This window comes from Euprymna scolopes, chromosome 4 (assembly GCF_053919585.1).
Source record: "Euprymna scolopes isolate OS-2025 chromosome 4, ASM5391958v1, whole genome shotgun sequence".
Classification (NCBI taxonomy): domain Eukaryota; kingdom Metazoa; phylum Mollusca; class Cephalopoda; order Sepiida; family Sepiolidae; genus Euprymna; species Euprymna scolopes.
The window spans coordinates 90,267,026-90,339,114 of NC_136485.1; positions in this window are offsets into that span (position 1 = coordinate 90,267,026).

Genomic DNA, 72,089 nt, shown 5'->3' on the forward strand with positions numbered 1-72,089 from the left:
TATGCGTTTTATTTTTTATTACCGTATCTTTCTGTTAAGTTACATTATTGTTTCGGCTACACGGCCGTTTTTTTGGCCGTCTGTAGCGTCCTCAGATTTTACAGAAAACCAGACGGTCAAAAAAAGGCCGTGTAGCCGAAACAATAATGTAACTTAACAGAAAGATACGGTAATAAAAAATAAAACGCATATTTGCTCTACAACAGTATTGAGCTCTTTCTTCATTTTTTATTAACTACCATCTCCACTCTCTCTCTCTCTCTCTCTCTCTCTCTCTCTCTCTCTATATATATATATATATATATATATATATATATATATATATATATCGTCCCATCACTATTATATATATATATATATATATATATATATATATATATATATATATATATATATATAATAGTGATGGGACGACTCCAATATTTTCCCGATTTCGATATAATTACCGATTCCGTTTTAAGTTCCCGATTCCAATACCAATACAAATTCCGAGTCCTATCCTATAGGGATCTCTAAATATTTAACTATAAAGTTTTTGTTTTTTCCTGCTTACCGTAAAATACATCGTTAATTTGCAAATATTTTCTCAAACGTAAAAATACACCTGTGGAAGATGATATATAGATTTTAGTTAGTTTTACTGGTATTTTAAAACTGATAAATATTTATTTTTTTTTATTTAATAGTACCAGCGGTGCAAGATTTGTTTTAAACAAAATCAAATAAAAACACAAAAAGAATCGTTTTTGGCATCGGAATACAGGCACACATTTTTCCGATTCCGATTCCGCCAGAGTTCCGATTTTTCCGATTCCCGATTCCGATAAATGGTATCAACAATACCATAAGTATATATATATATATATATATATATATATATATATATATATATATATATATATATATATATATATAATTATTCAGAATAATGAAATACAATAAATCTACTGGTATGCAAATCCGGTGATTATCTGTCTTACAAAATATTATTGGATGTAATATTTCATATAAGACTAACCCAGCTAAATAAAATTGCTCAATGTACTAGATAGAGCAAATAAATCATAATTTAGGAATTTAAAATTTGTGATTTAAAAAAGTTAAATTTCAAATATAGAAATTTTACTGTATGAAGTACATGAAAAAAAATTTTACTGTATGAAGTACATAAAAAAATTTTATTGTATGAAGTACATGAAAAATTTTTTACTGTATGAAGTACATGAAAAAAAATTTACTGTATGAAGTACATGAAAAAATTTTACTGTATGAAGTACATAAAAAAAATTACTGTATGAAGTACATGAAAAAATTTTACTGTATGAAGTACATGAAAAAATTTTACTGTATGAAGTACATAAAAATTTTTTACTGTATGAAGTACATAAAAAAAAATTACTGTATGAAGTACATGAAAAAATTTTACTGTATGAAGTACATAAAAAAAATTTTACTGTATGAAATACATAAAAAAATTTACTGTATGAAATACATAAAAAAAAATTTACTGTATGAAGTACATAAAAAAAATTTACTGTATGAAGTACATAAAAAAATTTACTGTATGAAGTACATAAAAAAATTTACTGTATGAAGTACATGAAAAATTTACTGTATGAAGTACATAAAAAAAATTTACTGTATGAAGTACATGAAAAACTTTTTACTGTATGAAATACATAAAAAAATTTACTGTATGAAGTACATGAAAAAATTTTACTGTATGAAATACATAAAAAATTTACTGTATGAAGTACATAAAAAAAATTTACTGTATGAAATACATAAAAAAAATTTACTGTATGAAATACATAAAAAAATTTACTGTATGAAGTACATAAAAAAATTTACTGTATGAAGTACATAAAAAAATTTACTGTATGAAGTACATAAAAAAATTTACTGTATGAAGTACATAAAAAAATTTACTGTATGAAGTACATAAAAAAAATTTACTGTATGAAATACATGAAAAAATTTACTGTATGAAGTACATGAAAAACTTTTTACTGTATGAAATACATGAAAAAAGATCATCAAGTAGAACAAATGATCTCACTCCATTTTATTTCGTTGTTCAACACCTCTATTTCATAATGATATACAGATATTTTTTTACCTTGGCATCACTACTTATCAAGTCCAAGAGGCCACTCGAGGATAAGGGTTAAAGAGTGCACAGTAGAAATTGGACAATATAGTAACTGTTAGTAATGGAGATTCGGTAAATTTGTTAACTTATATGGAACGGCTCATCAAAAACTTGTTTATGTTAGACTTGAAGACAACCATATTGTAGTCAGCTGGAAAGCAGAAAAACGGAAGACAATTCCATAGGCGTGTAGTTCTAAGAAAGAAAGAAGCTTTGCTCATGGAATCTACGCTTAGGTTTAGGCACATATAAAGTGTGGGGGAAACTAGTGACAGTGTTTTCTGCTAGACGGGTGTTTCTTGTGAAAGTTTGGCGAAGAGGGACCATTGAATGGAGCTCAGCCGAGCACCTGCCATGAAAATAACGATAAAGCAGAGACAAACTCGCAACATCTCTTCTGTGAGAAAGAGGTTGCAGGGAAGAGAAAAGGACATCTCCCACAAGGCTACGAAGTCTATTTTGAACTCTATCAAGGCAGGATAAGTCCTTTCTAGCAGCTCCTGCCCAGAAATGGCAACAGTACTCCATCCTTGGACGTACCTGGCTCTTATATAGATAGAGAATTGCATCAGCAGTGAGATATCTACTGGATCGATAGAAGGATCCCACCATTTTTCCAGCGGCATGGTGTTGATGAAGGCAATGTTCCGAAGATATTTAATAAATACCAGTTATCAAAGTAATGCTGAAATCTTACATTTATTCCTGACAACACAGAGCAGAAGAAATGGTCCTGGCCAATTACTGATTCGTTACCTCCTCCTTATTTGCAACAATATAAATAGTTGATCGCGGGCATTTGACAAATGAAAAACAAAACAAAACAAAAAGCCCGAAAAAAAAAACCCAATAAAAAATGAATGGAAAGTGAATAAACAAACGAATAAAATAAATTAAAAGAATAAACGAATGAGAAACTTTAAGAAATAAAATTTAGTTAAAAAGTGAAAAAGTGCAAAAAAAAGAAGAAAAATAAGTATAAAAACGAATGGAAATCGAACGAAAAATAAATGAGAATAGATGAATGAAAAACTGAATGAAAAACATGAATGAATACAAATGAAAAAGTGAATGAAAATGAAAGTAGAAAAAATGAAATAATATGAATAAAAATATGAATGATAACTGAATAAAATATTGAGGATAAAAAATTAATGAAAAATGAACTTTTCAATAAAGAGGCATATACAGCAATCCCAACGTACGATTAAAACCAAGGTCTAAAATGTCGCACCTAGTTAATTCCTCATTCTCACCCCATCACTTCATTTAACGATATTAAGAATATATGTAATGTTGATGAAGTCTATAGTCCGAAGACATTTACTATATATTCGTTACTAAAATTAATACTGATATCTTACAATTTGGATCCTGAGAAATAATGGTCCAGTCAATTTCGAAATTTTTATCCCCATCGTGATTTCACAGTAATATGATTTTAAATGATGTTGAGAAAAGATTTAATATATCACTTAGAAAAATAATACTTATAATCATTAATTTTATTGGTCATTGAGAACACTGTGCAAAACAAAATATTATGTTAGCCTCATATACACTCACTAACCAAATATAATATTCGAATGTTAGTAAGGATGGTTTCACATACTTTTTAATGGTTGAAATCAAATTCTGGAGAGAAATGAGGTTAAGAACACATTTTTTTTCCTGAATTAGTAGATCAGAAAATATCGTGTTCATGGCACCACGATCGGATATAAAATCACTTTAACTTTCGAGACAACAAAGCCACACATCCACCTAGTTAGCTGAATTAGAAACTAGAAAATATTGCTTAATAAAGTTTATGTCACACTATATGCAACAGGCCGAATTGTATATTGAGATCAGAATCGCATTTAACTTGTTCTAATGACAGCTACACCCATCTAGACAGATTACAGACAAAGGACTTCCACAACGAAGAACATAAATGGAGATGCCACCAAATTTCAATGCCTTCACGATATTCATTTTATTACTTGTATTGCTGATCTCTCAAGATGTTTGGAAAATCCATCATCTTATGGTTGATCGTCTTCTGAAGTATGCTGTTAGTGACATCTTCATCGACCACAGAAAGTTGGAAGAAGAGAACTATGAGTCTACTGTTTCACGGAACTTTTATTGAGGGCAGCTCTATTTTTGGTACCATGATTTTGGCCCAAAGACGCACTTAATCAAGTGACTCATTGTTTTGTTAATGTTGCCATTATAGGCCAACCGCATTCTCTAAAAAGTTCTTTAGCCACTACTGCTTCTTCAATACGTATACAGCACAATAATGACGTTTTATTATGGCGATTCTCACTCTGTATAAGGTGCGCTATAATATCGTTGCTATAACTTCTTTTTCACTCTCAAGAGGTTGATTATTTGAGAATCGTGGTGATTCCGCTTTTTGAAACCAACGACTTCGATGTTGATATTACCAGTCCGTAATTGATTCGAAGATCCATAAATGCACTAGCGTATTTCGGTCTACATACATCAATGCAATTTGATATTTTTACTCCTTAAAAAGCGAGTATGGAATTTCGATTTACTACGCCATATTACGAACCTCGCATAAATCGCACAGTACACGCATTTTGAAGGTTGTGCTTGCATTATCGAGTATATGACTGTTTTTATCATGGATGATCCCCATAGTTTCTCTCATAACAATTTTATGATGCGAGAAGTTGTTGCAAATGACAAAATTAATTTGAATACAAAGCTGGATACTATAATCCCATGTTATATCCAAAGAAGTTTGGCTGTTTTACTCTAATAATTAGCCATTTCCACCCTATTCACCTTTCAGTTTTCATCCTATCATTGCAAAAGAGAATTTACCAGTCCTCACCTATTCCTTTACACTGCTTTGTTTTGGTACCGCTAGTGTGAACACAAATCGCTAGATGCTGACTAGTTTAAATATTCGTTTAAGTCACGTGTACCAGACTCAGCATAGTCACTCACAACCCGGGTGGAACATATTGCTGTTGAGTCAACAGTGAATTTGATTGGCTATTGGTCAAATTCGACGTTCAAGCAATAAACGTGTCAATCCTGTGCACGTCATAAGTTTTATTCTATTGCCTTGTCACTAGTAGAATATTGTGATAACAGAATTGTTAAACTTACTGAAGGTCTCGGAGGGGAAGTAAAGGAACACTTGTATCTAATGACGACGCTAAATCATTTATCTGTTATCGAAAACCAGATGCCTGAGTTTAACGCATTATATAAACACTCGTAAAATCTCGCTGAATAAGAAGTTGGGTCTATAAGATTTGCTGCACTTGGTCACTCTTGGGTCTTCTTTAGTTTTCGAACAGAAAACACGTGGGTTTAATTCGTTTGCGAACCTTTTTACCTTTATAAGAAAAGACTACTTGTAAGCAGCGACACCATTTCGTTGCAAGTCTTCAACGCCTTTGCTTCTCCACTTATTTGTCGGTCAGATAATTCCGACACATTGCAATAAAAACAGCCTCACTCTGGAATTAAGGATTCTTTTTCGTGGGAAAAATCTCAAACTAAAGCAAAATCTTCTTCAAAGAAACATCCAGATTATCCTATGAAGGTAAAGAAGAAAGAGAAGGGTTTTGCAGAAGTGTTTTATTTATTCAAGTGAGAAATAGAAAACTGATTAGAAGAACAATTGGCTACAGAAAAGATCTCGCGTATCTATGGATAACGCGAAACTATTTTTATTTCTGTTATCGAGAAACCAAGTGGCTAGATTTGACGCTTTATATAGACTCTCTAGTCTTACTGAATGAGAAGTTTGGTGTATAAGATGTGCTGCACTCGCATCTCTATGCAGGATTGTCTTCTGTTTTCAGACAAAAAATAAACGTGTGGTACATTCGTTTACGTTACAGGCTTTTTGCCTTTACAAGAAAAAATAGATGACGCCATTTCGTTGCCAGACTTAAACGTTTTTTCCATCCACTTATTTGCAGGTAACATTATTCGAGAATGAACAAGTTTAAAGTATTTTGTAAAATCATATGGTATATCGCGCCATATTCACCCATGATATAGTTCAGAGCAAGCTTCGAAACCTAGTAGGTGATGTCCTTTTCTGCCACCTCTTTCCAACTGAACAGACTTTGCGAGCCTGTCTCTGCTCTATCGTTATTTTCATGGCAAGTGCTCGACTGAAATCCGATCTACGGTTCCCCTTGGCAAAATTTCACAAAAAACACTCAACTTGGTACAATCACTATATACAATTTTTCCAACTCTATATCCGTGCCTTAATCTCAACTCAGATTCAATGAACAAAGCTTCTTTCCCTATAACTGCCACCCTGTAGAACACTATTTAATTGACCTGCTTCCCGTTTGTATACAACGTTGTAGTGTTCAAATCTAATGTAAAGAAGTTCATATTGAGTCATCCCCATAAATAATAAAATTCCACCCCATTTACACCATTAATGCACTACCACCTTAAATTCATTAACCCTTATTCTTGAGAAGCCTTCGGACCTTGATAAGTGGTGACTTCCAAATAAAAAAATATATGCAATACGAAAAATCTTACTGAAAAATAAGATTTTTCGTATTACACATGTTATCCTTAAAAGTTCAATTCAACAGAAAAAAGCAGTTGTGTTCCGTAAAAATAAAACCAAAACCAAAATGTTTATTGTATAAAACAATAATAAAGCAAAAATAAATGTTCAACATAGAAATACATAAGCGTTTGATATATCAGCCCCGCCCAGTGAAGATATAACGAACAACGGTGATATATTTTTATGAACAAACAAAAAGAAAACGCTATTTTTTATTGATTACATATCGTATTTTGATGATTTAATTATATTCAGTGATTAGGTCATACTGATTAGGTTTTCGAAGGTGTTGGGAAGCACTTCTTAAGGCAACGCTTAAACTGTTTTGTAAGTATGGGGACAAGTTCTGGTTGAAGCTTTTTCAGCACTATAAATGGAATGCCGTCAGGGCCAGTTGCTTTACTGGAACCAAGGTTATTGATTAGCTTGACGACCTCACCCACAGATATTTGTATGTTGCCTAGCGTGTTGCCTGTTATATGAGGAAATACGGGGAGTTGACGGCCTTCGTCGCATAGGGTAGAATTAGCTGCAAAGATCTTGGTAAATAGTTTGGCCGTGTCTAATGCTGATGAGATAACGTCAGGTCCATTGATGATGGTTGGGATAGAATGCACGCTTCTGTTCAAGATCCTGTTTGCTATTTGCCAAAACTGGTGGGAACCAAGCCGCTGCTAAGCTACTTTGGATTTAACAGACTGAGCATATAGCTCTCTTGCATTTTTATTACTCTTTTACAGTGGTTGCTGGCAGTCCTGAAAGCAGCTTTAGTCTCAGTGTATCTATTACGTTGGTAGCTATGGAAAAAGTGATTTCTGTGCGCGATGGCAGCAGCACATTCTGGGGAGAACCATGGCTGGCTGTTAGGTTTTTGTTGGAATTTTTTGGGTGGTATGAATCGGTCTATGCCTACAATTAACCATTCGGTTAGGTCTGATACTATAGAGGACACATCCTTTTTAAACATGGAATTAAGGGGTAGATCAGATATAAATGTACGGAAGCTATCCTAGTCAGCAGTAGAGTATCAATATACAGTACGGTTGAGAGGTACGTCTGAAGACTAATTATATTTCGTTTTTATCTTAACTGATACAACCAAGTGGTCGGAAGATTCCAGAGGATACAGAACGGAACATGAACATAAGTTGAAGTTGTGAGAAAAAGGTCTAGAAGGCTAGCGTACTGACCGGAAGTATTGGGCACGGGTGGGTTCGTGAATAATCTGAGTGAGGTCACAGGCAATGGCGAAATCATGACAGAACCTCCCCTCATCATCTGTTTTACACGCCATTCGTTATGCGACCCATACATAACAAGCATAGCTCTGTCATGGACCCCATTAAAAATATAACGGTTATTAAGTCTATAAAACTTGCATTATGTGACACGGGAATTAAAAAGCATTAGTTGATTATGATGGCCTTTTCAAATGATGTGACCCTAGTTCTTTAAACATGGCCCGATCCATCACGTGTAGGTTCTACGCTATTATCTTTTCTGTTGAAAATGTGAGAGTATATGTTTTAGCTAAGCTAACAGAGATTCATGTCTTGACAAAATAATGTTTCCGATCTTTAGAACTCAAACATTCTGTTCATAGCGACATATTGAATAATTAGTGCTCAACTGTATGACTAGTGGAGTCAAACTGCCAAGTACACTAACACATCATTTGCTCAGATGCGCATGCACATTGTCTGAATTCTGATTGGTTGCCAGTTCATAAACAGACTTTCAAACGTATAAATATTACTTCATTCAAAAAAGACTTTTTTTTCTGTCAACTGAACCTACACATTATGGTTGGAGCCTTTATGTTAGTGTCATTTTGATTCTACAACAATCAAATATAAAAGTTTATACTGAAATGCATAATAACAAATCATCTAATGGCATGAACAATTCTTTACACAATTCAATGTATAATCATCTGTATATTAATAAGATAGCGTGTGTGTTATTTATCTCCTCTGTTACGCTTACATCCGAGTGACTGTCGTTTAATTGTTATGGATTTCCATTTCTTGTAATAAATAATTTTACCAATAATTCTTCATGAGTTTTGGTTTCGGTTTCGATTATGGCTGATGGCACTTCATTTTTTTTTTTGTAAATAATTTTTCAAGAATTCTTCATAAGTTTTGATTTCAGTTTCGATTAAAGCTGAAGAAACCCAATCTTATCTATATAATTATAAAACTCAAATGACCTTTTAATGAGTGTTGCAACCACACATCTGGTTTAAGACTTCCGGTTGCGCATGTGTAGATAAACATAGACCCATAACAGCGTAAACAAATAAACACAAATTGCTACTTTTGCAGAATTTGACTTGTGGACTGAAATATTAACATTATTATTTAGAAATTATTATTTAATATGGGGAGGGTGGGGATGTTTTGCAACTATTCTGTATTACAACTATACTGTCGCAATTTTCTAACAAATAAATCAACTTTGACCCGTTGACAACTATAAGAGCATTTTACAACGGCGATTTACCCACGTTCTTCCTGTTTTTAAAAATTTATTCTCCATTTTTTAATACACCTTTCTTAAAAACATTCATACATTTTCTTCTACACTACCAACACAAATAACCCCGAAAATGTTTTTTTTTACAAATAAACAATCAACACAATAAAACGTATTGTTTTACTGTGTACGTTTTCAGCGTCTGAATTGTTTTTTTTTTCGTGTTTAAATTATCCAAAAAAACAATTTTTAATACTTTCTGCTTTTTTTTTTACATCGTTCATTTCCACATTGTCTTAATTAGTTTTATTGACCTTATTATTAACATAAACTAAATATTTGACCAATGGGTCATCAATGTTTGTTTAAAATAAATGAAAAAAAAGTTACATTTTATTTTCATTTTCTATTTAAAAAGCCATTCTTAAAATGGGGAGAGTGTTTTTAACTATTCAGTACTTTCAACTAACAATTTCATTTAAAAAAGATATATTTAAATTTGAATTTTAACTTGAAGTATTACGGTTTTTGTTCAGTGCACATTTATCTATAAGTATGGCAAACCACTTTTTTTTTTAAAATAAACAATTATAAACAGAACGACTCATAGAAATCTATCTATATTCTTTTTTCATTTTAATATACTTTCATAGAAATATTTCTGTTATGTCACAAAACTATTTTCTTTACGTCACAAGTGTCACGCTCATACATTAATTCCATAGCTAATCTAACATACTGACCCAACGGGTCACAGGTAGTCTAGTAATATATAAAAATCGATAGAACATTAACTCTATAATAATATATACGAAATCTGCAAGAATTAAAATATCATATTTAAGCGTACTTTACGATTGGGATACGCCTGGCGTCTCTGCTATCTTGGATAGATACTTTTGCAGTTTTAACAAAAGAGCTACAATAATAACAGAACATCTTCATTTACGCTGAATATCTCCAGAATGACATCAATATATTACATATGAATGAGCCCCCTGTAGAATTTCCACAGGTCCCGTTAGTATATATAATATATATTAATTAAATTATGTAACTTCAAGCGTGTTTGCTTGTGTGTGTGTTTGTGTGTTTCTCACTTTCACATCGATTACAATAATTTGTTCTGTAATAATCGATTTTCGTCAATTACTTTATTTCCCCAAATAATCTATAGTCACCAAAATTAATGTCCGTTTCTTCGCCAAAAAGTTGGCCATTTTCGCTTGTACTTCTGGGTATTAGTTCAAAATAATTTAAAGCGCATCTAATTATGTGAACACAATTGTTTACGCTTTTCCAATAAGTTCACCATGGCGCTTTTTAACTCACTGTAACTTTACGTCATCATTATTTACTGTAACATAATTATTTGATGTAACGTGCACAAGGCTTTTGTTAATTCTGAATTTAAAAAAATCTTATTTCCATAAGAAACTGTCTTTGTTCATATAAAGTTCAGTGATCTTTGTTGTATCTGCACAAGTAAACGTTCATATTTGATTTATTTCAGTTTGTCTGCAAGTTTAGTTTTCACTCCGTTCATCAACATCAATTACCGACTTTTATTCAACCGACCGATGTTTCTTTTGACATCGGCTACCAACATTGAATCATTCATTTTATAAGTGTGCTTTTACAATGAATTTATCCTACGGCGGCACATTAACATCATATTCCTCTTCATTTGTGAAAGGGGGGGGTCTCAGAAAAATAAAATGACCAGCAAAACTATATAGTACTAGTTAGTAATAGTTTTCTATGGACAACGCCGAATGAAATCAATAGTCCCAGTCAATTTTAGGTTTTATTCAATTTCGATAACATGTTAAATCTTTTTGTTTGTTCATAAAAAGTATATCACCGTTGTTCGTTCTATCTTCACTAGGCGGGGCTAACATAGCAAACTCTTATGTATTTCTATGTTCGTCTGCAAGTGTAATTCTCACTCCAGTCATCCACATATTAAGTGTGGGTATCACTGTGGCCATTAATATAAATTTGCAACCTTATAGATGTATAGTTTACGTAAGTAATACCTTGCTGGTATCCTTTCTACATCGACTATCCGAACTAAATCCTTGCCTATTCGCTTTTACATCTCGTTCATCCCAGCGACATATTCACAATTTAGCAAGCTCTGGCCTGCAACCATAATAAAGACCCAGAAAAGCGTGGATAAAATGAAGAGTGAAGTCAGATTAAATCTTTCATCCAGAATTATGTTAGACTGATGTTTGCTATTAATATTAGCATCTCTAAAAGTAAAAATAAATAAAAGAAATTGAATAAAGATATATATTGTTGTTAATATATAGACGAACATTTTTTAGTTCTTCTTTTATTTCGATGGAATTATTCTTTTCAAATGTCAAAATAAAATTTAGTGGCTTTCTTAAAAAGTAAAACTTGTTTGCATTTAAAGCTACAATATTACAGGTCCTGGATATGACCTAAAACTATACCCGATGGTGAGGCCACACCTTGCGGACCTTGGGGAGTGTGGAGCCACCTTTTAAATGATATTGCTCCCAGGTCCACTCTGACCTGGAGTGGTAGTACCTGTTAGGGTCCCAACTATGGGTTAAATAGAATCCGACTTAAAAAATATACTCCATTAAAAATCCTCTCTCAAAATAACTAGATTCGGCATTAAATAACCTGAAAAAGGTTGATATGCCGTAAAACAAAAATAACCAACCAACAATATTACATAAGACGCGATTAAATACTGTTATCGTTGTATTCAAGCGATATTGCGATAGTTTACACAACCTTTATAAGAAGAAGTCAAACTCTAACATTGCGAACTATATGTACTTCCTTTTGATAATTGAAACGACAGCTTCTGGTTGTTTTCATAACCAAGAGTGGTATCACATTTTAACTGAAGAGATATCGCATTTCTCGTTGGTTCCAAGTAAATTTAATGAATTAAATACATGAAATGTATTTTTAAGATAATTTCCGAGAATTTATAAATAACAGGAGTTAATAAACTATTTTATAACATTTTTTCACAAAATATAATTCACTTGTTAAGTTACACAATATTATTTTCATGCTAAGATATATATATATATATATATATATATATATATATATATATATATATATAATACTTTTCAAGGGAGGTACGTCGCAGATTAATTAGTTACACATAGTTACATATATACATAGACCTTTATACTTGGGGAGTTTGTCATATCAACACGACTAATATTCTGTCCACATGCATAGCTTAAATCAAATAATTACATACATAAAATAATTTTTATAACAAAATGCGTTAATACTTTTATTTTCTATTCTAATGCATAATGATATAACGCCTATTTTATTACATGAACATAATTAGCAATGTTTCTGCACACGTCAGCAAGTTCACTCTCTGTAACTAATAGAAAGGTCGAATACCTGTTCTGATGATTGATGAAGGAAATATCCTTCGAGACTGGAGCAACTTAAATTTTGTCCCTATTCTGGGAGCTGAGATTTCTTCACATGAAAAATGACCTTGTGCCAAACTCTAATATGACAAATAGAGACTCTTTGTAACTTACTTAACTCTTAACCACTGACTCCTAGTCTAACATTATTGTCTGTAACAATCCAGTATAACCTTCGGATGTGAAAATAGTTTGCTGATAAGTATTTCCTTCTGTCATGATATCACTTGATCTCGAATTTTGTTAATATCTAATTCCGGTAAAATAATGTCTATATGTTATCTGTCCATGCAAAGTTCATTCACCATTGTTTGTTATATTTATGTAAGGTGTTACTGGCCTAGCAATAAGAGATATTCGACTTATCTAAGATAAATTCCAAGCGTAATTCTCACTCCGGTCAATAACATATGTGACTTTCGGTCATCGAGACAAATCGTCTAATATGCGAGTATAAATGTAATTTTGCAGGTCAGTCACCTGACAGACATGTTTTCCGCATAGACCATCCACATCAGTTCAGAGAAACGTTAAGAAAGATTTGGTTGTGTGAAAAAAAAAAACGCTTTTGAAAGGTTGGAGACGGAATGAAGGAAGTCGAACGAGATCGACTAATAAAACAAATTTTTTTATAGTTTAACAAAATGACAAAGTTAATTCTTATTAGTTGTTTTGTGTCCTTAAGTTACGAAAGTTAAGTTAAATTGTTTTCCTCGGTAGAGGCAAGAAAAAGAGTCAATGGCACGTATGTGTACTTGCATGTTTTCATTTTGTTTGGTGTGTTTGTGTTAAGAGTAATACGCTCATAGTTGTTTTCTTCTCTTAACCATTAGCTTGATGAAAATCTGTCGAAACATCTTGGCTGTTTCATACTGGTCCCTCACTTTTTACTGTTTGTGCCTATATATATTGGTAAAACACATGACAATCGTTTCGCATGTTACCTTTTCAGAGGAAAACGTGCCCTCGTCGTCCACGCGTTGCTATACGTCCATTCTATAACAAAGCTGTTTTTCAGGGCACCTTTTCTACCTATTATGGTTTAAATACGGATAGGCATTCTCGTCCCAGGGTAACTCACTTAGTTCAAATTAAATTGCGAACGCACATGCTTTTTCATGGTAAGTCACCCACTGAACTAGCATTTCTTGCTCTTCAGATTACTCAGCAGCTTTTCTACCCTCAGTTACGGCCACTTCGACGAGCATTGTTCAAAATCTACCAGACCTACCGAGCTCTGTCGACTCCTACAGTAATTAAAATATCTCAAATGTTTTCATTAGCGTGTAAATAAAGATGACTCTCCCTAAACAAACGGTATAATATGTGAAAAATATAATCACACGTAAATGCTCTCGTCAGATATATGCAAGTGTTTTTATACTCAAATATAGAAGTGTTTTTATACTCAGATATACAAGTGTTTTCACACTCAGATATACAAGTGTTTTCACACTCAGATATACAAGTGTTTTCACACTCAGATATACAAGTGTTTTTATACTCAGATATACAAGTGGTTTTATACAGGTATGAAGATATACAGATGTATACTCAGATGAATAACAACGTAAAGCATTTTGTTATATAAACACAGTTGTTTATAAGTGCAAACAATTTTTACGATCTAAAAACGTTTGCATTTAGAACTATATGTATGATAAATCAGCATCAAAGTTAAATGAGCACAATTGATTTTATACACACAAAAAAGAATTATAATTTGAAGTTTCCAGTCAGCTAAATATTACTTTTTATTAACATACATAGAAGTTAATGAGAATTGGTTAAAAGAAGCGCATTTATTTTTATACTCAGATACATATAATCTTCAAATCTTTTTCTAATAACACCAATAGCTTAAAATAAATTTAAGTAGATAACTACTGAACACATCTATCTTTATATGAAATAACTTAAAGTATTTAATTGTTAGAAGCCATTTCCAACACGCCATTTTCTCATTTTGATTTTAAATAACAGTAAATTATCAATTTCCGGCATTTTCATAAGCGTCATTTAGAATGTTAGTTTAGCACAATGTATAGATTATGTCAACATGTTAAAATTCTTATACTTCCAATATATTTTCGTTAAGTTGAAAACTAAAACATTTTAATTAAAAGAAATTAATAAAGTATTTTGTAATAATGGTATTCGTTTTATCGGAAAAACATTCCAATTACAATAAGAATTGAAAACATCTTTTGTATTTGTATGTATTTAAGTATCACACCCGTGGAAGCCACGTGACAATTTCTGAAACATCATAATACCTTAACTATATCATCACACACACGCCCTTATCTTGACACTCAACATTATAATAACTTTATACGCCGATGTATAATGACTCGAAGCATCTATATACATAAAAATAAATGATCTGATATTCCGTTGCATGGAAAATTACAGCCTCTTCTACCAAAAACATTATTTAATTTCATATTTTATTCTATTAGGATTTATTTGCTTCCCCACGAAAGCAAAATGTGACACAAGGTCGTTTGAAATGTGGGGGGAAACCAGCACCCCCAAAGGGTCTCTTTCAGGGTAGGCAAAAACAAAAATATCCTTAGTATAGAAGGGTTTACCCTACACAGACGAAGGGCAAATTAACTTTAAATATACACCTTGAAAAGTAAGTATCCTAATATGTTCTGAATTCACAGTTGTCCATGCCATTCAACCATGACTGTCAACTCTAGAAGTAAAGTGTAACATCTGTTCTGATACCACACTTCATTTGTTCTCTTCACGTTCAATAAAAAAGAGATCCTCCTGAATCAATTTTTTAAATCTAAATATAGAGAGTCCTTTTGGGAGAACAGACTTTGTCATACTTTAAATATACACCTTGAAAAGTAAGTATTAGTCAACCTTAGTAAATCGTAAAATTCTGCTATTGAAATTTATTGAATTATTATTTTCCGTTTTATTATACTGACTAGCATTATGCCTTGCCATCAAGTTTACAAAAAAGTTCTTGCGATTATTAACTTTTAAATTCAGATGAATATCTTGGTTGAAACAAAAATTTATTAATCGAAATAAGCACTATCAGAATCAACACACATTTTCCACCGCAAAACAAGCGTATTTATATCAGTAACGTAAAAATTTTGCGTTCGGCTGGCGATGAGATAGCTTAAGGTATTTTTGATATCCCTTAGGTTTTTAAAGACTTTCTTATGTAGAAAGTTGTCGAGATGCTTGAAAAAGTGGTATTCGGTAGGTGAGAAGTCTGGGGAGTATGGCGGATGAGGCAGAGTTGCGTAGCCCAATTCGTTCAATTTCTGCAGGGTCGGTTTCATAACATCTGGTCGGGCATTGTCGTGGAGGAGAATTGGGCTTTTTCTGTTGACTAATGCTAGTTGTAGAAGTTTCTGATGCATTTCATCCATTCATTAATAGTGCTCATCCGCCGTAATAGTTTCGCCTACATTCCAAAAACTGTAGTGGATGAGACCGGTAGAAGATCACCAAACAGTCAGCATGACCTTCTTTTGGTGCAACTCTGGTTTATACGTTACATATAATTCAGAAGCAAGTTCTTAGACAGTTGTGCGTGCATTGGCTTCGACTAAAGGTCTTAATTGATTGCTGTCGACATCCGATGGCCGATCATTATCTTCAAAACTTTCCTCGCCGCTACGATATTTCTTAAACCACCATTGTGCTATGCGGTCAGTAGTGGTGCCTGTGCCAAACTCTTCGTTGATATCGCCTACTGTTTCAACAGCTTTTCAGCCTAACTTTAATTGAAATAAGAAAATTGTCCGAATTTGCTTTTTTTCCAGTTTGTATTCAACGTTCTGAAATAAGGAATAATTGTTTTAAAACGATTGTAATTTAAATGATCAGATGGAGCGAAAAAGCGCCCTTTAAAATGGTATGTAAATTAAAGAAATTATAACGAAAACATTTTTAAAAATGCATAATTTGAAATCAAAATTAAAAATTCCGCAAGAACTTTCATGTTCACCTAGTAAATACACAATTGATAAATATTTTCTTTTTTTTATGTCATGACGTAACTTGATCCCGAATGTTTTTTAAACTAATTTCGGTAAAATACTGTTTATCTTTTCTTTGTCCATGAAAAGTTCGTTCACCGTTGTTTGTTATATTTATATAAGATGTGACTGACCTAGAATCGCAGATATCTGACTTATTTAAGGCAGATTGCAAATGTAATTCTCACTCGGGTCATCGACATATGTAACCTGTGTATCACTTTGATTATCAGCACAAATCACTGACTTTGCAAGTGTAACCCTGACCCAACAGGCCAATCACCCGGCAGGCGGGCTTTTTCGCATCGGCCATCCAAGCTAGGTTACTCACCTTGTTGATATGTTTTTACAAATCGTACATCGTATAGTTTCACACAAATATAACATAACAAGCTCTAGTTGTGGACCCGCGCAGACAAACGTTAATAAATACTTGGATGCATAACAATGAAAGACAGTTTAATAGGTGGAAAGGGAATGGTTTGAGTCGAAGAAAACCCATTAATAAAATGCAAAATATTTATCGTTTTGAAAAAATTACGAAGTATGAACATCGTAAATTCTGATTTGTGTATGTAAGCAAATTTAGTTGTCTCTATGCGTGCGGGATCAAAAGTAACGGACAAATTGTGAGATCAATCAGATGAATGGAGACAACACAACAATGGCTGAAACATTAATAATAAAACTACGAGAAATATCTTCTGCCAAAGGAGTTTCAGTACATTTAAGAGCAGTTAAAATTCATGGAGGTTTGGCTTGTGTAATGGTTGCAATCACTTCAGCACCATGGCATGCCTGTATCACTGGAGCACATTCTGTTAAGATGTTTGAATTGGTGTTCACATTGTCAGTACTGTCGATTATGGCTGATGGCACTTCAGTAATCATTTTTTTTTTGTAATTATAAAACTCAAATGACCTTGTAATGACTGTTGTAACCACACATCTGGTTTAAGACTTCCGGTTACGCATGTGTAGATAAACATAAACCCATAACAGCGTAAACAAATTTACACAAATTGCTACTTTTGCAGAATTTGACTTGTGGACTGAAATATTAACATTATTATTTAGAAATTATTATTTAATATGGGAAGGGTGGGATGTTTTGCAACTATTCTGTATTACAACTATACTGTCGCAATTTTCTTACAAATAAATCAACTTTGACCCGTTGACAACTATTAGAGCATTTTACAACGGGGATTTACCCACGTTCTTCCTTTTTTTAAAAATTTATTTTCCATTTTTTAATACAACTTTGTTAAAAAAATTCATACATTTTCTTCAACACTACCAACATAAATAACCCCGAAAATGTTTTTTTACAAATAAATAATCAACACAATAAAACGTATCGTTTTACTGTGTACGTTTTCAGCGTCCTAATTATTTTTTGTGTGTTTAAATTATCTAAATAAACAATTGTTAATACTTTCTGCTTTTTTTTTTACATCGTTCATTTCCACGTTGTCTTAATTAGTTTTATTGACTGTATTATTAACATATGAACTAAATATTTGACCAATGGGTCATCAATGTTTGTTTAAAATAAATGAAATAAAAAAGTTACATTTTATTTTCATTTTCTATTTTAAAAGCCATTGTTTACATGGGGAGAGTGTTTTTAACTATTCTGTACTTTCAACTAACAATTTCATTTAAAAAAGATATATTAAAATTTGAATTTTAACTTGAAGTATTACGATTTTTGTTCAGTGCACATTTACCTATAAGTATGGCAAGCCACTTATAATTCTATGGCTGTAAGTGTTTTTTCCAAATAAACAATTATAAACAGAACGACCCATAGAAATCTATCTATATTCTTTTTTCATTTTAATATACTTTCACATAAATATTTCTGTTATGTCACAAAAACTATTTTCTTTACGTCACAAGTGTCACGCTCATACATTAATTCCATAGCTAATCTAACATACTGACCCAACGGGTCACGGGTAGTCTAGTAATATATAAACATCGATAGAACATTAACTCTATAATAATATATACGAAATATGCAAGAATTAAAATATCATATTTAAGCGTACTTTACGATTGGGATACGCCTGGCGTCTCTGCTATCTTGGATAAATACTTTTGCAGTTTTAACAAAAGAGCTACAATAATATCAGAACATCTTCATTTACGCTGAATATCTCCAGAATGACATCAATATATTACATATGAATGAGTCCCCTGTAGAATTTCCACAGGTCCCGTTAGTATATATTATATATATTAATTAAATTATGTAACTTCAAGCGTGTTTGCTTGTGTGTGTGTTTGTGTCTTTCTCACTTTCACATCGATTACAATAATTTGTTCTGTAATAATCGATTTTCGTCAATTACATAAACGAACTACTTTATTTCCCCAAATAATCTATAGTCACCAAAATTAATGTCCGTTTCTTCGCCAAAAAGTTGGCCATTTTCGCTTGTACTTCTGGGTATTAGTTCAAAATAATTTAAAGCGCATCTAATTATGTGAACACAATTGTTTACGCTTTTCCAATAAGTTCACCATGGCGCTTTTTAACTCACTGTAACTTTACGTCATCATTATTTACTGTAACATAATTATTTGATGTAACGTGCACAAGGCTTTTGTTAATTCTGAATTTAAAAAAATCTTATTTCCATAAGAAACTGTCTTTGTTCATATAAAGTTCAGTGATCTTTGTTGTATCTGCACAAGTAAACGTTCATATTTGATTTATTTCAGTTTGTCTGCAAGTTTAGTTTTCACTCCGTTCATCAACATCAATTACCGACTTTTATTCAACCGACCGATGTTTCTTTTGACATCGGCTACCAACATTGAATCATTCATTTTATAAGTGTGCTTTTACAATGAATTTATCCTACGGCGGCACATTAACATCATATTCCTCTTCATTTGTGAAAGGGGGGGGTCTCAGAAAAATAAAATGACCAGCAAAACTATATAGTACTAGTTAGTAATAGTTTTCTATGGACAACGCCGAATGAAATCAATAGTCCCAGTCAATTTTAGGTTTTATTCAATTTCGATAACATGTTAAATCTTTTTGTTTGTTCATAAAAAGTATATCACCGTTGTTCGTTCTATCTTCACTAGGCGGGGCTAACATAGCAAACTCTTATGTATTTCTATGTTCGTCTGCAAGTGTAATTCTCACTCCAGTCATCCACATATTAAGTGTGGGTATCACTGTGGCCATTAATATAAATTTGCAACCTTATAGATGTATAGTTTACGTAAGTAATACCTTGCTGGTATCCTTTCTACATCGACTATCCGAACTAAATCCTTGCCTATTCGCTTTTACATCTCGTTCATCCCAGCGACATATTCACAATTTAGCAAGCTCTGGCCTGCAACCATAATAAAGACCCAGAAAAGCGTGGATAAAATGAAGAGTGAAGTCAGATTAAATCTTTCATCCAGAATTATGTTAGACTGATGTTTGCTATTAATATTAGCATCTCTAAAAGTAAAAATAAATAAAAGAAATTGAATAAAGATATATATTGTTGTTAATATATAGACGAACATTTTTTAGTTCTTCTTTTATTTCGATGGAATTATTCTTTTCAAATGTCAAAATAAAATTTAGTGGCTTTCTTAAAAAGTAAAACTTGTTTGCATTTAAAGCTACAATATTACAGGTCCTGGATATGACCTAAAACTATACCCGATGGTGAGGCCACACCTTGCGGACCTTGGGGAGTGTGGAGCCACCTTTTAAATGATATTGCTCCCAGGTCCACTCTGACCTGGAGTGGTAGTACCTGTTAGGGTCCCAACTATGGGTTAAATAGAATCCGACTTAAAAAATATACTCCATTAAAAATCCTCTCTCAAAATAACTAGATTCGGCATTAAATAACCTGAAAAAGGTTGATATGCCGTAAAACAAAAATAACCAACCAACAATATTACATAAGACGCGATTAAATACTGTTATCGTTGTATTCAAGCGATATTGCGATAGTTTACACAACCTTTATAAGAAGAAGTCAAACTCTAACATTGCGAACTATATGTACTTCCTTTTGATAATTGAAACGACAGCTTCTGGTTGTTTTCATAACCAAGAGTGGTATCACATTTTAACTGAAGAGATATCGCATTTCTCGTTGGTTCCAAGTAAATTTAATGAATTAAATACATGAAATGTATTTTTAAGATAATTTCCGAGAATTTATAAATAACAGGAGTTAATAAACTATTTTATAACATTTTTTCACAAAATATAATTCACTTGTTAAGTTACACAATATTATTTTCATGCTAAGATATATATATATATATATATATATATATATATATATATATATATAATACTTTTCAAGGGAGGTACGTCGCAGATTAATTAGTTACATATAGTTACATATATACATAGGCCTCTATACTTGGGGAGTTTGTCATATCAACACGACTTATATTCTGTCCACATGCATAGCTTAAATCAAATAATTACATACATAAAATAATTTTTATAACAAAATGCGTTAATACTTTTATTTTCTATTCTAATCGATAATGATATAACGCCTATTTTATTACATGAACATAATTAGCAATGTTTCTGCACACGCCAGCAAGTTCACTCTCTGTAACTAATAGAAAGGTCGAATACCTGTTCTGATGATTGATGAAGGAAATATCCTTCGAGACTGAAGCAATTTAAATTTTGTCCCTATTCTGGGAGCTGAGATTTCTTCGCATGAAAAATGACCTTGTGCCAAACTCTAACATGACAAATAGAGACTCTTTGTAACTTACTTAACTGTTAACCACTGAATCCTACTCTAACATTATTGTCTGTAACAATCCAGTATAACCTTCGGATGTGAAAATAGTTTGCTGATAAGTATTTCCTTCTGTCATGATATCACTTGATCTCGAATTTTGTTAATATCTAATTCCGGTAAAATAATGTCTATATGTTATCTGTCCATGAAAAGTTCATTCACCATTGTTTGTTATATTTATGTAAGGTGTGACTGGCCTAACAATAAGAGATATTCGACTTATCTAAGATAAATTCCAAGCGTAATTCTCACTCCGGTCAATAACATATGTGACTTTGTATCATTTCGGTCATCGAGACAAATCGTCTAATATGCGAGTATAAATGTAATTTTGCAGGCCAGTCACCTGACAGACATGTTTTCAGCATAGACCATCCACATCAGTTCAGAGAAAGGTTAAGAAAGATTTGGTTGTGTGAAAATAAAAAAAGAACGCTTTTGAAACGTTGGAGACGGAATGAAGGAAGTCGAACGAGATCGACTAATAAAACAAAACATTTTTATAGTTTAATAAAATGACAAAGTTAATTCTTATTAGTTGTTTTGTGTCCTTAAGTTACGAAAGTTAAGTTAAATTGTTTTCCTCTGTAGAGGCAAGAAAAAGAGTCAATGGCACATATGTGTACTTGCATGTTTTCATTTTGTTTGGTGTGTTTGTGTTAAGAGTAATACGTTCATAGTTGTTTTCCTTTCTTCTCTTAACCATTAGCTTGATGAAAATCTGTCGAAACGTCTTGGCTGTTTCATACTGGTCCCTCACTTTTTACTGTTTGCGCCGATATATATTGGTAAAACACATGACAATCGTTTCGCATGTTACCTTTTCAGAGGAAAACGTGCCCTCGTCGTCCACGCGTTGCTATACGTCCATTCTATAACAAAGCTGTTTTTCAAGGCACCTTTTCTACCTATTATGGTTTAAATACGGATAGGCATTCTCGTCCCAGGGTAACTCACTTAGTTCAAATTAAATTGCGAACGCACATGCTTTTTCATGGTAAGTCACCCACTGAACTAGCATTTCTTGCTCTTCAGATTACTCAGCAGCTTTTCTACCCTCAGTTACGGCCACTTCGACGAGCATTGTTCAAAATCTACCAGACCTACCGAGCTCTGTCGACTCCTACAGCAATTAAAATATCTCAAATGTTTTCATTAGCGTGTAAATAAAGATGACTCTCCCTAAACAAACGGTACAATATGTGAAAAATATAATCACACGTAAATGTTCTCGTCAGATATATGCAAGTGTTTTTATACTCAGATATAGAAGTGTTTTTATACTCAGATATACAAGTGTTTTCACACTCAGATATACAAGTGTTTTCGTACTCAGATATACAAGTGTTTTCATACTCAGATATACAAGTGTTTTCATACTCAGATATACAAGTGGTTTTATACTCAGATATACAAGTGTTTTCATACTCAGATATACAAGTGTTTTCATACTCAGATATACAAGTGTTTTCACACTCAGATATACAAGTGTTTTCATACTCAGATATACAAGTGGTTTTATACAGGTATGTAGATATACAGATGTATACTCAGATGAATAACAACGTAAAGCATTTTGTTATATAAACGCAGTTGTTCATAAGTGCAAATAATTTTTACCATCTAAAACATTTGCATTTAGAACTATATGTATAATAAATCAGCATCAAAGTTAAATGAGCACAATTGATTTTATACACACAAAAAAGAATTATAATTTGAAGTTTCCAGTCAGCTAAATATTACTTTTTATTAAGATACATAGAAGTTAATGAGAATTGGTTAAAAGAAGCGCATTTATTTTTATACTCAGATACATATAATCTTCAAATCTTTTTCTAATAACACCAATAGCTTAAAATAAATTTAAGTAGATAACTACCTGAACACATCTATCTTTATATGAAATAACTTAAAGTATTTAATTGTTAGAAACCATTTCCAACACGCCATTTTCTCATTTTGATTTTAAATAACAGTAAATTATCAATTTCCGGCATTTTCATAAGCGTCATTTAGAATGTTAGTTTAGCACAATGTATAGATTATGTCAACATGTTAAAATTCTTATACTTCCAATATATTTTCGTTAAGTTGAAAACTAAAACATTTTAATTAAAAGAAATTAATAAAGTATTTTGTAATAATGGTATTCGTTTTATCGGAAAAACATTCCAATTACAATAAGAATTGAAAACATCTTTTGTATTTGTATGTATTTAAGTATCACACCCGTGGAAGCCACGTGACAATTTCTGAAACATCATAATACCTTAACTATATCATCACACACACGCCCTTATCTTGACACTCAACATTATAATAACTTTATACGCCGATGTATAATGACGCGAAGCATCTATATACATAAAAATAAATGATCTGATATTCCGTTGCATGGAAAATTACAGCCTCTTCTACCAAAAACATTATTTAATTTCATATTTTTTTCTATTAGGATTTATTTGCTTCCCCACGAAAGCAAAATGTGACACAAGGTCGTTTGAAATGTGGGGAGAAACCAGCTCCCCTCAAAGGGTGTCTTTCGGGGTAGGCAAAAACAAAAATATCCTTAGTATAGAAGGGTTTACCCTACACAAATAAGGGCAAATTTACTTAAGTGTAGTATCAGAACAGATACTACACTGTGATCTTGACCTGGAGGCCAGATCTACTTTTCCACATTCTATCCTAATATGTTCTGAATTCACAGTTGTCCATGCCATTCAACCATGACTGTCAACTCTAGAAGTAAAGTGTAACATCTGTTCTGATACCACACTTCATTTGTTCTCTTCACGTTCAATAAAAAAGAGATCCTCCTGAATCAATTTTTTAAATCTAAATATAGAGAGTCCTTTTGGGAGAACAGACTTTGTCATACTTTAAATATACACCTTGAAAAGTAAGTATTAGTCAACCTTAGTAAATCGTAAAATTCTGCTATTGAAATTTATTGAATTATTATTTTCCGTTTTATTATACTGACTAGCATTATGCCTTGCCATCAAGTTTACAAAAAAGTTCTTGCGATTATTAACTTTTTAATTCAGATGAATATCTTGGTTCAAACAAAAATTTATTAATCGAAATAAGCACTATCAGAATCAACACACATTTTCCACCGCAAAACAAGCGTATTTATATCAGTAACGTAAAAATTTTGCGTTCGGCTGGCGATGAGATAGCTTAAGGTATTTTTGATATCCCTTAGGTTTTTAAAGACTTTCTTATGTAGAAAGTTGTCGAGATGCTTGAAAAAGTGGTATTCGGTAGGTGAGAAGTCTGGGGAGTATGGCGGATGAGGCAGAGTTGCGTAGCCCAATTCGTTCAATTTCTGCAGGGTCGGTTTCATAACATCTGGTCGGGCATTGTCGTGGAGGAGAATTGGGCTTTTTCTGTTGACTAATGCTAGTTGTAGAAGTTTCTGATGCATTTCATCCATTCATTAATAGTACTCATCCGCCGTAATAGTTTCGCCTACATTCCAAAAACTGTAGTGGATGAGACCGGTAGAAGATCACCAAACAGTCAGCATGACCTTCTTTTGGTGCAACTCTGGTTTATACGTTACATATAATTCAGAAGCAAGTTCTTAGACAGTTGTGCGTGCATTGGCTTCGACTAAAGGTCTTAATTGATTGCTGTCGACATCCGATGGCCGATCATTATCTTCAAAACTTTCCTCGCCGCTACGATATTTCTTAAACCACCATTGTGCTATGCGGTCAGTAGTGGTGCCTGTGCCAAACTCTTCGTTGATATCGCGAGCTCTTTCAACAGCTTTTCAGCCTAACTTTAATTGAAATAAGAAAATTGTCCGAATTTGCTTTTTTCCAGTTTGTATTCAACGTTCTGAAATAAGGAATAATTGTTTTAAAACGATTGTAATTTAAATGATCAGATGGAGCGAAAAAGCGCCCTTTAAAATGGTATGTAAATTAAAGAAATTATAACGAAAACTTTTTTAAAAATACATAATTTGAAATCAAAATTAAAAATTCCGCAAGAACTTTCATGTTCACCTAGTAAATACACAATTGATAAATATTTTCTTTTTTTTATGTCATGACGTAACTTGATCCCGAATGTTTTTTAAACTAATTTCGGTAAAATACTGTTTATCTTTTCTTTGTCCATGAAAAGTTCGTTCACCGTTGTTTGTTATATTTATATAAGATGTGACTGACCTAGCAATCGCAGATATCTGACTTATTTAAGGCAGATTGCAAATGTAATTCTCACTCGGGTCATCGACATATGTAACCTGTGTATCACTTTGATTATCAGCACAAATCACTGACTTTGCAAGTGTAACCCTGACCCAACAGGCCAATCACCCGGCAGGCGGGCTTTTTCGCATCGGCCATCCAAGCTAGGTTACTCACCTTGTTGATATGTTTTTACAAATCGTACATCGTACATCGTATAGTTTCACACAAATATCACATAACAAGCTCTAGTTGTGAACCCGCGCAGACAAACGTTAATAAATACTTGGATGCATAACAGTGAAAGACAGTTTAATAGGTGGAAAGGGAATGGTTTGAGTCGAAGAAAACCCATTAATAAAATGCAAAATATTTATCGTTTTTACAAAATTACGAAGTATGGACATCGTAAATTCTGATTTGTGTATGTAAGCAAATTTAGTTGTCTCTATGCGTGCGGGATCAAAAGTAACGGACAAATTGTGAGATCAATCAGATGAATGGAGACAACACAACAATGGCTGAAACATTAATAATAAAAATGCGAGAAATATCTTCTGCCAAAGGAGTTTCAGTACATTTAAGAGCAGTACTTTCGATTATAGCTGATAGCACTTCAGTAATCATTTTTTTTTTGTAAATAATTTTTCAAGAATTCTTCATAAGTTTTGATTTCAGTTTCGATTAAAGCTGAAGAGACTCAATCTTATCTATATAATTATAAAACTCAAATGACCTTTTAATGAGTGTTGCAACCACACATCTGGTTTAAGACTTCCGGTTGCGCATGTGTAGATAAACATAAACCCATAACAGCGTAAACAAATAAACACAAATTGCTACTTTTGCAGAATTTGACTTGTGGACTGAGATATTAACATTATTATTTAGAAATTATTATTTAACATGAGGAGGGTGGGGATGTTTTGCAACTATTCCGTATTACAACTATACTATCACAATTTTCTTACAAATAAATCAACTTTGACCCGTTGACAACTATAAGAGCATTTTACAACGGCGATTTACTAACGTTCTTCCTTTTTTTTTTAAATTTGTTCTCCATTTTTTAATACACCTTTCTTAAAAACATTCATACATTTTCTTATACACTACCAACATAAATAAATAACCCCCCCAATTTTTTTTTTACAAATAAATAATCAACACAATAAAACGTATTGTTTTACTGTGTACATTTTCAGCATCCCAATTGTTTATTTTCGTGTTTAAATTATCAAAAAAAAAACAAACAATTTTTAATACTTTCTGCTTTTTTTTACATCGTTCATTTCCACATTGTCTATTAGTTTTATTGACTTTATTATTAACAAATAAATTAAATATTTGACCAATGGCTCATCAATGTTTGTTTAAAATAAATGAAATAAAAAAGTTACATTTTATTTTCATTTTCTATTTAAAAACCATTCTTAAAATGGGGAGAGTGTTTTTAACTATTCTGTACTTTCAGTTAACAATTTCATTTAAAAAAGATATATTAACATTTGAATTTTAACTTGAAGTATTACGGTTTTTGTTCAGTGCACATTTATCTATAAGTATGACAAACCACTTATAATTCTATGGCTGCAAGTTTTTTTTTTCAAAAATAAACAATTATAAACAGAACGGCTCATATAAATCTATCTATATTCTTTTTTCATTTTAATATACTTTCATATAAATATTTCTGTTATGTCACAAAAACTATTTTCTTTACGTCACAAGTGTCACGCTCATACATTAATTCCATAGCTAATCTAACATACTGACCCAACGGGTCACGGGTAGTCTAGTAATATATAAACATCGATAGAACATTAACTCTATAATAATATATACGAAATATGCAAGAATTAAAATATCATATTTAAGCGTACTTTACGATTGGGATACGCCTGGCGTCTCTGCTATCTTGGATAGATACTTTTGCAGTTTTAACAAAAGAGCTACAATAATAACAGAACATCTTCATTTACGCTGAACATCTCCAGAATGACATCAATATATTACATATGAATGAGTCCCCTGTAGAATTTCCACAGGTCCCGTTAGTATATATTATATATATTAATTAAATTATGTAACTTCAAGCGTGTTTGCTTGTGTGTGTGTTTGTGTCTTTCTCACTTTCACATCGATTACAATAATTTGTTCTGTAATAATCGATTTTCGTCAATTACATAAACGAACTACTTTATTTCCCCAAATAATCTATAGTCACCAAAATTAATCTCCGTTTCTTCGCCAAAAAGTTGGCCATTTTCGCTTGTACTTCTGGGTATTAGTTCAAAATAATTTAAAGCGCATCTAATTATGTGAACACAATTGTTTAGGCTTTTCCAATAAGTTCACCATGGCGCTTTTTAACTCACTGTAACTTTACGTCATCATTATTTACTGTAACATAATTATTTGATGTAACGTGCACAAGGCTTTTGTTAATTCTGAATTAAAAAAAAATCTTATTTCCATAAGAAAATGTCTTTGTTCATATAAAGTTCAGTGATCTTTGTTGTATCTGCACAAGTAAACGTTCATATTTGATTTTATTTCAGTTTGTCTGCAAGTTTAGTTTTCATTCCGTTCATCAACATCAATTACCGACTTTTATTCAACCGACCGATGTTTCTTTTGACATCGGTTACCCACATTGAATCATTCATTTTATAAGTGTGCTTTTACAATGAATTTATCCTACGGCGGCACATAAACATCATATTTCTCTTCATTTGTGAAAGGGGGGGGTCTCAGAAAAATAAAATGACCAGCAAAACTATATAGTACTAGTTAGTAATAGTTTTCTATGGACAACGCCGAATGAAATCAATAGTCCCAGTCAATTTTAGGTTTTATTCAATTTCGATAACATGTTAAATCTTTTTGTTTGTTCATAAAAAGTATATCACCGTTGTTCGTTCTATCTTCACTAGGCGGGGCTAACATAGCAAACTCTTATGTATTTCTATGTTCGTCTGCAAGTGTAATTCTCACTCCAGTCATCCACATATTAAGTGTGTGTATCACTCTGGCCATTACCATAAATTTGCGCCATTGTAGATGTATGGTTTACGTAATACCTTGCTGGTATCCTTTCTACATCGACTATCCGAACTAAATCCTTGCCTATTCGCTTTTACATCTCGTTCATCCCAGCGACATATTCACAATTTAGCAAGCTCTGGCCTGGAACCATAATAAAGGCCCAGAAAAGCGTGGATAAAATGAAGAGTGGAGTCAGATTAAATCTTTCATCCAGAATTATGTTAGACTGATGTTTGCTATTAATATTAGCATCTCTAAAAGTAAAAATAAATAAAAGAAATTGAATAAAGATATATATTGTTGTTAATATATAAACGAACAGTTTTTAGTTCTTCTTTTATTTCGATGGAATTATTCTTTTCAAATGTCAAAATAAAGTTTAGTGGCTTTCTTAAAAAGTAAAACTTGTTTGCATTTAAAGCTACAATATTACAGGTCCTGGATATGACCTAAAACTATACCCGATGGTGAGGCCACACCTTGCGGGCCTTGGGGAGTGTGGAGCCACCTTTTAATTGATATTGGTCCCAGGTCCACTCTGACCCGGAGTGGTAGTACCTGTTAGGGTCCCAACTATGGGTTAAATAGAATTCGACTTAAAAAAAATATACTCCATTAAAAATCCTCTCTCAAAATAACTAGATTCGGCATTAAATAACCTGAAAAAGGTTGATATGCCGTAAAACAAAACCAACCAACCAACAACCAACCAACAATATTACATAAGACGCGATTAAATACTGTTATCGTTGTATTCAAGCGATATTGTGATAGTTTACACAACCTTTATAAGAAGAAGTCAAACTCTAACATTGCGAACTATATGTACTTCCTTTTGATCATTAAAACGACAGCTTCTGGTTGTTTTCATAACAAAGAGTGGTATCACATTTAAACTGAACAGATATAGCATTTCTCGTTGGTTCCAAGTAAATTTAATGAATTAAATACATGAAATGTATTTTTAAGATAATTTCCGAGAATTTATAAATAATAGGAGTTAATAAACTATTTTATAACATTTTTTCACAAAATATAATTCAGTTCAGTTACACAATATTATTTTCATACTATGATATATATATATATATATATATATATATATATATATATATATATAATACTTTTCAAGTGAGGTACGTCGCAGATGAATTAGTTACATATAGTTATATATATACATAGGCCTTTATACTTGGGGAGTTTGTCATATCAACACGACTTATATTCTGTCCACATGCATAGCTTAAATCAAATAATTACATACATAAAATAATTTTTATAAAAAAATGCGTTAATACTTTTATTTTCTATTCTAATGGATAATGATATAACGCCTATTTTATTACATGAACATAATTAGCAATGTTTCTGCACACGCCAGCAAGTTCACTCTCTGTAACTAATAGAAAGGTCGAATACCTGTTCTGATGATTGATGAAGGAAATATCCTTCGAGACTGAAGCAATTTAAATTTTGTCCCTATTCTGGGAGCTGAGATTTCTTCACATGAAAAATGACCTTGTGCCAAACTCTAACATGACAAATAGAGACTCTTTGTAACTTACTTAACTGTTAACCACTGACTCCTACTCTAACATTATTGTCTGTAACAATCCAGTATAACCTTCGGATGTGAAAATAGTTTGCTGATAAGTATTTCCTTCTGTCATGATATCACTTGATCTCGAATTTTGTTAATATCTAATTCCGGTAAAATAATGTCTATATGTTATCTGTCCATGAAAAGTTCATTCACCATTGTTTGTTATATTTATGTAAGGTGTGACTGGCCTAGCAATAAGAGATATTCGACTTATCTAAGATAAATTCCAAGCGTAATTCTCACTCCGGTCAATAACATATGTGACTTTGTATCATTTCGGTCATCGAGACAAATCGTCTAATATGCGAGTATAAATGTAATTTTGCAGGCCAGTCACCTGACAGACATGTTTTCCGCATAGACCATCCACATCAGTTCAGAGAAACGTTAAGAAAGATTTGGTTGTGTGAAAAAAAAAAAAAAAACGCTTTTGAAACGTTGGAGACGGAATGAAGGAAGTCGAACGAGATCGACTAATAAAACAAAACATTTTTATAGTTTAACAAAATGACAAAGTTAATTCTTATTAGTTGTTTTGTGTCCTTAAGTTACGAAAGTTAAGTTAAATTGTTTTCCTCTGTAGAGGCAAGAAAAAGAGTCAATGGCACATATGTGTACTTGCATGTTTTCATTTTGTTTGGTGTGTTTGTGTTAAGAGTAATACGTTCATAGTTGTTTTCCTTTCTTCTCTTAACAATAAGCTTGATGAAAATCTGTCGAAACGTCTGGCCTGTTTCATACTGGTCCCTCACTTTTTACTGTTTGTGCCTATATATATTGGTAAAACACATGACAATCGTTTCACATGTTACCTTTTCAGAGGAAAACGTGCCCTCTTCGTCCACGCGTTGCTATACGTCCATTCTATAACAAAGCTGTTTTCAGGACACCTTTTCTACCTATTATGGTTTAAATACGGATAGGCATTCTCGTCCCAGGGTAACTCACTTAGTTCAAATTAAATTGCGAACGCACATGCTTTTTCATGGTAAGTCACCCACTGAACTAGCATTTCTTGCTCTTCAGATTACTCAGCAGCTTTTCTACCCTCAGTTACGGCCACTTCGACGAGCATTGCTCAAAATCTACCAGACCTACCGAGCTCTGTCGACTCCTACAGCAATTAAAATATCTCAAATGTTTTCATTAGCGTGTAAATAAAGATGACTCTCCCTAAACAAACGGTACAATATGTGAAAAATATAATCACACGTAAATGTTCTCGTCAGATATATGCAAGTGTTTTTATACTCAAATATAGAAGTGTTTCTATACTCAGATATACAAGTTTTTCATACTCAGATATACAAGTGTTTTCACACTCAGATATAAAGTGTTTTCATACTCAGATATACAAGTGGTTTTATACAAGTATGTAGATATACAGATGTATACTCAGATGAATAACAACGTTAAGTGTAACATCTGTTCTGATACCACACTTCATTTGTTCTCTTCACGTTCAATAAAAAAGAGATCCTCCTGAATCAATTTTTTAAATCTAAATATAGAGAGTCCTTTTGGGAGAACAGACTTTGTCATACTTTAAATATACACCTTGAAAAGTAAGTATTAGTCAACCTTAGTAAATCGTAAAATTCTGCTATTGAAATTTATTGAATTATTATTTTCCGTTTTATTATACTGACTAGCATTATGCCTTGCCATCAAGTTTACAAAAAAGTTCTTGCGATTATTAACTTTTTAATTCAGATGAATATCTTGGTTCAAACAAAAATTTATTAATCGAAATAAGCACTATCAGAATCAACACACATTTTCAACCGCAAAACAAGTGTATTTAAGTATCACACCCGTGGAAGCCACGTGACGTAAACATTTTGCGTTCGGCTGGCGATGAGATAGCTTAAGGTATTTTTGATATCCCTTAGGTTTTTAAAGACTTTCTTATGTAGAAAGTTGTCGAGATGCTTGAAAAAGTGGTATTCGGTAGGTGAGAAGTCTGGGGAGTATGGCGGATGAGGCAGAGTTGCGTAGCCCAATTCGTTCAATTTCTGCAGGGTCGGTTTCATAACATCTGGTCGGGCATTGTCGTGGAGGAGAATTGGGCTTTTTCTGTTGACTAATGCTAGTTGTAGAAGTTTCTGATGCATTTCATCCATTCATTAATAGTGCTCATCCGCCGTAATGGTTTCGCCTACATTCCAAAAACTGTAGTGGATGAGACCGGTAGAAGATCACCAAACAGTCAGCATGACCTTCTTTTGGTGCAACTCTGGTTTATACGTTACATATAATTCAGAAGCAAGTTCTTAGACAGTTGTGCGTGCATTGGCTTCGACTAAAGGTCTTAATTGATTGCTGTCGACATCCGATGGCCGATCATTATCTTCAAAACTCTCCTCGCCGCTACGATATTTCTTAAACCACCATTGTGCTTTACAGTCAGTAGTGGTTCCTGTGCCAAACTCTTCGTTGATATCGCGAGCTGTTTCAACAGCTTTTCAGCGTAACTCTAATTGAAATAAGAAAATTGTCCGAATTTGCTTTTTTCCAGTTTGTATTCAACGTTCTGAAATAAGGAATAATTGTTTTAAAACGGTTGTAATTTAAATGATCAGATGGAGCGAAAAAGCGCCCTTTAAAATGATATGTAAATTAAAGAAATTATAACGAAAACATTTTTAAAAATACATAATTTGAAATCAAAATTAAAAATTCCGCAAGAACTTTCATGTTCACCTAGTAAATACACAATTGATAAATATTTTCTTTTTTTTATGTCATGACGTAACTTGATCCCGAATGTTTTTGAACTAATTTCGGTAAAATACTGTTTATCTTTTCTTTGTCCATGAAAAGTTCGTTCACCGTTGTTTGTTATATTTATATAAGATGTGACTGACCTAGCAATCGCAGATATCTGACTTATTTAAGGCAGATTGCAAATGTAATTCTCACTCGGGTCATCGACATATGTAACCTGTGTATCACTTTGATTATCAGCACAAATCACTGACTTTGCAAGTGTAACCCTGACCCAACAGGCCAATCACCCGGCAGGCGGGCTTTTTCGCATCGGCCATCCAAGCTAGGTTACTCACCTTGTTAATATGTTTTTACAAATCGTACATCGTACATCGTATAGTTTCACACAAATATCACATAACAAGCTCTAGTTGTGAACCCGCGCAGACAAACGTTAATAAATACTTGGATGCATAACAGTGAAAGACAGTTTAATAGGTGGAAAGGGAATGGTTTGAGTCGAAGAAAACCCATTAATAAAATGCAAAATATTTATCGTTTTGAAAAAATTACGAAGTATGAACATCGTAAATTCTGATTTGTGTATGTAAGCAAATTTAGTTGTCTCTATGCGTGCGGGATCAAAAGTAACGGACAAATTGTGAGATCAATCAGATGAATGGAGACAACACAACAATGGCTGAAACATTAATAATAAAACTACGAGAAATATCTTCTGCCAAAGGAGTTTCAGTACATTTAAGAGTAGTTAAAGTTCACGGAGGGTTGACTTGTGGAATGGTTGCAATCACTTCAGCACCATTGCACGCATGTATCACTGGAGCACATTCTGTTGAGATGTTTGAATTGGTGTTCACGTTCTCAGTACTTGGTTGTGATTGCTCAGAAGGCATAACAGGTTTAACTGTTGAAGCTGGAGAATTAGCTGAGAGGTTTTCAGATGAGTCTGGAAAATTGGCGACTTAACTACCGAGAGTGAATGTAAAATTAATTCAGCAGAATTAATAATCTCGCCCTACATAATACGTCTTCCTAAAGTGATTTATTGTGTTTTGGCTGTTATTTATAATAAATTTTCAAATCTTAAGTTTTAGAATTCGGCGTATCTTTCGACCTCTCTCTAGCCTGCTATACATATCCCCTTGTTACACAAGCCAATAATATTCTTGTGATGCATGTCGCGAAAATTGTGGGAACGCAGGCTTACCTCTTAAACGGCCTCGGTGTGCGCTTTGCCGACGGAGCGTCATTATGCGTCGGCCTGCGCACTTATATAACAATGCAGTGTCACAGAATCTCGTGTGCCCTCGCGCACATATGTAAATTTGGAGGACTCTGTCTTTTATAAAAACAAGCCACTAGAGCAGATGGGAAAGACGTGAAAACGAGTCTACAGAAAGTACTGACGGACGACGTTGCCGCAGTAAGCTGAGGTTTTGTGTACTCTTTTTTCTTTGCAACAACAAAGTATCTCGGCGTACATTTTTATCATGGACAGATTCGACCTGAAGCTGATATCAGAGTTTGACGGGTCCCCAGCTGGTCTTTTGGTGGTTGAATGGCTGGAGAAGGTGGGTTTGCCGGTTGTGCAAAATTAAGGATCCAGCTATGGTCATCCCATTGCGGCTCACTAAGGGGGCTTATGCGGTGTACCAGCAGCTCGGGGATGAGGCGACAATGGAGCAGATAAAACAAGGTTGTATGGAGTATTCGGTGCGGACTCTTTTGTTGCCTGGAGGCAATTCTCTGAACGTCGGCTTGGGTCAGAGGAGACTGTGGACGTCTACCTGGCCGACCTGAAGAAGCTTGCTGCTCCCTTCAGCGGTGCAAGCGACCGAATATTGGCATACGCCTTTTTGTCTGAGCTCCCGGATGATGCTAGTCGGCTGTTGCGGGCGTCGTCGAAGCTAAATGAGCTATGGTTAGAGAAGTTGTTAACTAGATCCCGAAACATCCTAAAGGACGATGTGGAGCAGGTCGCGACAGTGGTTGACGCACTGGAATCGCCTACAGAGAGACCATGGTGCTACAAATGTGGCGGCCCCAACCACTTCGCTAGAGACTGCAGAAGCGGTGTGAAGCGCACCCCGGACTATGGAGCATGGAAACGAGGACGCTGTCACCGATGCGACAAGTCAGGCTACGTAGCATGGAATTTTCCGGATAAGGGGAGGAAGCCGCGGCGCCAGCACCCTCCCCAAAGCAACACTGAACAAGGCGCTTCCTGTAGTGACAGTACAAGTTGATGGGTGTAGGCGCTCAGCCCTGGTTGATACCGGATGCACCCAAACGCTCATACACAAGAAATATTGCACCACATGGACGAAACAGAAGATCCCAGTATTAACCATTTGCGGAGGCTCGCTGGTGTGATGTGGGGTGAGCATTGTCCATATAAGCGTTGGCGATGACTTCTCCTCCGGTGGATGTGAAGGCGTTGGTAGTCGACAGAAAACTTCTTGGATACGACCTTCTCCTTGGAATGGATACTATTACACAGTTGGGTTGAATCACTGTGGACGGCGCCGGTGATGTGAGGTTTTCCCAACGTGAGGAACAGATCTGCGCGGCAATCACTCTTGATGAACCCAAGTTCAACATGGAATATGACAAGGGCACAAACGCGTAAATCGCGTTCTTGAAGTGGTCGGGCGACCAGCTACAAGTGTCCTTGCGAAATCGGCTGACGGAGTATCCCCCTCCCGCGTGGCTCAGGGGGTAGTATGAGACAGAACACCATGTTTGGATGGGTAATGGCTGGCTGGTTCTGTACCCAAAGGAGGCTGATACTCCTGATGGCCGTCAGGCAAGAGAATAAACAGAAGGTCCGATCCGTCATGGATTACCGGGAACTCTATGAACATGTCGACCCACACACGGCGAGGCTGATGTCTGCGCACAAAAACTGAAAGACTGGTGGCAGCAAGAGGTATACACGGCAATCCTGGACCTGCGAAGAGTCTACCTGCAGATACGCGTCGAGAAATCGCTGTGGCTGTTCCAGACGGTCGAGATCAAAGTGACTCGCTATTGTTTGACCAGGCTGGGGTTCGGCCTGAACATGGCCCCGAATGTAACAGCGATTATGCAGGCGATCCGGCGTCAGGATAAAGCCGTGCGACAGGCAACGTCGTCGTATATTGACGTGAACGAGACCCTCATGTCTGCCAAGGTGGTGAAAGAGCACTTTCAGAGCTTCGGGCTGTCGTGCTAGAAGCCAGAGCGCCTGCAAAATGGAGCGAAAGTTCTTGGCTTGCATGTGAGCGGCAGCGCAGACACACTCCGCTGGGGAAGAGGTGGTGACATCCCGGAAGTTCCACCCAACATCACGCGTTGGAGCGTTTTTTTTCCGTCTGCAGAAAACTGGTGGGCCACTTCCCCATGTATGGGTGGCTCCGGGTGGCGGTGGCGGCCATAAAGTGACGTGCGACTTCCATGTCAACGGGATGGGATGATGAGGTGCGCGATCTCGCCCTGCGAAGCATACTGGTGGAAGCTGTGGCCAGAGTGACCGAGGACGACTCCGTGCGAGGGAGCTGGTGTATCGACATGAGCGAGTTTACAGATTAGGTGGACGCCATCTCACTTGCCCTTGGTGTTGCTCTGACGGTCGACGGATTTATCATAGAAGATGCCTGCTGGCTTTGGCCAGAAAATGATGCCGGGCGCATAAACCTGCCTGAGCTGGATGCTACATTGAAAGGGGTAAATCTGGCGCTTCAGTGGCAGACCAGAGTACTACACATCGTCACAAACTCCACATTCGTGCATCGGTGGATAACTGATGCCTTGAGTGTGTGGTTAAATACAATGACCCCACAACTCAATCTTCACTCTTCAATCCTGCAGTCCAATGCACTTCTGACAGCAATTGCTTCTGCCAAACAAAAAAGACACCCTCTCTCCCAAATACAGGCTTTTTATAGGACAAAACCGTCCAAAGTTATTTGCATACTCTTCCCATGATCTCTAGTCTATAAATAGACGCAATGGCCATTCTCTTCTTCTTCTTTCTTCTTTCACTCTCTGAAGCGGGCGTTGCCAGTGGTAAAAGGTTTGCACGATTTTTTTTTTTTTTTTTTTTTACTACACGCCCCCATGATCATTAAAGATCATTCACATCTCATAATCCCGTGTCCAGATCGGCGCATTGCGTTCTCTTTGCGGTCTCTGCATCGGCACCGGTTCATCTTCATCACTCCCTGGCTCAGTACCACTATCCTCATCACCTAAATGGACCACAAGCCTTAAATCTAAAACATGTCGTGGCATTCCATTGACACTTAAGTTGTTTGGGGATTGCATTCCTGTTATCACTCCTCTTCCCCACTGCGTTGTGCATCGGGCATTAGGCGGTTTCACCCAAACTTCTTCTCCTATTTGGATTCTGGCTGGTCCTTGATCATTTATTTCCGGTGACATGTCTCTAGGATGCCTCCATTCGTAATTAAAGATTGCTCTATGTGGTACTGTGTCATCTCTTTGCCCGACCTTAGGGGACATGTTGTACCAAAATGTGGCCTCTTCAGGCGATATTCTTCCTCTCTCAGCTATTGCTTTCACGGTCCGATGATGTCGCTCCACAATGCCATTTCCTCCAGGTCTGTAGGCTGCCCTGTAATAACTTTTAATCTTCCATTTTTTTAGCATCGTCTGAAAGATTTCTGAGCGAAAAACAGTGCCGTTGTCCATTATCACCTCCCTTAATAGACCTCGTTCAAGCATCACCTTTTCTAATTCAGTTGCAACTGCAGATGCGGCTTCCACTCGCAGTTCCTTCCATATCGCCAGTCTACTTGGCCCACAATCAATTATTGATAAGTACGCTCCCCCTCGGTAGTGTGCTATGTCAATAGCTAGTCTCGTCCAGTTCGTTAAAACTCCAATTTCCCCAGGATTATGTATATTTGGGGCAGGATCGATCGATTGACACCGAACACAGTTCTTTACTATCATCTGAATTTCTTCCCGTTTTACATTCGGATCCACTTGCCTCACCAAATATAATGTTCTCTCCACTCCCATGTGATGCATGTCATGCAACTCTTTAATTTCTCCAATTCCAAGACAGCATATCGGCGCCTCCTCTTTCTCAATTAACCACTGTTTTTTTATCCGTGTTAGCGCATCTGCCTTGTTTCTTTCAGAAGGTACAAACACTGCTTTTATTTGCAGTTTCAATTCAGACATCAACTCTCTAAGCATCCCTAATCTCCGCTTTATTATCACTTCTCCGGCACCCTTTGTTCGTATTCTGCCACTCTCCTCCACAGTAGAGTTCACCCAACTGAGTACAGTGGCTGAATCAGTTCTTATTTCAATATTTGTCAGTCTCCATTTGATAGCTAAATTGACACCCTTTAGAACAGCATCTAATTCAGCTATGTTAATGTGATTAAAGTCATCACTTTTCCTCATCCAAGTTGCATCTTCCGCCACCACACCGCCAATCTCGACAACCACGCCAGTTGCAACATTGCTTGCATCACACCACACGACTCCTGTGCTCACTTCAGGTATGTGCCAAGCGCCATTAACAGGGTCTTCTTTTTCACCTCAGCTAGAACCTCCTGCATCACTTTCATGGTTTTGCAATCAACTTTTTCTTCCCAATCCATTCCATTTGCTCTTCTTTTCACATAACTGCATGCTAATCGCAGCCATCCAGCAATTGGATAGTGCCCCAATAATTTACCACAGATGGAAAATAACTCCCGCCTACTAATTTCTCCTCCCATCTCTGGGATCTCGTTGCCTCTCCTGAACATTAGTGCACCCATCTTATTTTTCATAAGCTTAATGCCCAGTGCCGCTCCTCCGTCCAGGGATTCCGGAGATTTTGCTGCTAACCCAAACCCCTTCAAATGTTCCACAACTTCCTGTGTCGATATTTTCGTTACGTCTACCATTATATCATCAATGTATGAATCAGTGGCCTCTTTCGTCCTACTTCCTTTCTTTAATACTGTTTTTAAAATGGCTGCCATAATCTTTGGTGCGACATTAAGTCCGAATCCTAATCGTGTTAGGCAATAGGTTTTTCCTTTATAACAGACCAGCTGGTACTGCCATAGTTCCTTTGCCACATGTAGTTGCAGGTAGGCAGACTTAAGGTCCACTATTGCGGTCCCTCCTTCCAACTGTCTCCACTTTCTTATCTTTTCATCACATACATCTATTATGTCGCTCCCTGTATGACACGCCACAAAACGATTCAACTCACGAAAGTCGAACACTGGCCTAACTTTCCCTTTTGTGGCCTGAAATACTGCCATCAATGGCAACACGCCTTTTCTTTCTCCTTTCCATGGTAACAGAATACCATCCGATATCCATCTTTCCACCTCTTTCTCGAATTCTAATTTCTTATCGCCTTCCAGAGAGTTTTTATAATATTGGACTTTGTTCTGCAATACTGGAGGCTCTCCCTTCCATGTCCACCTTACTGTCCATTTATCTCCATCGAAGTTTGCTTCAAAGTCTTTATCCTCGATTTTGCAAACATTCAGCTGATGGGCAGCCACGGCACATTGTATATCTCCAAACTTCACTTTGGCTTTCTTTATAGTTATACCTCCCAGCTCATTAATCACGTCCATACCAATTATGACGTCGATCCCATCAACGATGTGATTCATCAAGATTGCCCTCACCTTTACGTGCATTCCACAGACTTTTATCTCCACTTGTCTGGCTCCTTTACATTCTATATTCCTCCCATCAACTGCTTTCACTGTACCGCTCCTTCCATATCCCTTCAAAAGTTTGGAATTGATTAAAGTAGTGGTGCACCCAGTATCGACAAGTGCAGTCATTACAGAATCATTCACCTCTACTTCTATTATAGGAAGAGGCCAGTATCGCGCCTTCATTTCATTGCTAGGGTAGCTTGCGGCGCAGAAGCTCCCCCTTGCCCGTTTCCCTGAATCTGAGGACAATATCTCGCAATGTGGCCAAATTTTCCACAATTGTAGCATGTTGCCCTGGCCCTAGGGATCTCTGTGCAATCTTTTTTTAGGTGCGGTCCTTGACATCTAAAGCACTGAAGGCTTGATTCTTTCTTTCCCTTATTAGTCTCATTAGTTTGCGCACTTGCGGCCAATGTCCGAGTTTCTACGACCCTTTTGCTGACTAAAAGCCGTGCAGTCGGTATCAGTTTGCTGACATCCATTCTCTCTATGTTCGGTAGCTGCTGTAATGCCACAGATACATCATCTGGGAATCTAGTTATGAATGCCAGTTTGGCTGTATGTTCCAGCCCTCTTCCCAGATATCCTGCCAGTCCAGCCAATCTTTTGATTTTATTAGCATAAACATCCACCAATTCTCCTGTCCACTTGAATCGTTGCAGTTTTTCGTATGCCTCAAAAGGCCCCTCAGTGAAGGCGGTCACGAGTCTCATCTCTATCAGTTCTGCATCTTCTTGTTCTGCATTATTCATCTCAAGATAGAGAGCGAGTGCATCTCCCTGCAAAAAAAGTGGAATAAAACTGGCAAGGTCTGGCACATGTTGAAGCTTAGCCACCAGTTTTACTTTCTTTATCCATCCGACTACATCACCTTCTCCACTAAAAGGTGGTATCACATCTTTTCCCAATCTCAACATCCCAGATTCCATGATCTGTTCTTAGCCGGAATAGCTTGTGGTTAAATACAATGACCCCACAACTCAATCTTCACTCTTCAATCCTGCAGTCCAATGCACTTCTGACAGCAATTGCTTCTGCCAAACAAAAAAGACACCCTCTCTCCCAAATACAGGCTTTTTATAGGACAAAACCGTCCAAAGTTATTTGCATACTCTTCCCATGATCTCTAGTCTATAAATAGACGCAGTGGCCATTCTCTTCTTCTTCTTTCTTCTTTCACTCTCTGAAGCGGGCGTTGCCAGTGGTAAAAGGTTTGCACGATTTTTTTTTTTTTTTTTTTTACTACAGAGTGGAAAAGCACAGAACGAAGACATCGGCCGAAGCGCTAATACGGACACGACTTGCTACCCTGACCGAGATCATCCAAGAATTCAACCTGGCCGTAGATGTGACACTGATGCAGTCCTGTCAGAATCGCGCGGATTGCCTGACTAGAGTGGCACGCCATTGGCTGGACCTGCCAAAAGAAGTGGACGAATCGGCACCTTTAAATTGCGTCGCGGTGGGGCGTCGGCTTAGCCCGGGCCGTGTAGCTGCTGTCTATTGCCAAAGCGGGCAACCCGGTGTAAACCGAACCCTTTCCCTCGCCAGTCTGGTCGACCTCTATGTTTCAAAGAGGAACGTGAAATCTGTTGTGAGGAGCTGCGAAACCTGCCAGTAGATCGACCCAGCATCCGTCCGGTAGAAGAACGGAAAACTGAGTGTGAGAGGAAATTGGAACAGGCTGTGGTAACTAACCACAACGATGGGCATTTTTTGATGTTCATCGATTGTGGACCGTCTGAATTTGCATTGTGGTGGCCCCTTCGCCGGCAGGATTTGGCCGCCGTTGTCCATGAGCTGGAAAGTGTCTTCCTCGAGTGTGGTCCCCCTTCTGAGATACTGACAGACAATGGCACCGCCTTTGTTAGTGAGCAGTTCAAACAGTTCGCAGAGGTCTGGTGTATATGTCTGCATTTTCGGTGCATCCATGTACCTGGCGGGAACGGAATTATTGAGAGAAACCACAGAATCAGCAAGACCATCGCAGCTAGGAAGGGGTGTATGATACCTGAGGTGGTCTATTAGTATAACGTCAGCCTTAAGGACGACATTTCACTCTCTACCGTGCCAGCCAAAGAGGGGGATGTCGTCTGGATTAAGAACCCCCGCAGTAAGTGCACCACACGCTCCGGAACTGAGCGTGTTACCGAGGTGATCAGCCCGCAATTGGTGCAGATTGACAGGATGTCCCGTCACATCAAGGATCTTTGATTGATATCACAAGCGCAGCCGCCACTCTGCGATGAGAACGAGACTGGATCCAAGACCAGTGGGCCATCATTCTGGGTTACGCCAACTTCGTCGGACAGCGACCCTGAGATTAGCAGCCTTAGGTTCACCGACCCTGAAAATGAGGATGAAAGCACATGCGAGGATGAAGCCCCCAGTCCCCCTCTCCGAAGAAGCACCAAAGAAAAAGGTCACCGCTTCCCTGTCCTCTCTGTGATAATGATTCCAGGGGGGAGTGTGACGAAAATTGTAGGACTGCAGGCTTACTCTTAAACAGCCTCGATGTGTGCTTTGCCGACGCAGCGTCACAACAGTGCACTCTCCCAGAATCTCGTGTGCTCTCGCGCACATATGCAAATTTGGAGGACTCTTTCTTTTATAAAAACAGGCCACTGGAGCAGATGGGGAGAGACGTGAAAACAAGTCTACAGAAAGTACCGACGGACGACGCTGCTGCAATGAGCTGAGGTTTTGTGTACTCTTTTTTCTTTGCAACAAAAATGCATTCATATTCAGTACATTGATATTCAATCTCATCATAATTTAAAGTATCGTGCTACATAAGCCGTTTCCTTTGTACGCTAATATATAATACCTTAGAAATAATGTTGAATAAAAACACAAGTGTGTCCTTACTTACATATATAACAACTTCAATCTTTTGTCACAATAACATTATTCTCAGATCATATGACCAAAAAAGAATATAATTAGGGGAATACATTGGCATTTATCTTTACCTATAAAATAACTAGAAGCATTTCCTTGTTTGAAATGACGTAATTTCCAACAGGTGTCTTTCAATAACATTTAATTCTCAATTTTCAGCATTTTCATAATCCTAATTTCGAACTTAGATTGGCATAACGTATAAAATACTTCAACAAGAAGTGACTTATATGTTTAATAAGGTCGAAATTTGAAAAAATGTAAATAAAAACAAATAAAGTATATTGCAATAATGGTATCTCCAAAACATTCTGATAACAATAAGAATTTGTATGTATTTAAATATCACACCCATGGAAGCAACATGACATTTTATGAAACATATGCAATTATGTCTTCTTTTCAGAACGTTGATTACAAGATGGAAAAAGCAAATTCGCACAATTTTCTTATTACAATTCAAGCTAGGCCGAAAAGCCACTATATCGTCACATACACGCAATTATATCGACATCACTCAACAATATAATAACTTTATACGCTGAATTATAGTAACTTGAAGCATCTTTTTATATAAAAATAATGGATTTGACATTGTAGCAGCTTCTCTTACATGATTTGACTTAATATTTTATTCAACTATGCAATAAGTTACGTTCTGAATACACAGCTGTCTACGCCAATCTTCAAGACATGGAGTTCACCACGACTGTCTACTCTAGAAGTAAAGTGTAATATCTGTTCTGATATCACACTTCATCTGTTCTCTCCACGGTCAATGAAGAATAGAACCTTTCCAAGTCAATTTGTTTTCTATCTCAATCTAAAGAGTTCTTTTTAGGGAACACACTTTACTTCACTTTAAATTCCGATCTTGTGTCTAATTCTATCGACATGCTGAAGCAAGTAAATATCGACTCTGTCGAAGTCCGCATAAAACTCCGCTATTGAAATTTACTGTAACGTTATTATTTTCCGTTTTCCTATCCAGCTAGCATTCAACGTTGATAAATACTCAACTAATATGCATTTTCCTTGTTTTGTCATGGTGTCACTTAATTTCGAACTTTTTTTTTTATCACATCCTTGTAAAATAGTGTCTATCTTTTCTTTGTCCATGAAAAGTTCATTCACTGTTGCTTGTTGTATTAATGTAAAGTGTGACTGACCTAGCAATCACAGATATTCGACTTATCTAAGAAAGATTGTAAATGTAATTCTCACTCAGGTCATCAACATATGTGACATGTGTATCACTTCGGTCAACAATACAAATCACTGACTCTGCGAGTGTAAATCTCATTTAATAGGCCAATCACCCGATAAGTGTGCTTTTTCACACAGATTATCCACGTTAGGTCAGTGACCTTGCCAAATATTCTATATTATAGCTTTACATCAATATCACATGACAAACGCGAGCCGAGAAAACATTTTAAGGTAGACTTGGGTGCGTGACAATGAGGGACAGTTTAAGAAGTGGGAAAACGAATAGTTTAAGGAAAAGGGGGTCGTCTAATAAAAAACAAATTCTATACTTACTTGTCCCCTTTCTTCCTTTTGACTTGAAGTTGGTCAGTATCATATTTCGGGTGTAATGCATTGTGTATTGTCATTAGTTTCCTCGTCTTCTGAAGACGCTAAGTTCTCCTTTACTTCAATCCATGAATGAGCCATACCATGTAATTAGTGATACTTCCTTCTTCTTTTCATATACTGTGTCCGTTTTGTGTCTTTACTGTGGGTTATATGATTAGAAAACAAAACAAAACAAAAGCAACGTACCGGGCGTATCTGCATCGCTCTTTGGAAAAGAAGAAGGAAAGGATGGCTAGCTCATTTATATACACGAAGGGCATTTTGGGAAGGCAGGACATGATGGGAGAAGCTATTTTCTTTCCTGTCTCTTCCTTTTTTTCTAGATAGGAGGATATAAAAGCTGGGGAAAATTCTCTGGGGGTTGCAAAAAGAAAAGAGTCGTGAACATCTTCTCTTGAAAAGTATTTCATATTGCTGAGATTGTTCAGATTGTGCGAGAGTCCAGGTGTGGTCGATTGGAAAAGAAGAGGGCAGAAACGTGCTGTTGTTGAGCGAGTGACTCACTCCTTCCTGAACCCCAGAACCTAATCCTGATTGTAACCCTATAAGCTATTTCGACGTGTTAAGCAGGTTAACATGGCTGACTGGAGACTCTCAACTCAGATGTTGAGACCCTTCACTGGGGAGGGGACCTAATTAAATGGCTGGAAAAATTAAAGATGGTGGCAAGGTTGCAAAAATTCGAAGACGTGGTCACCCTGCTGCCGCTCTACTTAGAGGGGGAAGCCCTCACTATTTACCAGCAGATGCGCGATAAAGATAAGAGAGACCTTACCTCAGTGGAGCAAAGACTGAAATTAGCTTTCGTTAAGAGTCCATTTGAAGCACTCGGCAAGCTTCCAAGTTTGAGGTGGACTGGCGAGTCTGTTGACGTCTTTGCGGTGGAGATCAGAAGACTGGCAGGATTGGCTGGTTATGTGGGGAGGAGCCTAGAGATGACGGTAAAGCTATACCTAGTGAACAGATTCCCTGAAAAAATCTCCCCGAACATGCAGAGAATCACTGAGATCAATATGATGGAAGTGGACGATCTCTTGGTCCACGCCAGAGCCCTTGTCAAGACTGTCAAGGGCCCAATCGTGGCTGCAGCTGTGTGGAAATAAGTGCACGAGGCACCACTTGAATGACGAGAGACAGGCAGCGATGCGACAGGAGGGGAGACTTGCCATCAAGTGCTTTCGGTGCCAGGGTCCTCACCTGCTCAAGGACTGCCAAGAGCCGAGTCTGGGGGGTCACCTGCTACCGATGTGGATGAGTAGGTCACATTAGCCGCTATTGCGTTGCTTCACGGGACAAGGGAAACGAGTGGAGGGGAGCCATTGCGCCAGTGGTCCCCCCTCAGTTACCGGTAGTAGTCAATGGGAAGAAAGCCATGGCCCTTGTTGACACAGGCTGCACCACGACGTTGGTAGCAAAGAATGTCGCTAGATTATGGAGCGGAGCCAGGAGTATTAAGACCGTGGATGGCAGGGAGGTGAAATGGCCTGGGAGAGACAACAGCGGAAGTACTGGTGCAAGGTTTGCCTATTGGACTACGAGCCCTGGTGTTGGATCGTCTGGTTGGTGATGTTGATGTGGTTTTAGGTGTAAGTGCGATCAATCAATTGGGGGGCGCTACGTTGAGAGGGGGCCAAGTAACTTTCGGACGCCTCGGCGCAGTAGGAATGGCAAGAGTGGAAGGTGATAGAAATATCAGAACGCAAAAACCAGAGGCTTGCTGCATCGAAGACGATGATTTCCTGGCGAGGTTTGATGGTAAGAGGTGGACGGTGGAATGGAAATGGATCTCCGGGCTCTTCCGGAACTACGAAACAAAGTAAGCTGCTACGAGAAAACACTGCGAGGAGAAATGAGAAAAGGATTCGAGGAAGAAGTGGAGAGGTGGATAGAGGAGGGAATTCTGAACCCATGGACAGGGGAAGAAAAAGGAGTGCTACCATTACTGGCGGTTGTTCAACCCACAAAGAACAAACTTAGACCAGTACTGGATTTCAGAGAATTAAACAGATACGTAGCCTGCCACACTGGAACGGGGATTGACGTATATGAAGAGGTTATGAGAAAATGGAGGAGGATGGAGCGGGCCACTAAGATTGTCGACCTGAAGTCAGCTTATCTCCAGATACATGTAGATGAAAAACTCTGGCAACATCAATTGGTCCGGTACACGGGGAAGATGTATTGCCTGACGAGGTTAGGCTTTGGGCTGAGCTCAGCCCCCAAAATTATGACTGCCGTGCTGAAGACGGTGCTGAGTAAAAACTGTACAGTGGACAAGGCCACTAGTTCATACATTGACGACATTCTCGTGGAGGAAGCAGAGGTGATAGCGGAGAAAGTGAGAGGCCATGTCGCGAGGTATGGGTTTACTGCAAAACCGGCGGAGTCCTTGGATGGAGAAGCGGCGTTGGGGTTGAAACTATGCCGAGATGGCAAAGGAAGCCTTGTCTTTAGACGAGGGAATGCAATACCCGAAATCGGAACCGACCTGACAAAACGAGAACTCTTCTTGGTCTGCAGGAGACTGGTGGGACACTATCCAATCGCCGGCTGGCTCAGAATAGCGTGCAGCTTTATTAAACGACAAACGGGCACTGATGGCTGGGAGGGTCGTGTGACGAAAGAGGTCACGAACATGCTTCAAGAAATCATCGCGAGAGTGACGAAAGAAGATCCAGTAAAGGGGGAATGGTACGTCAGTGGCGGAGATGCGATGCCAGCAGTCTGGCATTGGGAGTCATATTAGAGATGGGAGGTGTAACTGTGGAAGATGCGGCGTGGCTAAGAAAGAAAAACGACTATTCCCATATCAACGTAGCCGAACTGGAGGCTGCTATGAAAGGAATCAATCTGGCCCTGAAGTGGGGATTGAAAACAATTGAAATCAAATCAAGATTCGGCAATGGTAGTTTCATGGATCAGGTCATGAGTGACTGGCGATAAGAGAGTTAGGACCAGAGGTGCTGCAGAAATTCTGATTAAGCGCAGGCTCGGAGCACTCGCAGATTTGATAGCGGAATTCCAGTTGAGGGTATCCGTAGTGCTGGTCCAATCAGAAAAGAACAAGGCGGATTCGATGACACGGGTAAAGAAGGCATGGCTGTAAGAGGGAAAGGAGGTTTCCTCGGTATGCTGTGCAGGGGAGGAAGTAAAAAAGTTACATAAAATGCACCACTTTGGTCGAAAACGGACGTTATTCCTAGCAAGAGCGATTTACCCGGAAACGACCGAGAAGGAGGTCAGGGAGGTAGTGGAGCACTGTCAGGAGTGGCAATCGATAGATTTCAGACCGTCTAGACATGAAGCAGGAGAGTTACACATTGCCGAGGACTGGAAGCGATTGGCTATTGATGCGACCCATTATCGCCATAAGCTGTATCTGTCGATGGTCGACTGTGGATCGGGGAAGTTTGCCATATGGAGAGAGATCAGGGCAGAAGCTGCATGGGCGATCAGAGGGGTTATCGAGAAAAAATATTTTTGGAGAGAGGGCCGGTTGAGGAACTGTTAATGGACAATGGCCCCGCTTTTCGATCAGAAGCCTTTAAAGAGGTTTGTGATAAGTGGGGAGTAAGGCATAGGGCAGCATATCGACCGAATGGCAATGGAATAGTGGAGAGGAATCATCGCACCATCAAGGCTGGTGCGAAAAAAAGCAACATTTCACCCATGGAGGCGGTGTTTTGGTACAGCATCTCACCGAAAACCAGACAAGATGAGACAAATGTGCCTCATAGAGCCATCTTTGCATATAAGTGGCGGCATCCGTGCAACAAAACGGTAGGAATTGAGGGTGAAGAAGCTACCATTAAAGTGGGTGAGGAGGTGTGGGTGAAGCCTCCCCCTAATGAAAAATGTACCACTCGCTGGGGGAGGGGATTCATAACGGGAATGCAATTGAACAGCGTGATGGTGAATGGTGTTCCCCGGCATATCCTAGACCTGTGTCGTGTAACCCTGCCAGTGCGCAGTGATGGCAGTGAAGAGGAGGAAGTTGAGATCCACCAAGAAGCTAACGATGCACCCAAATTCGACTTAGCCCCACATTGTGATTCTTTACAACTAGACGAGAATGTCTGTAATGAACCTGAAAACGTCAACCCCCAAGAAGTTGCCCCCAGAGGACCCAACGTGAGAGGAGGAGGTCTGCTTGGATGAAGGATTATGAAGTGTCTTATTGATCTCGAAGATCAGGGGAGCGTGTGGGGTATATGGTTAGAAAAAAAAACGTACCGGGCGTATTTGCATCGCTCTTTGGGAAAGAAGAAGGAAAGGATGGCTAGCTCATTTATATACACGAAGGGCATCTTGGGAAGGCAGGGCATAATGGGAAAAGCTATATATTTTTTTCTGTCTCTTCCTTTTTTTTTCTAGATAAGAGGATATAAAAGCTGGGAAAAATTCTCTGGGGGTTGCAAAAAGAAAAGAGTCGTGAACATCTTCTCGTGAAAAGTATTTCATATTGCTGAGATCGTTCAGATTGTGCGGTGTGACATTTGTGGCGAGAGGCCAGGTATCGTCGATTGGAAAAGAAGAGGGCAGAAACGTCCTGTTGTCGAGCGAGTGACTCACTCTTTCCCGAACCCCAGGACCTAATCCTGATTGTAACCCTAGATTTACTATTTTTCTACATGTTTAAAATGTTGGCAGAGTTCATGGTGCACTGTTTCCTTCCACAACACACGTAAGAAAACGTATCAATATGTTTTTAGTGTTAAGTCAACTTATGAATAATATTAGTCTAATTGGACGGCGTTCTATCAATAAAATATAGAAACAAACTATTATTATGAATACACGGAATTCTCACACATGTTATCATCAATGATTGATTTCTGATAATGACTGGTGATGTTTCCTGGAATCTTAGTAGTTAGATCTTAATTACTCTTCATCTCTCTAAATAACTATTGAAAATGATTTTGTAGCAACAGCCGCTTACCGTTGATTTCTCGCAGGCAAGCTGTCTTCTCTAGTATTTAGGTGGCAATAAGCCTCCCCATGGTCTCATTACTCTCAGCAATCTTGCAGTGGAGGTCTGGTTTTTAATTCCACCTCCTTTGGATTCCAATCTCCCTTGAGTTTTCGCGATTCATTTGGGTGGGATCAGTTAAGACTGGTACCATCAAACTTTTCAATTTTATTTTTTCTTTGTGTTTTTGGTGCGTATTATGAAAGTTTTTCAGTTTCAGTTACCTTGGGATCATATGATAGTGTTTTTTTTTCACATTTTTATGACAAATTCCACTGTGGCTGATTTACTGTTGTTGTTGTTATTATTATTATTATTATTATTATTATTATTATTATTATTATTATTTGTACAGGTCAACATCATAGATCACTCACTAACAACAATCGATGGTGTTTCCTGGAGTCTTGGTGACAACAATTTCTTCAGATTTCCAGTATTCTCCACCTTTTTCGATAACATTTGCGCTATCGCAGCACTCGTTTGCCATTGACTTCTTGCTAGTAATGACAATTAGTCTTCATTGGAATTCGGGCGAAAATAAGCCTCTTCAGGTAAAGTCCTCTTCGCAAGCATTTAGTGGAGGTCTGGTTAGTACTTTCTCTCCTCGGTTTTTCTATCCTCCTTGAACCTCCGCGACTATTTGACGTAATACTAGTGATGCCGAAACTACAGGTTTTTTAGGGGGGTAATGAGTATTTAAATAACACTTTTGCTGTATCAGTTTTCTTTGTCCCTCTATCTTTTTATTTTACTTCTTTGTACTCTCTAAATGGCCGGTAAGCGCTCGTCGGGCATGTTGATTAGTTTCCTTATTCGAGGGGTTTCCCTAACATTTCTACCGTTTTATGTACTATGCATAGTCTCAGTCTTTCCCTTGACTATGATGTATCCTAGTATTTTTTCGAAGGTTTTTGGGACTGTTCATTATGCTTCTACAATGATTGGTATTATATTGACTTGCTTCATGTTTCTTTCAATTTGCTGGCAAGTTCCGTGTATTTGTTTCGTTTTTCCGTTTCTGTGATCTTTATAATGTGGTTGCTGGAACGGCAAAATCTACAATTTGACAATTTCTTCCTTTTATTATGACGTCCGGTCTTCTTGCTTAAATGAGTTTATCTATTGGTACATCCATGTCCCAAAAGGATTTTGTAGTATTCGTTTTTCAGTATTACTTTCTCCGGTTTGTGTTTTTACCATTTGTCTGCATATCTGAGGTACAGTCGTTTGCAGAGCTTCCAACCGCTGCCTCATCACGCAGCCGTGCCTGTCTTTACATTCTTTTACGACTTATTTGCTGCATTCATTCATTGTGTGGTTTATCGCTTCGTTTCTTAGTCCACAGAGTCTATATTTTCTATTTTCCTGTGTTTTATCCCTTTTAGCTTTAATGCGTTTAGTCCTAATGCGTTGTTTTATGGAGCTGTCAGTAAAAATCCCGGTTCTCTGTTCTTATCTTTTCCTAAGCCATGCGCAGATGTTTTTATGATTCTCTTCTCTCGTCATTCTTATGAATCATCTATGTATCTCTTACTTTACACATTTTTCCTTTCTTGTCTTGTTGTATTTGGGGTTTGTCGTTTCCTATTTTGTTCTTGTTGAAGGTGTCTCTCGTTGCGGTCATCAATCTTTCTGCGGTTTGAAGTATGTACATTTTCAAGTCCTTTTTATGCTTTCTACATTTATCCGTTTTTTTCCCTTTCGTTTTTTTTTCATATAGAATCGTGTAATGCATTTTGCATTATCATTAGTTTCGTCGTCTCCCGATCAATTTTCCTAAGTCATTATTATTATTATTATTATTATTATTAGAAATCGATTGAACGCTTCTAATAAAATGTTCGAAAAGGAAATGTATAAATAATAAAAGGTTAATGAGTTAAAACTGTTAATATAATTTCAAAATAAAGTGCGGGTTCACCAATCGAACCTCTGTAAGTATGCTTGTATTAGAGAATGAAAGCATCGTCTCTGAAAGTAACCTGTTACTTGTATATGAAAAAGAAATTGTAAACCATTGTTTTGTAAACTTCTCAAGTATCGAAAAAATCAGTCTTAAGATAGATGATTTTATCGCGTATTTGACCGTTTATATTTAACGTTAATTAATTGCTTGAACACCGACTTTTTTATTATTTCGTAATTGATATGCTTTTTAAACTCTTGTTGTTATGATGCAATGCGGTAGTCACTATCCATTATACGATACATCCCTGAGAGGTGCTGTAATCTATCACGCCTCTTTCATAGATTACCGGATTTATGTTAAACTTAATGCAGTTTCAAGTAGATAGGTAAAACTTAGTTATCATTTGAGTCAATCGACAGTCATATAAGATACAGAAAAGTTTTACACCTTAGGATGAGATCTTTAAAGATTACATCTTGTCGGCGCCATCCATGATCGTATTAAGGGATAAGACCAAAGTTCAATCACAGGTAATGGTTAATTAAATATGATTTGCATAATCTATGATGAGATAAGTACAAAGAACAGAGATCTCTAAGGAGGCAGCAATCAGTGAAAAGCTGACATTCACAAAACGAAGAGAATCATTATCTTTAGGTGAGACACATACACTTTTTCTGAACTCGTTGAAAAACAAAAACAAAACTCCATTACTCAGTGTAACACACCACTTGGTTCTCACCGCAGTTTACTTGGTTAAGATTTTTCTATATCTTATCACAGTCTCGTGAAAACATAGCTAGGAAGAAACTGGAATGATATTACAGCGTGTGGTCAAGAAATTCGTTCGGGCGAAAGATTATGAAGAAATAAGATTTAATAGAAATTAAGAAATAAAAAAGATTTTAAAGTGGTTATATATATATATATATATATATATATATATATATATATATATATATATATATATATATATATATATATAATCTTGGAAGTTTTAAAAATTATATAAAAATAATAATTTTATTTTTAATTTCTTAGTCCTTCATCGAAAAATTATTTTGTCAGTAAGTTATTTAATTACATACACTCGCTAAATAAACTTCCTTTCTCTAATTCACATTAATCCTAAGTTTTCAGGGATCATCAGTTGTTTACCATTAAAACCTATTTCTAGAATTTATAAAAACGAAACATATTAAATCGTGGCTCCCCACGAGTGTTGATCAAATGCCACCCCCATTTTCAGAAAAGAACTAAAAATGTTCTGGCTATGGATCTAGTTTTTTGCTCCAGATGAATAAGATTAACATATTCATGTTATAAAAATGTCTTCCTTACCTGTGACATTCGTCCGTGTCTCACACACAAAAAAAAGAAAAATATGAAAAAGGAACTATTCTTATTTACAAATCTGCTGTACTAATATGTTTCGGTTTAATTATACCATTTATAACCAAACGTAGTTATTATTTTATTCATATATTACATTCTTATTTATTCATACTCTCTTTATGTTTATTAGTTTTGAAATATATAAAATATGCACGAGATTTGTTCATACTGTTCATACATTACTGATGTAGTTATGGATTTCCTCTATTAATTTATATTGATTAGTTTTATATGATTTAAAAGCATCAGGATATAAAGCAAATGTTTTATTTCACTGTTTATATATTTTACTTCATCACCACCTTGTTTTATCATTTTTATTACTAAGCTAGTGACTGCGGGGATAAAATCTATTCATTTTAAAGTAATGTGAGTTATTCTTAGAAACTTAGACAGATTGCTTCTGTAAAACATATACATAGAGCAAATACTATTTTTATGCGGCATACGAACTATTTGAAAAGAGAAAGAGTTTCATTTATAAAACATTTTATGAAAAAATTTCATCCTCAATTTTTAAAAATCTAAATTATAAAAACAGAAATGTAGCTTGTGTTTCTCTATGTTCACAATTTAAGTCTACTTCATTGGAATATATCAACTGTTTATTTATTTCAAATTCCTCGTTATCATTTATACTAGGCACCGCCAAAAATAGCCGAAAAATCAAGTTGTTGTTTTTTAAAACGAAATTACATTTATTAAAATCCATTATTTCTGAGTAACTTTTTTTTTCCAGAAAGATAAAACCCTGAATTTTATCATATAGAAAACAGAATAATGTAAAACTTTTTCTATTATTTTTAATTAAATTTTAAATGTTAAATTTTCCCCAAAAGTTAACAATTGACATTTTTATCTTGCACAAAAAACGTACATAAATATTTAAAAAAAAAGGTTTTTGAAATAATTAATTTATTTATTTGTTGTCTAACTAAGATTTAGGATGATTTTCTAAGAGAATATGCAAAAATATTATAATATAAGTACCTGGATTTCAAATAATTCCACTTATTCATATAGGCAACCAGTTATTTCGCGTCGATCTAGAGTCTAGATCGACAATGTTTACGTTTGCATTTGATAAAAAGCAAACTATGGAAGACCAAAGAGGCCACAAAAAAAACTTGTTTTTCAGTGACGAAAATGTCAATGTATTATTAACGCTGAGGCTGGCCAGTACCAGATGAGTGACCATTTGTATGAGTTTGGTTTTTAATGTGTATGTGTGTGGGGGCCAGGCTCCCCAAAACGGAGGGGGGCAATTTAAAGCAGAATAAAAAAAAATTATTTCAGCGCGTTTGATCCACCATAGTCGAAAGGCGGCAAACGTTTTCAAACGGGATCGAAAAAATGATGCTATTTTTAACACAAATATTTATCGAATTTTTTTTTTGTATCGATTCTTCAAAGCATACCCTGTTTAATAACGGTCATGCATTATTCGGCTCGCTAAAAAAAATTGCTAATTTATTTATCAAAGATTTTAAAATGGCTTTTTTCATATAAATATTAAATTTTTTTTTTTGTTTTGCTTAACTTAATTATTTTACTTAACATATTCACCGAATTTCACACTTCAAAACTCAAAAGCGTGATAATTAAACACAATCGAAGTTCTGATATTGAGACGTCAAAATAAAGTATGCAAACAATTTTTTTTAAATCTATAATTCTGTCCCTTACAACAACACAATCTGTTGTGTTCAGTTTCAGATGATTATTTTAAGCATATTTGTACCCCCTCAAAACAAGGGGGGGGGTTGTAAGCAAAAAAAAAATATATATAAATATCGTTTATGAAAAATAAGTACACTGTTATAAAGTTCATTCTTCTCTTAATAATCGCTGAAAATTCCGTATTGATCGGATAATTACCTGATTTTTGGTAGATTTTTAAAAAGACGGTCCGTCAAAAAGTACTTACTGCCCCCCCCCCAGTTTTGGCGGTGCCTAATTTATACATAGAAGGTCGTCAATAAATCTCCTAAAACCATGATAATAATATGTTCTAGATCTATCAGTTTTTATTAATGATATATATATATATATATATATATATATATATATATATATATATATATATATATATATATATATATATAAACCCATAGGAATGCATATCGTTTGAAGTAATATTTTATTTCCTATTTGAAAACAGTACGGTTAATAAGCTGACTTATAAGTATTTTAAAACTACCTTTGTTTGGATACACTAGTTTTACCATTTTTAGTTTTCCACCAAAAGGCTTTAGATTTTGAAAAGTCTGCATATTTATTTTTACCCCCTGTAAAAATTAGATTTACAGTATTATTTAATTCTTTAATAAGTTCTGCGTGTGCTATTTTTATACACAAGTCATAGTAAATATGGATTTCTCTTTTTTGTTGAGAATTTATTCTATTAAACTATTCTTTTATAAAGTATGAATTATTTACACCAAAAAATTTTTTTATATTACTATACAATTTTTTTTGCCTTTTGAAGTTATTTATTTGATTAATAATTAATTTAAACACTTTAGATATAGCTTTACTTAAGAGTTTCGTAATGCACATCGTTGAGGTTACAATAAACCAAGCTCTAACTGTTTTTGCGTACAGTTTTAGGTATCCAATACACACACCTATATATATATATATATATATATATATATATATATATATATATAGAGAGAGAGAGAGAGAGAGAGAGAGAGAGAGAGAGTGAGAGAGAGAATAAGTTAAGAAGATAAAAAGTAAAGTTACATAGGAACTTTATTACATAATAAAGTGAATAAAGGTTACAGAAAGAGGAATAAAGGCTATGGTATTTCAAAGCTAAATGCTTCTCGACAGAATAGGAAGAAAAGCCGGCGTTATATAAATTTAAAAGTAAAAAGACACCGTCGACTTTAAAAACATTCAGATTAGAAATGGAAACATTTTTTGAGATTAAAATTGGAAAACATTTTTATAGAGGTAATGCATTTCGAATTAAATCTAAAAACATGGGCTAGAAGGGCGGTTTATACAAATATGACGCACATTTCGTTACTAGGGGTTTGAATAAAACATTCAATAGAAACAGAACTGATATCTGGAATTTTTTTTAAAGAGTTCGGATTAATTACCATTTTGGACAGTGAAAAAGAACTTTCTAATTTCTTCGAGGTAACTCTTGAGTAAAATTCTGCGTCCTTTACTAAGCTTATCATAAACCAAATGATTATTCTACATCAATAAAGTATCAAAATACCCTGAATCCATCATTAATTCTATCATTCAAGCTGTGTACAATAGATTAGCTAAACTTTCGGCCAATTCCTCGATCTTCGAACAAAATTCTCACTATGACTTATTTTGCAGAGAATTCCATTAATTCAAATGATGGAAAAATCAAACGTGCGCAATCTGATAATTCATTCTATACTAACTCTCTTAAATACAATTGCCAAATTTCCCACCAATGTCTCCTCGATAATGATTGCGTTCGTAGAGATGTGATTTATTCTTGTACCATGACTAAACTCTCCCCAATAACATAAATCATATTATAAACTCTAACTTTAACCACCCTTCTCATCTTTTACAAACTATATTTAACTCCCCCTATATCCACTATTAATATCTTTGATAACAACCCGAATCATAGTGCTCGTAGTCTTTTAACAAATAATATCTCTCCCATTGAACTCAACCTTTTTTGATCATCTGAGTCGATATACAGAATGGAACTCTCTTCTAACAAATAATGCTTCTACCGATATATTAGACCACTCTAAAATATCCGCTTCTTCTTTTCCTATTAAAACTCGCATTTCATCCTATTTATGTTCCTTTAATAGAATTAACGTAAAAAATCCTACATCTTGAACTAAACTTGTTAAACAGCTTAAATCTAATAGTACACCCTTTTCCTTAAAATGGAGCCCCAGTAAAACATCTGAATCCTACACCCCTGGCTCAAAAAGTTGTGAAATATACCTCTCACAGGTAGCTCTAACAATAGCTTATTTAAAAATAAACATAGGAATCTAGTCAATTCCAAAAATGCATTAATATTTTATTGGCGACATAAGAAAAAATTAAATATGCCCAATTTCTACAACCACTGATACCCCACCTCCATATCCCCATTATCTCAATAATGTTACTATTTTCCCTCATTTTTCTCTAATATAATCCTAATAATAATACGTGCTTATTTCCACCTATAACCTTGGTATGTGCTCCCTTTAGGGGTGCTCATCCTTTAATTTACTTGCAGCCGTCTCTCTTTTGGCTCTCTAGTCTATTTCCGGTCTGGTTATCACTCTTTTCTCCTCTCTAACTTGCATTCATTTGTCTTGGTTTTCTATTTTTCTATATATCTTCCCCCACTTTGTTTAATAAACCTACCCATTCCTTCTACGAACACTTAGAAGACTCTGCCTTTTCCTATTATTTTTCTCTCTCTTTTTTTTTAATTTCTCCATTTGTTATAACTGTACTCATTAATATATGTGTGTATATATAGGTATATATATGTATGCATATACATATATTACAGTTCTGATTTTTTAGATGAGTCCGATCAAAACAAGTAATATATACATAACTTAATTTGTCCTTCTTTATTTATATTTCATAATTTAATTTTTTGTCAGAACTTTATCATAAATGTTTTAGAATTTTCGAAAAATATTTTGAATTTTTAAATTAAAAACCTTTTTTGAGTTTTAGAAATTTAAAAAATATTTTTATAAATTAAAAAAAATTCTTATTTTATTTTTATATATATATATATATAGCCTTCATTGTTTTTTGCTGTCTTTTTTTCTTTTGCTCCCATTATATTACTCTGTATAATTTTTTTTCGAATTTTAATCACAAAATTTTTTCTGTTTCTAATCTGAATATTTTCAAAGTCCATGTTTTATATTTCAATAATGGCGGCATTTTCTCCTCTTCTGAATAGAACGATTTAGTTTGGAAATGTCATGGTTTAAAGAAGTTTCTTCCTTATTCCTTTTTCTGTAAGCCTTAGTGACTTCATAATATATAAATTTTCTATGTAACTTTACTTTTTATCTTGTATTATTTTCTCTTCTTAACCGAGTATAGTTTTTTATCCAAATAGGTTTGCCTTACCATTGAAAATTTATTTTTTCGCTTATATATATATATATATATATATATATATATATATATATATATATATATATATATTAAAGAAAGGCATTGTATTTTGTAGACAAATCATAAGATATTTCACCTTTTCATCACAGTCTGGCATAATAAATCCCCCTCCTTGTATCCACGTGACTTGTTGACACATGCACTACTCCAGATATTTTGCCTTCATCTTTTAAGAAATTGAACAATAGCTCAGCATTCAACTTTTCTCTTTGTAAAGCTTAAACATGGCCTCCTACCCAGATACCTACTCACCGTCCGTATGCGCGCGCCAGTTCTTCTCCCACGTAGAGCTCACATACATACGCGCGCACACACACGCAGGCAGCCGCGCGCACTCACAGAGCGACAGATGCATAAACTTAACCGTTTAAGGCAGTATTTTGCTCTTTAAATCAAGGCCATAACAGAATAATGGGGAAAACAAGAAACAATTGTGTATCGATGACTAAGCAAGAATATGTTCGTTAAATCTTACGTTGTTTGTGTTTAAATATGTGTTCAAATATGTATGTATTTAAATATGTGTTCAAATATGTATGTATTACGTTGTTTGATTTTAAATATGTGTTTAAATGTGTTCAAATAGCAGTAGCAGTAGTAACGAATGAATTGCAATTGTTTATGGATTAATAGGATAAATTATCACACTAATATGTATCAATGTTTTTTCATGCAATGACATTTCAAACGAGAAATTGCGCATTCTTTTGTTATTAACATCAGGTAAAAACGCACATTACATACATACACCCACATTAAAATTTAAATTGTGAGTTTCAAGGTCGTATGGCACTTCCCAGTTTAATAACTGACGCAATATAATCTTTAAGAATGCAAAGTATTTCCTATAACTTAAGACATTTGATGATGTTTTAATTAAAATAAGACAGAACATTTGGAAACATGAAAAGGGGAGACATTGATAATGTATAGAAACGGGTTATACTAAAGATTACAATATTACGTGATTCGAGGCAAAATGAAAGTCATAAGAGCAGTTAATTATTTAAAATATAAACAAAATCAAAATATAATTAAAATAATCTGAAACCAAAATATCGAACCAAGAGTTACAAAAGAAGACTTTGAGTGGAAAGTCAAGGAGTCATAGCGTTACACAAATTACCAATCATAAGATTTCCGTACGAAACTCTCTTTTGCTCTTAATCGGCGTGATTACAGAGAAGACGTGACAGGCGGCTCTTGAAAAGAAGGGGAATAGGTAACGTGGTTGACTATCTTTCCCTCTCGCTTTCACGCAATCCAAAGTCACCATGTTTCTATGACTCTCCTTTAAAAGAAATCTTGTTTAAACTGAATATTATTATTTCCGTGGATTTCTGTCATCTGAGATAGCGACGACACGGAGTATAGAGTACTTATACACCCATCGGTAAACTGCAATACAACACGATAATTTCAGACGTAGATTAAACCAAAAGAATAACAATAAAAAAAGAAAAGAAATTGAACACAAGCTTCCTTCCGGATCAATGTGGCACAGGTCACACAACGCATCTAAAGACATATTAACTAGCCAGGAAACAGCTCTCGAATGAGAATTAAGGTACGCTGAGTAAGAGCGATAGTTCATAGACAGCGCATCCAAATGGTGACCTGTAATGAGATGGGGGGTTTATTGTATACAACATATACTCACTCTGAAGTACTGCAAGTCCTGGCTTAAGCGAAATTTGCAAGAGTCAGCCCTTAGATAGAGTGTCTATGAGCCGATCACGGAAGATACCGCCGACATACAAGGGATAGGTTAATTTATCTATCGTATATAGGATTGGCCGCATTTTAAAAGGAACCCTCCCGATACAACATTAATTTTTTTTTAATATCTGAATTTTTTAAAATAACGAGTGGGGAAGAAAATTCAAATGAATTGTTACCTTCTATCATTTGCCATAGTTGGGGTTTTTTTTTCTTCTTTCTTGCGTATTACGAGGCATAGGGGACATTTGTTGGGTCATGAAATGTTCTTGGTTTAGGACAATGAAATTAAAGAAATAAAAAAAAGAACAACCGCCGGGTTTGAGATCATCACTGTCATCAACCTTCGTCTATCTACCTCTCCCCGACCTAACCCGTCAACTCCTTTTATGCATGTCTCCCGCGTGATTTCGTGTGATTTCGTGTGACTTCCACCAGAAGACACCTTTTAAAACTATGGGCGCCATCTTGATTTTTCTTTCTCTCTTTCGTCCAAACTCAGCCGACACACACCCGGTAAGACTTCTGTTCGTTTGATCTTTTTCCCTTTTTCTTTTTTCTTTTCATTCTGCTAACTTAAAACAACATGCCTCCCTGATCTCTAGATCACATTTCGTAATCACTCATCCACTGTGGCGATCGTCTTTCCTTACTTGATCTCTGAGGTGACTCGCCATCCTCCCGCTGCACATCACTTTCCACCGTTAAATTTTCCACTGATCTGATATCAAGAATATGTCTCGATACTCCGTCTACCACAATGTTATTGCTAGTATTATTCCCGATTACGCATCCTCTGCTCTACTAAGTGGTACGTCGTGCCTCGGGGGGCTTTACTCATACTTCATTACCGAGTTTGATGGTCCCTGTTGTCTCTGTCTCCCTGCTTGATGGATCAACTCTAGGATGCCTCCAAGAGTACTTGAATATTGACAGGTGTGGAACTGTCCCTTGCTCTTGCTCCGATCTAGGCGACATGTTGTACCAGTAGACAGCTTGCTCAGGCGCGGTGGTCTCTCTCTCTACCACTGCCTTTATTGTCCGCTGGTTTCTTCCACAATCCCGTTGCCACTGGGTCTATAGGCAGCTCTAAATAATTAATGGATATTCCATTTCTTTAGCACATCCGCAACTGTTGCCGATCTAAACGCAGTACCGTTGTCGGTTAGAAGCCCTTTCATGGGACCGTGCTCCAGAAAAACCGCGTCAAGATCTGCTGCTATTTCACTGCCCGTTTCACTTCGCAGCCTTTTCCATGGGGCAAAGAACCCGGCGCCACAGTCGATCATCGTCATGTAAACCCCACCCATGAAATGGGTGACATCAACTGCGAGTCTTTCCCAGGTCCCAGTCACACCTAGTTCTCCAGCTTCGTGCGCCATTGGAGCAGGGTCAATTGACTAACACTTGTCACAAGTCCTGACTACTTACTTCACTTGTTCTTTTGGGACACTCGGATTAATCTGGCTATGATCGTCTCAGCGTCACATTAACGGGAGCTCAGCTCCAAATATAGGGCTCGCGCATCACCCTCCAAGAACAACGGTATCACTGTGGCAACTTCGCCTATCTTTTTCAGCTTTGCCACTAGGTCCATTTTCTTTAACCAAGCCACCACATCGCCTTCGCCACTGGACGGCTTTATCATGTTGTTCAGGCCGGTAGCCGTCGCCGAAATAGCTTGAAGTGTTATTGGTTTAGGACAATGAAATTAAAGAAGAAAAAAAAAATCGTCTTTGCAAGCCAACAACCGCCGGGTTTGAGATCACCACTGTCATCAACCTTCGTCTCTCTACCTCTCCCCGACCTAACCCGTTAACTCCTTTTATGCATGTCTCCCGCGTGATTTCGTGTGATTTCGCGTGACTTCCACCAGAACACACCTTTTAAAACTATGGGCGCCATCTCGATTTTTCTTTCTCTCTTTCGTCCAACCTCGCCCGACACACACGCGGTAAGACTTCTGTTCGTTTGATTTTTCCCTTTTTATATTTTTTTTTCCTTCTGTTAACTTTAAACAACAGGTCGTCTACGTCTATCTTCTTAAATTCAGCCAACTTTAACAAGTCGGACCCTTTAAAGTGTTAGATGTTATTATATTGGGGAACACTCAGTGAACATATATCTTTACCGAGGAGTAAATTGTTTTTTCTTTGCCATTTCAAGAGAAGGGCTTTGCTTCATTTTTTTGGGCGGTAAGGTCTCGCTTTTCATGGGCGAGTTATACGTATGTGGGGATGCCGGGGTAGTACTGTGCGGAGTGTTTGAAGTGGAAGGAGCAAGAGAGGGAAAGGGAGTAGGTTTGAAGTTTCTTTTGAGAAAGGTGAAGGTGATTTTGACTTAGTTGGTGAACTTGGAGGAGAGTTTCAGGGCGTTTGTAGTGTGGAGTCGTGAGTGGAGGTCTTTGGGGAGTTCAGATTCGGCTGATGTTTTGATAGACTTAGAGATATAAGTTTATAATTTTCATTTGGATTGGGGTAGTAATATTGGGAGGCATGGCCTTTGGAGTAGATTTGTGTTTAGTGATCGGGCTGATGATATGTTCTGAGAACGTGGGTATGGACTTTTCTTTGGGAAATGGGTACTAGTTTTTCGGTTTTTAATTTTTCTCTAGTTTTTTTTTTATTCTAAGAATTTCTTTCCTCCGGGGTCTGTCTCTGATATTTTCTGTAATCTATTTTCTTCTCGTATTTCTTCCAGCGAGAGTCTTCCCTGGGTCTTTTTGTCAGTGACTAGTATCTACTTGTCTTTTTTTAGATTAGCTTCGATAAGGTCGGAGAATTCCGTAAGGTCGTCTTGTTTGGGACCGATGCGGTTGATAATGAAGGTGATGTCGTCTTTATAGGTAACCCGGCCCAGGTGAACGCCTACATTATTTTTGGGGTTCACTGTGGACCTGCTGTTTTTAACATTTTAGCGGACATTCACTTGTGAGATGCCCCACAACCCCGAATGTCCAACATGAAGTCTCCTGCTTTTTTTCCACCTGTATTTCTAGATAATAGGTACTTTTGTTAAAATGTTTATTCAGAATGATTTCGAATGTCCAGGTAGAGATGTGTTTGTCGCTGGTGATTTTAGTAATTTCTCCGTATTTCATTATGAATGCTGCTATATGTTTCCCTTCAACGTGAAAGGGAATATAAAATACGGAGGTCTTTCGTCAGCCCAAGTACTCAATGCGTAAGATATTGTCCACTGGTATAATTTCCTGTTGCAAGAGTTCAGATCAATCTTCTGATGTAGTGAATAAGATATTCAAGGCTTGGAAACATTTGTGCTTTACTATTCTTGTTGCTTTGATTTTAGCTGTTCCAAGAAGTTTTAATATCAGGTAACTTAATGAATTAATTACTTTTCTTCTTGTTCTTTTAAAAATTTTCTCGAGCTTTGTAAGTCAATAAGTTGTCCCTTTTGGGTGAGTAAGCGCTGCAATAAGTAGTCCCTTTTGGGTGACTAAGCGCTAGCTGATATATCTTTGCACGTTCCATAAATTCCTGGACGTTTATGATGATTTTTGGGGGGTGGAGGTCTGGGACAGAGAAGACGTTTCGTCGGGCCCCTAAGACATGTCAGTTTTTTTTGCCAGAACCAAAAAGTAGAAAGTCTAAAAAGAAATTATCAAAATAGTGACAGAACAAAAAAAAAAAGTTAAAAATAATCGTGTAGTTAAAATAACCCATCATGAACAGCAATAGCAAAAACAAGAATAATAAGAACAACAATAACAATAGTAATTATGATAGTAAATAATAATAATAATAATAATAATAATAATAATAATAATAACAACAGAAATTAACATACAAAGAGGCATCTTCCAAGGAGACTCACTATAACCACTACTGTTCATCATAACCATGATGCCCTTGAACAGTATTCTAAGAAAGTGCCAAGGCGGATAAAAGTTCCCCAATACAGAGGAGAAAATGAACCACCTGATGTACATGGACGATCTGAAACTTTTTGCAAGGACCGAAAATGAGCTAGAGACTAATTAACACTACCAGGATCTTCAGCCAAGATATACAAATGGAATTTGGAATGGAAACGTGCGCACAACTAGCTATAAGAAAGGGAAAACTGGAAACGACAGAAGTCATGGAACTACCCAACCAAATAGAAATGAAGGCACTAGGGAAACAAGACGACTATAAATACTTGGGAATTCTGGAAGCGGACACCATCAGAGCAACAGAAATGAAAGAGAAAGTTGGAAAGAAATACCCCAGGAGAACAAGAAAACTCCTGGAAACCAAATTATATAGCAGAAACCTAATAGAAGTTATAAATACATGGGCAGTATCACTAGTAAGATACTCTGGACCGTTTATAGGGTGGACAAAGAAGAATTGAGACAACTCGACCAGAAAACCAGGAAACTTATGACTATGCATAATGCACTACACCCAAAGGACAATATTGACAGGCTCTACGTGAAAAGGAAAGACGACGGGAGAGAACTGATCTGTATAGAAGACTGTGTGAAGGTCACGAAAAAAGAACTAGAAAAATACATAATGCAAAACACTGAAAGGATAATTATGGCAGCGAGAGACACTGAAAAAACAACAACAAAATAGAAAACAGAGAGACAAATGACAAAACGAGAAAAGAGAAGTGGGAAGAGAAACAACACGGAAGATTCATAAGAATGACAAAGGATGAGAATAACGAAAACACCTGGACATGGATGCGAAAAGGACATATAAACCGAGAAACTGAATCTCTAATAATTGCAGCACAAGATAACTCGATAAGAACACACCATATCAAAGCAATAATCGATAAAACACAAGAAGACAGCAAATGCAGACACTGTGGACAAAGAGACGAAACGATAAGCCATATAGTAAGTGAATGCACCAAACTGGCCCAAAAGGAATACAAAAACAGGCATGACCAAGCACTGGGAATTGTGCAAACGACTGCATTTTAAGCGTACAGACAAATGGTACAAGCATAAACCCGCAACAGCACTCGAAAACGAGAACCACAAAATCCTATGGGACATGGACGTACAGACGGACAAACCCATCCAAGCAAGAAGACCAGATGTCGTAATAATTATCAAGAAAGAAAAAGCCTGTCAAATCCTAGACTTTGCTGTCCCAGCTGACCACAGGGTGAGTATGAAAGAAAAGGAGAAACGAAGCAAATACACAGAGCTAGCCAGAGAGTTAAAAGGGATTTGGATGATGAAGAAAATCAAAATAGTACCGATAATAGTAGGAGCACTAGGAACAATTCCGAAAAAAGAATGTCAGAAATTGGAATCAGAGGAATAACTGCAAAAGTACAACGACTAACGATAATGAAAACGACTGAAATATTAATGAAAACCCTTGAATGCGGAGAATAATACAAGAAGACAATATAACGAATAAGCGTCACAGGGAATGAAGAACACCGAAGCTGCATATCTACAAGTTCTACACCCCCATCATGCATCCCTCCATAGTTTCACCACCGCTCCTCCCAATAAAAAAGTGACACCAAGGAGCTGAGAAGGGTCAAGAAGGACTGAAAACCGAGGAGAGAGCGCCAACCAGACCTCTGTTGGACAAGCGCAAAGAGAACTGGGACTTTGGGGAGGCTCAGTGCCACTCAAATTCCAGTATAAACCAATGGCCACTGCCGGCGAAAAATCAATGGTAAGAGGCTGTTGCGATGATGCAAATTCATTTGCAAATGCTACCGAAGGAAGTGGAGAGAACTGGACGTCTGGGGAGACTTGTTGTCACTCAGCCTCCAGAGAACACCACAGGTTTCCAATCAGATCGTTTGTTGATTTGTGTGAAAGCTCCATGCGAGCCAATAATAATAATAATAATAATAATAATAATAATAATAATAATAATAATAATAATAATAACAACAACAACAACAACAACAACAATAACAATAATAATAATAATAATAATAATAATAATAATAATAATAATAATAATAATAATAATAATATAATCCTGGAAGACAGCAAAAGTGGACATCCTGACTATTGGAACTCGTCCCGCGTTGCAGAAGAGGAGAAATCACTATTTCAACAAACGGTAGTTACTATTTATGCTCTGGTGGTGCGTAGTAAATTACTGGAATTTGATCTGTTGTAAGGGATCGATGCGATAAAAGCATTGGGAAGTATCATTGTTGAACCTAAGGGTGCAGTCCGGATCGGCATTGGGAAAGTTTCCGCGTGTGCAGCTATCTCCATCAGTTACGTTTGACCATCAGAAGCATTGATGAAGCTACTGCGAGATTTTAGTTTTTGTTTCACTGATTGGTGGCCAAAAAGTGAGCGCCTGTGGTCGTTAAGCTGTTTGTACCGTTCTATTCTGGTGATGACTTCTCGCCTGATATGTGGTGGTGGAATACCAGTTAGGCAGTATAGAGCTAGCAGGGGAGTTGGTCTTAGGGCACCAGTTATAGTCCGGTATGCCTTGTTCAGATCTATGTCAATTTTATGGGCTTGCTCATACTGGGACACAATACTCCGCTGTGGAATGGCACAGTGCGAGAGCTGTTTGCCTCAGTGTTTTGGGGTCGGCACCTCAATTGCTGGTGGCGAGCTTACTGAGAAGGCTGTTTCGTGATGACAGCTTGCCTTTCAATTTGGTAATGTGTTTTCTAAAAGAGACTGTTCTGTCCAGAGTTACCCCCACGTAGACTGGGAAAGGTTCATGTAAGCATGTTATCATTCCACATGATTCTTAGTCTCCGATTTGCTTGGTGATTATTAAGATGAAAGGCGCAAACCAGGATCTTGTTTGGGTTTGCATTTAAGTAACAAAAAAATATCACTTCCAGTTAACGAACGACGCTTGTTGAGTCCTACCGTGCTAACCGCCTACATACTGAAAATCTATAATAGTTAGGAAATGGTAAGCATAGTAGTGTGTAATGTCCATCCCCAACCGTTTCAAATCACTGCTCACTTCTAATTTTCTTTTCTCCTGGTATAATGCCACTGGACCTATAGATTGACATTCTTCGCACGCTCTTACAGACAACTTGACTGCTGCTTTCGTCGTGGTAAGGTAAACTCTTTTGACGAAATAAGTAGTACGTCGCGCTCCTGAGTGTCCACGGTTTCTATGAATTGTCATGATGCGAGCCGGGTCTACCTCAGCTATATGCACTGCGCCAATCAGGGGCTTGAATCTCCCGCCTTTCTTCAGGGCATTGAAATACCGCTGTAGCACACGTGTCAATAGTATCCACAAGATGGATCATTGTGCTTAACTGAATCTACCATCTTACACACCATAAGCTGTAGTAGGGAGTTTGTAACTTTGTTACCCTAACCGTTCGTGATCAAAGTAGCTCTCCTCATGACCACCTTGCATGCAACACGAAACCACTCACATACAACAAGCCTTCAATACAAGGAGAATACGGTTCATTGTGTGATGATATTAGGTACTTATGAGACCGCATTTCCTCTCTATGACACCGTGCTCTCTTGAAACCGTCAACCCCAATACGCGTACGACGTTTTCCAGCCGTTCTGAATCCTTTCAGTTTAAACCAAATATTTCTGGACTTGAGACGGAGGCACAACGTCAACGAAAATATTATCTATGTAGGCTAATGTTACGTGATCCACTGCTTCCTTCAGTGATAGTAATCTGCTGATGATGGCCTTCATAATAATGGGAGCCACATTCAATTCAAACCCAAAACGTGTCAGAAAGCATCTCTTACTATCGATCTCAACAGTTTGATATGACCACAGAGTTACGTGGACTTGTTCTTAGAGATACGCTCTTCTGAGTTTGTAACAGAAATGTGTAAGGAAAAATTCAAGATGGCGCCCAACTCTCTCTTTAACACGGTAAGTTCAGGAAAAGATGTTATAAATGTTGCAGCAATTCAATAATCTTTATACACCGGTTCTGCACGGAATCCAACAACGGTAAAATATCCTCACACGGCACAAGCAGCAACAGCCACACGATTCCCCGGCCAACTCAATTGTCCCTCATGGGCTTTTCTTGGGACAATACTGTGATGACAATAGTCTTCATGATCCGTGGTGCCACATTCAGGCCAAAGCCAAGGCGTGTAAGGCAGTACCTCTGCCCCTGGAACCAAACTGTCTGGAACGGCCACAACGTCTCATCAACTCGCACCTGTAAATAGGCTTTTCGCAAATCCAATATCGAGACATTAGTGCCTTTCTGACGCCATTTCCTCAACTTGCTGGCGCATACGTCAGCATCGGCAGTGTAGGCTTCAATATGCTTGTTAAGCTCCCTATAGTCCAGCACGGGCCGTACTTTTGACTTGTTATGCTGGACTACTGCCATCAAGGGTATTAGACCCTTGGGAGGCCCAAGCTTGTCCTCAGGGTAGGGGATTAACCAGCCATCTTGGATCCACGCCTTTAGTTCCCTTTCGTATTCTGCTCGGGCCTCATTGGGTATAGGGTACTCTGCAACCCCATTCTTGAGTTTAGTCGGTGCCATTCCCTAGGACCACTTCCAAGATGCAATCCAGGCCCTCTTGCGCGAGTCGTAGTCCACTGTAAAATCCGGCCGATCGATATGGAGCGCTGCACACACTGGGGCCTCCAAGAATCGCACCTTTCCATCCCGATGAATTGCGACTCCCCCCAGCGCCTTGATGGCATCGAATCCGAGCAACAGGTCAAACCCCAGGAGATTTCCTTGGGTCACGAGCACATTGATCTTAGTGGCTGCACCGGTGTCCGTGTAGATCTTGACAGTTCCAGCTCCACAGCATGTCTGGGTCTCGCCTCCTATCGTGGTGACTTTGATCTTCCTCTTAGTCCAACTTGGACACAGCCTGGCGCTCACTATAGTATGCGAACAGCCTGAGTCGAGAAGTGCTGAGCAGGGTATCCTGTTTACGTAGACGGTCATCACTGGTTGCGCCTTGTTCAAATTTTACTCGGGGAGCAGGGCGGCGCTGACGTCCTCTCCCCTGATACGTTTCCCGCACAGTTTTGGGCTAGATGCCCCAAACCGCCACAATTAAAACAGCGCACACGCCTCCTGTTGGTGCAATTCCTTGCAAAATATCCGCGTCGGCCGCAGCGAAAACATTTCCCATTGCTTGCAGGGTTCTGATTCGGAATATCCCGAGCGCCAATCTGGCCTGTCTGTGTCGCCATCACAACTGGTTCCCCCAGGTCCTCCTCATCTTTGATGATGGCTCGAGCACGTTCCATCAAGTGTTCCATGGTCGTTGTTGAAACGCTGGTTGAGGCTCTCAGTAGCTGCTTCACCCGAGTGGGAAGGCCCGCCACAAACGCGTACGCGAGCGTCCGCTCCGACACCCCTCCACCGAACAGAACTGCGAGTTTCTTTAACTCAGCGAAGAAAACGTCCACGCTTTCCTCCGGTAGAAGTTTTCGGGAAGCAAATTTTTCATAGGCCGTACAAGGATCCATGGCAAATGCCTTGTACAGCGCAGCTTTAATTGCGGTGACATCTCCCTTTTCGGCAGCACTGAGTTGCTGATATACACTCAAGGCACCCCCAGCCAATCTCAGGGGAATCACAGTGTGTACCCTTTTCACCTCACAAAGGTCGCACGTCAGCTCGACCCTTTCAACTCAGTCGACGATGCACGTGGACCCGTCAAACTCGGGTATGAGCTTTAAGTCAAATTTCGACTCGGTCATAGTCCTAGAGGCCAAATGGCCGAGATAGCTTGTAACAGAAATGTGTGAGGAAAAATTCAAGATTGCGCCCGACTTTCTCTTTAACACGGTAAGTTCAGGAAAAGATGTTATAAGTGTTGCAGCAATTCAATAATCTTTATACACTGGTTCTGCACGGAATCCAACAGCGGTAAAATATCCTCACACGGCACAAGCAGCAACAGCCACAGAGTTCCAGCTGCGACACGTAAGCCTCTTTTTGGCGCCATTCAAGCATTTTAGCAGCTCAAACACTCGCGTTGGCCGTGAATTCATTCACGTGATTATTACCTTTTCTGCACCTTTGCTTTATTCCGCTGAATCACGACTATCTACGGAATTAACCCCTTGGAATGTTCGAGTCTTTTTTCCGGGTTTGGCACGACCTAATCATTATTCTTCCATGCTCGGAGTTCCTGATTGTATTCTGACCAGATTCCTGCAGAAACTCGATATTCGGGAAGTCTATTGCGAAGTCCTTTAGGCGCACGATCATCTGCATATTTTCATGCCCTGGTCCACACTAGTTTCCGATGGTCAAATGTAGCGGTGAAGTCACGTTCCTTGATGGAGACAGCCGTACACGTAGAGATTTCCCCGTTGCCGATATGAACTATACCTGTAGGTCCAACAGTGATGCTTCCCACTGCTTTTATCGCATCGATCCCTAACATCGTCAAACCCCAGTGGTCTACCACGTACTACTAGCACATTGAAACTAACAGAGTTGCTTTTGTATGTGGAAATGATGATCACTCCTCTACCAAAATATACAACGGGACGTACCTTCACTCGTCATGACGTCCACGATTCTAATATTTCAGGATCGACATCGATTCATATCTACTATTGTGTACGATCAGTCTGTGTCTATTAACACCGAACACTGCATTCAATCAACATAGACAGTAGTCTCCGGGAGCGACGTATTTATATCTTTGTAGGGGAATAGATTGGCGCTGATGCCTTGTCCCCTTGTTCGTTTCACTTAGCTCAGTGCCCAACCTTGCCGTACTGATAGCAATGAGTTCCAAATTTTCGGCAGTCTCTCACTATATGACCTTTGTGGTTGAATTTATAGCAGTTTACACCGGTGCTAAATCTGCTCATCACCGAGGATTAAACAAAAAGCTCCCTCCACAAATATTAAAAAAAAATTATTTAACCAACAAATTTGCAGAGTGATAAAAATAGCAGAGGGAAAAGTTACCAACCTTAGTTTTTCATAATTTTACAGTTTCTTGTTCCTCTGTTCATGCTTGGTATTTGTCTGGGTCGATGTGGTTGTTTTCGTGGTTTCTTGTGTCTATTGATTTATTACTTCATCGTCTGATGGTTCATTTCTTTTTTGGATATTTTGTCTTCTAATACTTGGATTTCCTGTTGTATTCCGTGGATTTATTTCCTTTGTCGTCTAATGGAAATACTTTCGGTTGTGTTTTATGGATGTATCCTGGTCACGTCACTTATATTACCCGACTGTTAAGCGGGAAATGTTTCTTGGTGTGTCCATGGCATGAAGACGTTTCTGGAACGACTGTTCTGTCTTGGCGCACAGCCTCAGCTCCTCGTGGTAATACCATATTGTAAACGAAGCCTCATCCCCTTACATTAGTGGGTCGGTTTGGCGTCGGCTAGAATGAACTGGCAGGTCTAGACGTCGCTTACGAGCAGCGTTTATATCGTCGGCAGTCTTCAATTGTGGGAGCGATAGCTGGCAAATATAAACGCGGTACCATGAGCAAGTACTACTGAGAAGCACTTTTATGCTAAATCAGGATCTTCTTTAGAGATATCACTACTATCTGGAAAGCTATCCAAAATATAGGCACATATTCCATGACTTCGGAGTCAGTTTTTGATGTCAAGTTCGAGTATTCTTTAATCACGAACTCATCCAAGGAAGCAATCATTCCAATGCCAGTTTCGCATATGAACAACGAGTCAAGTTTGGTCTCCTGTAATTGGATTTCAACCTCTGAAAACTTTAAACGCAGACTTCTAATGTTGCAGAAGGGCTAATTTGTCTCTTAGCTGCTTAACCCCCTTGTGGCGAGATTATTCGGAACAATTACTGCTGACACCTGACCCAAAGGGCTAGAAGTATCATCCGTGTCCCCAACTTAATCCGATATCAACATATTATGTAACAATTATTGCATTGTCAGGTATTATCAGCTGCCAGTATCGCCAGCAATACTAGGATTTGACCTTATCATTAATCTTCGGCATTATTCGTCCAATCTAACGCATTTTATTTATTCACTTAATACTTCTAATTTTGGTGATACTTTCCACTAAGCTGCTTTTTTCGTAAACCAAACACTCACAACCTCCGGCACAAACTTCCCTATCTCTTTCATCTTTCAATGCTAAATAATGTTCCATCACTGAGAAATCTGATTCGTTGTGTGAATACTGTCTACGAACAAATTCATCGTTATCAATATCCTCCATTTCTGTATCCGAGGATTGTAAGTAACTTAAATGCTTAGCGGCCACTTATATTTCTACGACAGCGGCGATGTAATCATTGCGTTTTCTTCAGTTTAAGGATTAAAGAATAATGTTCTGTTAACGTCAAGTGTCTTACTTGACCGACAAGCAATTATGCCTGCTTTTAAATTTTGTATTAAAATTTAGAATTACTTCAAAGACTAATATTTCTGTGTTCGGTAGTAGAGTTATAAGAATCAAAGTTACAAAATACCGAAAAATAAAAGCGCCATGTACGGTTTAAAAACTTAGATATAAATAATTTTTTAAAAGTCACTTAGCATATCTCATGCTTAGAATTAGGCAAGTCTATTTTTTATTTTTATTTAAGGCCTTAATAATCCGTAAAATAAAACTGGAGATATTTAGTATTCTCATCTCGGAGTTGGATATCATTTGAATAACTCAAATACAAATTTAAATGAATATAAATATGTTCAGGTCAAATGTCTAATTTTAAATTCCTATTTAAAACTGAATAAACTATTTGATACGTTAATTGCGCATG